The sequence below is a fragment of the Benincasa hispida genome, chromosome 4 (assembly GCF_027475165.1).
Source record: "Benincasa hispida cultivar pf3 chromosome 4, pf3_genome.v1.1, whole genome shotgun sequence".
Taxonomy (NCBI): domain Eukaryota; kingdom Viridiplantae; phylum Streptophyta; class Magnoliopsida; order Cucurbitales; family Cucurbitaceae; genus Benincasa; species Benincasa hispida.
In genome coordinates this window covers 18864949-18937037 of record NC_143481.1, presented here as the reverse complement: position 1 = coordinate 18937037, position 72089 = coordinate 18864949, and the positions used below count along the sequence as shown (strand labels likewise).

The window sequence follows — 72089 nt, the reverse complement described above, 5'->3', positions numbered from 1 at the left end:
ATTGCCAACTCAATAAGCCTACCATTTTGGGGATTCGTCTGACTGAGGAGCTGGGAACACAGGTACACAAGACGAAATTCACTCTTTCCCCAATGTCGGGGTAAGTAAGTAAATTATTCTCTTAAAGGTTGATTTCAGGGCTTGAACATAGTGAACACACCCTCTCCTGGCTCAAGAGGTACTTGGTCATAGTTGAACTATGACTTATTGTTCATTCGAGGAATCCGTGGTACTTAAGAAGTTAGATGTAACTACAGGGGTAAAATGGTAATTTTGGTCCAAATGTACTTACGAGCAATTTGTAAAGGGTCTCGCACTGTTGATTGGTTATATCCAATGGACACAGAAATATATCTGTAGTGTGAAGAATGCAAGTCTCAGTCTGTAGTGGAATGACCGACAGTTAATGGAAGTTGGATAATTTAATTAAAGAGTTTAATTAATTATCCAAGTACCATTGGAACTTCAATCTACAGGTCCATAAGGTCCTCTCCATAACTCAATAGGGATTTAATTGAGAATTAATTTTGGACTAATTTGAAGTGTTCAAATTAATTGAGGAAATTAATAACTAATTAAATTAATTATATATGTGATATAATTAATATAATGTATTTGATACATTATGATATAAGGTAATATGAAAGGAATTTGAATATGATTCAAATGATATGGATGAGATTCATATAAGTAAATTTAGTATAAATGTGATTTATATTAAATGCCATATATGGTTGAGAGAAAATAAATCTATATGTTATATTATATTTGATACAATATATATAGATTATGTGTTATATGGGATATAACATATAGTTTATATATATATAATAAGGTTGTTATTATATATATAGTTATTATTAATTTTATTTTATTAAATTAATATTATTTTAATTAAAGGGAAGAAGTTACAACTCCCTCCCCCTAATTCTCTCAACCCATTCGTGTAGTGGGGGGTTGTGGACTGTGTGGTCATTCTTCAACTTCCTCCTTGAATTCCTGGGAGAATAATTCTCTACAAAAAAATCACAAGAAAGGTTCTCTAAAAATCCCTCTCAAACTTTCCTTCTCCCTCTTCCAAATCAAAGACAGAGCCCACAACTCATGCCAATTCTCAACCCTAAAGAATACATGAGGCTCTTATTGTGGTGGTGTCCCAATTGGAAAATGTATTTAAGAGATCCATTCATGACATCCGTTTGAAGGAAATCTTGAAGAATTGTTCTTCAAAGGTAAAATTTTTACTTCTCATTTTTCCATTTCTTAGCATGCTGTGAAATTATGTTTTAATGCGTAATCTATCTTGAATGTTCTGCAATTTTTGGGTATTCTGGAAATTAACAAAAATTGGAATCGATTCCACTTTCTGCTGCAAAAACCTTCGTTTGTTTTCCCTTCACAGGAGTGGTGAGAGAGGCTTCAATCTTCTTCTTCCTAAAAAATTACATAGGGTTAGGTGATCTCAAGATTTTTCCCTCCTACATCCTCTCTATTCTCTCAATCAATCTTTTTTCCCTCACCAAAATAGTCAGAGTCCCACTCCTCCTGGATTCTCATCCAGAGAATATCGAGGTCACCTTTGTGGTAGTGCCCAATTAAAGTTCGAGGGAATTCAATTGAATAATCGTTCTTCAAAGGCAAGGGTTTCAATCCCAATTTATTCTTTCGTATTTTGTTTTAAGATGCATGTTGAATTTTTTCTTTATTAAATGCATATCTTTGATCTTCCTCTGTAAAATTCTGTTCTATGAAAATTGGGATGATCCATGTTTTCTTCTCAAGAACCCTAACTAGGTTCCTTTAATAATGACGTCTATTGACAAAAAAGCCCAATCTTTTTAAGTACAAACTGACATAAGTATGATTTCTCCCTATGAAGGCGAACACACACAAGTTATGGGTTTGAAAGAAAGACTTGTTCTTGTAACAAATGGCAGTCATTCAAGATTCTATGCTCTCATGTAATTGTAGTTTGTAATTAATTATATGTTTTTGACATACTTACCTTATATTGATGAATGCTACAAATTGTTTCATTTCAAGCGATATTATGAAGGTCGCTTCCATCCATAATTATTATTAACAGAAGCTCATACAAATGCGGACCTAAGCATGGTCGATCAAAAAGTATGCAAATTCGTAATGAAATAGATTAGCGAGAGGCTAGCTAAAAAGTTCGATGTATAATTTGCAAGGGAAAAGGACATAACAAGCGTACTTGTCCACAACGTACATTAGGTTATCATTTTATTCTATTATCATTTTATGTAATAAAATAAATTAACTATATATTTTTTTAAAATTTTAGATGGAGTGGTGTATTAGCTGCCTCTGAATAGTCAGCAAAATGTTGTTAGTATACCAACAGATGCACGACCAAGACTAGTGTCGAATTCATGCAGATTAATTAGATGTCATACATGTAAGATATTAAATATTTTTTGGGTGTCTAATTTTTTTTTTCCAGATTAATTGAATGTCATACACGTAAGATATTTGGTCATTACTACCTAATTATTATCGTGATGGTTAAGACATTTGGTTGACCATCAGTCCTCTTATATGCTTCAATATCATAGAGTGACATCAACCAGATCGTGTGTAAAGACAGTTCAGTCTACGAAAAATGGTACCGCCATTGTGCCAAACACTCCCGACACTACACTAGATTGATTTGAGAGGTAAGCACGACCAAGATTAGCGTTAAATTCATACAGAATATCTATCGTTCTGGCGTGCACGTCATGATCGTTGTACACAAAGAGAAATAACAACAAAGTGAAGCAAATCCAGAGGCACACAAAGAAAACCACCATGTGAAAAATTAGGTGAATTGTAATCCAAACTTTTAGCTTTAGGTGGATTTCTATCTTGAAATAAAAGAACTAATGAAATTATATTTTATCTTGAGACACTCAATCTAATAAATGAGTATGATATAAAAGAACAAACACAAAACAAGAAAGAAGAAAATTGTTAATTAAAAATTTAAAAAACAAACCATGTAAATCCCAAAAAAAAAAAAACCAAAATAAAAAAAATACTTAAATCGTGGATGGGGTCCACGAGTTTGGTTTTCATTCATGGACAAGTCCACGCATATGCTGACATGGCAGCCATCTACCAACCACAGGGGTGATGACTTGGATTAATAAAAATCGTGTGTCACGATTTTGGTACCCTATTTTTGCTAATACTTTTCCCTTCAACCCTACTTTTAAAACTTTTTTTCTATGTACCCTATTTTTGTCATTATTTTCAAAAAATACATTATTCTTGAACTTAACTCCGATGTAAGTCGTCATATTTTTTAATTTATAACGGTTTAATCTATAAATTATAAAGAATAATAATTTATCTTTTTTAGTATAGAGTAATAATATAATTATTGTACTTTACAAATTATATCGATTTAGTCCTTATCGTGCAATATTATTGATAATTGAGTTTTTAATTTCGACAAAATTTACCACGATAGAAACACTTGAGTGCACGTCAATTAACAATTGAGTTGATGTTTAATTTAGTCCAACACTTTATTAAGTTAAAATTTAAAATTTTAAAATTTTAAAATTCTTATAATTTTAGTTCAACACTGCTAAGGGTGTGTTTATGACAATAACTATTCTAAGACTATAATAATACCTTACAGTAAATACTATTTTGTATTTTCCAATTAGCTACCGTAAACACTATTTCAAAACCTTCATTTACTATAGCATTTACTATTTTACGTTCATCTTTTTATTATTTACTATAATTTTTACTATTTCCTTCTCAAACTAAATTAGTTTATATCTCAAACACATACTATTATAACCCAAACTAAATTAATATACAACCCAAACACAAATTATTACAACTCGACTATAATAACCTAGGATTATACTAACCAACTCCTTGCCCCAACCGCCCCCTAAGTAGTTTCAATGATACAACTTTCAAAAGAACATTAATATACACTCTTATTATTAGTTTTGGAATAACACTGTTAGGACTTTGTTTCAAAAATATCTCAGAACGTTCAAAATTTTAATTAATATCCTTAAACTAAAAAAAAAAAAAGGATACGTTTACCGTTAGTATATGGACGGCACCCGTCTTCTTGGTACTACCAAAAGGATTTAGTTGGCCTTTATTCGAGCATCCTTTTGATGCTTATGGGGTGAAAGGAACAGAAGACTATTTAATGACACTTTTTCTTTTAGTACTCGGTTTTCGGAGCTTGTTTTGTCTACTACTTTTTCTTGGTGTAAAACAAAACATCCTTTCACTCATTTCAGTTTATTCTTTTTAGTCAGTAATTGGCAATCTCTTTTGTAATTCCTTTTGCTTGGGATTTTTTCCTTATACATATCAATAAATTGTTTCTTTTACCAAGAAAAAAAAAACTACAAAATGCTCTTACTATTAGTATGATCAATATATATATATATATATATATATATATCTTCATTTTTCATATAAATACTTTAATTTTCTTCTCATTTGTCCAATTCCTACCCCAATTTTCTCGTCAAACAAATGAAATCCAAAACTTTATGTTAAAACATAAAATCCCTCAAACTATCATAATTAAGATCCGAAATCAAGAAACAATTAATCGTAAAATATGAAAATGATCGAAAAAGAAATATCATATTCAACCATGGGTAACCTCTTAACTAATCATAATAAATAAACTAACTTGAATTGTAAAAATGATCAACAGAGTCTTCATCCTTACAAGTAAGAAAGTATAAAGGAAGAAAATTAACATAGAAGGTCATAGATTGAAGTAGAGGAGAGAGAGAAAGTGTGAGATGGAAGTAAAATAGGGTGTTGATAAACATTTTCTTCTCATTTGCTAACAATAAGGACATTTCTTCGTTGTTTTGAAGATTAAGCATATCAATAGAATTTTTAAAGTTTAATGTTATTTTTTAAAGAAGATGCTAAAGGTTTTTGTTCATATTTAATAATAACGATGTTTATAAACTTTCTTTAAAGTTTAAGGACATTTATAAAACTTGAAAGTTTAGGGATATTTTTGGAAGAAAAAAATTAGCTAATGACTTCCATTAAAAATTAATGGTAAGGGTATATTCTATGTTTTTAAAAGTTTAAAAATATTATTAACTAAGATTTCTTTCTTGACATGGAATGATGCATCCTTAATATCTCACTAGTTCATAGAAATTTTTTTTGTGTGATTGTAGTATGGAGAATTGTCCATACTACCTTCATTCATTATTAGCCCTAATTGCGTTATTAAAAATAATGTAAAAGTAATAAAAATGTTAATATATCATTTAGGGACGTTTCAAATCATAAATGGGCAAGGAATTTTTCCTCGTTCACCACATTTGACACTAAGTTTTATGTGAAAGTTATTGGAAACCGACTCTTCTTAGGTATCCAAGTTGATCGCCTATCTTATGGACTTGTACTCGACCAATCTAAATATGTTGCACGGCTAGACATAGATAGTGTTTAATGTGAAGAAGACCCTTTTGAAATTAGGACTCTCTATATTTTAATAATGACCATGATTTTTTGGTGTAATTGACTCTTATCATAATACAACCCCCGAGAAAATAAACAATAATGAAAACGATGAACTATAATTTACAAAAGCATAAACATTTAATTCAAAATCTTTACAAATGGAGAATGAGATAAACTAACACTCAAAGCTTCATATAGGAATGGCAAGGTCTAGTTTAACCCATTTCTATTTATGAGGGTCCCAATGCCAAACCAATAGTTTTCAGTGTAATACAAAGTATACAACGAAAGAAAAGTAGATAAATACCATAATTGATATTGATACAGCCAAGAGAGGAGGCAGCAGAAGATTGAAAAGGACAAGGATAATATTACAAGGACAAACTTTATTAAAGCATTTTACAGGCCAGAAGAGGGAAGAGATGTTTGCAACTTGATCCTCCTCTTCCTGAATCGCTCGGCGATAACGAAGGCGAGCTCGAGGGATTGTGAAGCATTGAGCCTAGGATCACAGTGGGTGTGGTAGCGTGAGCTCAAGTCATCAAAGGTTACGGTTCTCGACCCACCAATGCATTCGGTCACATTCTGCCCAGTCATCTCCAAGTGAACTCCCCCAGCATGGCTGCCCTCTTGCTCGTGCACATCAAAAAAGGCTCTCACCTCAGCCTGCCAACACAAACCTCCATATTACTTGCTTTCTTCAGACAAACATAGATTGACAAATTAGTCAAAACTTCTTGTTATATTTGTTGTTAGCTTCAAGAGTTTTTTCCCCCAACTTGGATGACCCACAATGAAATGTAAAACAAGCAACTTAAAGAGTTGGTGAAAATTGTCATAATCTAAAAATTTGTTCAAAAGGTGCAACCAACTTGGTGATAGGGAAACTGAAACATACCTACCCTGCTTACCTACCTACCACAATTCTTTAAGAACACTCTGACCACAAAAATCTTTCCAAGTCCCAATATCCTACCAAATGGCCATCTCTACGTGGACAGACAAAAAACTATCTACAATACCTTCTTACTCTTCTCTAGCAAATATTTCCCTCGCCGCGAAATACTGGAAATATTTTCTTTTAGAAAAAGGATACAGAATTTTCATTAAGTGAATGAAAAGGATGGTGAAGTACTTGAAATAAGAAATTTAGCTGAATATTGCTATTTCTGTCCATCCAGCACCAGTTCCAAGCAATTTTTAGGGGTGGATCTAGAGATTTGGATATGAAAGTTAATACTCGAATGGTTATGAACTGATTGAGAAACCATAATGGTTGGATCGAATAAAAATCAATGTCACATAGTTAAATGTACTCATTATATGCTAAAATTATGAAATATCATACTATTTAGGAATTAGGAGTAACTTTATGTTCTATTAATCATGCCTTTCTGATCTAGCCCAGCAATTGAATAACAAAAGATTGATATCATACCCTGATAGCGTCGAAGGGGCGGGTCTTGAGACCACAGGGGGCTTTGATAGTGTTCCCATGCATAGGATCGGAGACCCATGTGACAATTTGCCCAGACCTGCGAACAGCTCTGATCAGATGAGGAAGCTTCACTCTCATATTCTCAGCTCCCATTCTGGTGATCACTGTAATCCTCCCTGGCTTGTTTTGAGGATTTAATATCTCAATGATCTTAACTAGCTCGCTTGGATTCATCTTATCACTTACCTACACCATAAGATTCAAGTTATTTAGTCAAGACGGTCAAATACATGTTCACATGAGGAATACGATCCAAATAGTGTATAAAAGGAGCTTTTTCAGGACATGAGAACATAAAACATATTTCTGCTACCTTCCACATCAACTTATATAACATCAGATAGCATCGTTTTTCGACATGGGATCTCTCAAAAACAATATAGGACATGTCCTTGTTACCAAATTATCAACAAAACGAACAAATCTGGTAGCTTAATCAGATGCACTTACTTTAATCCCTAGGGGATTGGCAACCCCTCTTAAGAATTCAACATGTGCACCATCCAACTGTCTGGTTCGTTCACCCACCCAAAGCATATGAGCAGAGCAGTCATAGTAAAGACCAGATGTCGAATCCAACCGCGTAAGTGACTGCTCATAAGGCAAGAGTAAGCATTCATGAGATGTCCAGAAATCGGTTGCAGTCATGATAGGATGATCAATAGTGAGTCCAGCGGCAGCCATGAATCCAAGGGCCTCATCAACTCGGTGGGCGAGTTCTTGGTATCTGAAACACAATAATAATAAAAGATTTAGAACCAAAGAAAGTAAAAATTAATGTCAATTATATCTCTAATCTATTCTTGCATATGAAGAATAATGTGCATAATCAGAAACAAAGCATTCAGTTCCCCATGAAAGAAGGTTAACTTTCCTTGTTCTCCAATTATTACGAATGTATAAAGTTTATTGGCTGGGCACAAAGTTAAGTTAAATACTTAAATTAATTGAGACCGATCACTGACAAGTTTGGACAATTATAAAAGAATTCAACGTTTGTAGTTATGATTCTTATGAAGTGATTGTTTTTAAAGATCTCTACACTTAATACAGAATTAAAGATGCATGGAGGGGAAAGGGCATGGAAAAAAAGAATCATCAAAAGCCTGAGAATTCTTATCAAAAGAAAAAGGGAAATCAGAAGCCAGAGGAACCTTGAAGATTCATTAAGATCTTTTTTATGAGAAAAATAAAATGGGTTGACTCAACTCCTTTAAACGCCCAAAATTTGACCCGGATAAACTCGATAAGATGAAAGAATCTGAATTAAAACAAATACCTATCTCCTTGCTCGCTATGCTCTGCAAAATCCAAGTTCCACTGTGTGACCCTCTGCATGGCTGCATAACCACCAGTGGCAAAAGCCCTCAAAAGATTCAAAGTTGCAGCAGATTGACAGTAAGCCCGAATCAACCTTTGAGGATCTGGAATCCTCGACTTCTCATCAAACGCATCGCCATTGATATTATCGCCCCTGTAACTTGGTAGCTTTACACCGTCCTTCTCTTCTAACGAGTCTGACCTCGGCTTTGCAAACTGGCCGGCCATTCTACCAACCTTAACAACAAAATTTCCAGATTCACGGATCAATTTTACCGAAACCAAAGAGAAAAACGAGGCCAAAATCAAAAGAAAAATTAGACAGAGAAGCAAACGAAATGAGACCTTAATGACTGGCATTTGTCCTCCAAACATTAGAACAGCACCCATTTGAAGAAGAACCCTGAATGTATCACGAATGTTATTGCCGTTAAATTCCTTAAAGCTCTCAGCACAATCCCCACCTTGTAGAAGGAAAGCATTCCCCATTGCCGCCTCTGCTAAACGTTCCTCCAGGCTCCTCGCCTCTCCAGCGAAGACGAGTGGTGGAAATGCTTCCAGCGTTTGAAGCACCGATTGGAGCTCCTCTTGATTCGGATACTCGGGAAGCTGATGAGCTTTCTTCGACCTCCAACTATCGGGAGTCCATTTCTCAGAACCCAACTTCTGAGCCGTCTTCACCGTCGAGTTCGCCACAGCCGATGCAACAGATTTCTTCTCCATCGGTGGCTCGGAAACCACAGGTTTGTTCGCAGACTCAGAAGCTTGAGCGACGATCCGCATGGGCTTTTGATCGTTGGAGTAGAGAGAACAATGGTGAGGCTTAGAGGAAGGAAGAAGGGTCTGAGTCCCAACAAAAGATTTGGTGGGAATGAGAGAACTGCTGGAAAGAGCCATTGTTCAGTTGGCTTCTTCGATTTCCGTGGCCGTTCTTCGCTGCAATGGAAAATTGAGCAGACATGGATTTTATATAGACGCCAGTGCAGCCTAGCAAGTCGAAGGAGGGAGAAGCCACGCTTCAATTTATTTTTATTTATTATTCTTATTATTATTAGAAAATTAGGTGCCGTGGAGACGGAACAAAAAGTAAATAAAGTTTTGTAGTTTAGCTGTTCAGCTTGGTTTCTTTAAACTAACGATGCAATTTAAGCACATCATTCAAACAAAAACAAATACCGAACACTTCTAAATATGAATTCAACTAAAAATTTCAGATTTTTCTTACATTGGTTGGTGAAAGAAAAAAAAAAAACAAATAAATCAGTGATTTAGATTGGTGATTGGTGAAGTTTATTTTCTAAAAAAAAAATGTTTATAAGATTTAAGTTAGTAAGTTAGTGAATCCTAACCATACATATTCATAAAAACTTTTGAACAAAAAATTGCAGCAAAATTACTTTTAATTATTTTTAATTATAAAACAACTTTAGTTGCTAGCTCATATTGTATTAGTGGGATTGAAGGAGAACAAATAATTAAAATAAATATATTAAATCCCCGATCAAATTAAAAGCTTAAACTAATATTAAACTTTGTAATAATATCTTAATTTATTAAGCTATAATCAATTTGGTATTGTGTTAGTTATTATGGAAAGTAGAATTTATAGATAAAATTGAAATACGAATATCTAACATAATGCATGAACGAAAAAAACAATGTATCCAAATACTTCCAATTTTTCATTTTAAATTAGAATAAACGAATTTATTTAGCCAATAATGATTCTTAATTTTTTGTTCAGATATAATGATTCATTGACTTACTACTAACTTGTAATTTTTTTTATCAGTTAATAATTAATATTATTTTCTAGTTAACTTATTATTTTTATCTTCAAGACTTATTCCATTTTAATGTTATACATATTACAACATTTTGGTTTTTTTAAAAAAAACATATTTTGGTTTTGTCTATCTTCGCTAACTATTAATATCATTACTTTTTAGGTTTAATGGATATATATAATTTGGGGGATTTGGGTGGTGAAAATTATTTATTCATACTTTTTTCATGAGAAAGGTGGTGGTAGTTGGGTTTTTTTTTTTTTTTTTAATTGATACCAACCCCAAAACATTCTATATGTAAATATTTATTTTGAAAAAAATCACTATATAACGTAATTAAAGTCAATGAACACCCATCAATAGAGTATAATACAATTAATATAAATTTGCAGTGTCAATTTTTAAGTTAAAGGTTCAATTTTCTCACTCCACATATTGTAAAAAGAAAAAAGTCCATAAACATCAACTGTAAACATATCTCTAGTTGATGTAGTCTATGAATACTAATGTGAACATAGTTCTAGTTGACATAAGTCAGAGATTCAAATTTTTCTCTTCCACATTCGTCCTAAACAAAATTAAATCTAATAAATCATTTTTTTTAACATTAAAGTGAATAACACTTGGGATGTCTTTGAAACAAAAAGTAAAAAGAGGTAAATGAAACTTGGATAAAGGTAGATTTTTTTTAGGTTAGTAATTTGATTATGCTTACCTCAAAACGTCAAACTTAAAATGACATATCGTTTTTTTTTAAATTTTTTTTTTTTAATATTCCTTTTGTTCGGGTAGTTTTAGTCTTTTTTCATCTTGGTCCTCAACTTTCAAAATGTTCATTTTGATCCCTATACTTTTAATTTTAGTTCATTTTGGTCCCTATGTTTTAAAAATGTTCATTTTAGTCATTGTACTTTTCAACTTTAGTTCATTTTGATCATTGAACTTTTGAAAAAGCGACCATTTTTATCCTTTCAAAGTGAAAATGAAGAGACTAAAATGAACTAAAATAAAAAAATATAGAGACTAAAATAGTATTTGAGTTTTTTATATAAATAGAAAATAACATACCATTATATAGTCAAAACCATATTTCCACTGGTGCATTAAACTAATGGCTGCAGATCAAATCATTATTATTATTCCTTTCTTTAAACTAATGGCTGCAGATCAAATCATTATTATTATTCCTTTCCAAAGATTTTAAGGCTGCCAATAATCATGTAAATTGAAGGTTTAAATCTTATTTTAGTCAATTTTGAATCTTGTTTTATCTTGGTCTCTAAATTTATAAAATGTATTTATTTTAGTCCCTATTATTAAAATCATCTGAACTCTTTAAAGAAATGTGAGGGAGTTCGTATTTTTGAATGACTATGCTTTAGATGTATTGAGCAATATGAATGTGAAATAAAATGCAACCAACATACCAAAATATTAAATGACTAAAATTTTGAATTAAAAATATCTTTTAAATTCTCCCCTTTACCACCTTATTCAAAATTGAAACATACATCTTTAGCGTAGTCACCTTGCCATTCTCTAACAAAATCTTAATACGTCATAAACCAAAAGAAGTACTTTTTAAAAATTCATAGACTAAAACGAACTTTTTTTAAAGTTCATGGACCAAAATAAAACAATATTCAAAATTCAGGGATTAAAACAAACATTTTAAAAAGTTTTGGGACCAAAATAGAACATTATTCAAAGTTTAGGGACCAAAATAAGATTTAAACCTAAATTCAATTAATATTTGTAAGATAAATATTAATTCGCAATTGTTATTAATTATTAAGAATAAAGGAGTGTTTGGTCAAGCCACTTCATAAGTACTTGTTAAATAACTCAACTTCATCGACTTCAATAGTATTGCACATTTATAAAGAAAATTAATCTTCTCTTTATTCTCTCTTTTGCATACTTATCGAAAAACTCCATATTTCCCTTTTGATTTTTTCCCTTTCCCCTCTATCTAGTTCTAACTAAATAGCTCTACACTCTAAATACAGATTTTCTAACTCTCACATATTAATTCCATACTTCAAAACTAAACTTAACGCTCCAAACACTCTGAATGAAAAAGATTATCCATTTTTTTAGCCAACATAAAATTTATATAAGAGTATAGAAATTAGAACCTCCCTCAACAAATGGAAGGAACCCACAAATTGAAAAACATGTGGATAAAATCAAACACACTTGTTTCCATACTATCATGGAAAACATTTATTTGTCACATTCTAAAATAATTGTAGTTAATGTCGTAGTTGGTTCAGGCTTAAAAAGTAAAAAGGTTGAATTACCAATTCAATGTTAGAACATATGTTATGAAGAGTTGCTGCGTCGTGAAGAACCTACTGCTCTGAAAGCAATTAACTAGATGTCGATCAAGAATGGTAAGGTTCTCACCAATTTGTCCAAGCTCAAACCACTAAATGGAGCAAATTATCACTACTGGTCTCAGAAATTATTGATTTTCTTTGAGCAACTAGAGATTGATTACATCCTCACCACGGAAACGTCTGCTGATATCGAGAAGGACATACTATCTCTGATCCAGAATCCTAAAAAAAATCCCTTAATGTTTCTAATCAATCAAAGCAGTCCTCTACGATTAGTCTTGAAAAGTACGAGAAAGACAACAAAACAGTCTGTGGCCATTTGTTAAATCATATGACAGATTCGATGTTTGATTTGTTTGTGGTCTAAAAGTCAGCAAAGGTAATTAATTTGGAGTATGTTGGAGTCCTGATATGGAGGAGATGATGTTGGCCGCAAGAAGTACGTCATCAGTAAATGACTATAATTCCAGATGACGGACAAGAAATGTATAGTGGAGTAGATACATGAATATGAAAATTTGATGGCCAAAGTTCTGACCGAGGGCATGAAAATGTGTGAAGTTCTCCAAGCAAATATATTGCTTGAGAATTTTCCCCATCTTGGAGCGACTATAGAAATCATCTAAAACAAAAAAAGAAGGATCTGACACTCCAGGAGTTAATCAGTCACATGCACACGGAAGAAGCCAATAGGCTAAACGATAAGCTAATTTCTGGAAATCTAAATCCAGTTAATGCTAATTTGGTTGAATCTTCTGCTGTTAACAAAGACAGGTTCAAAAATCATAAAAAACAGCCTGGAAAGAAAAATTCCTCTCAAAAGAATGAACATTACAAACTGCTAATGGGAAGATTGAAAAGAAAAAATTGATTTGCTATGTCAAGAAACTTGGGCACAAATTACAAATCCTTCCAATGCAGTCAAAGGAAAGGAATGCCAAATTAACGACCTACACCACAAGCTAATCTTGCTGAACAAGATGACGTAATCATGGCTGTTGTGGAAGCAAACCTTGTGGAAAACAAAATTGACTAGATACTTGACACCGAAGCTTCGAGACATTTCTGCTCAAATCGAGAGCTCATCCATGACTACAAGGAAACTACTGACAAAGAATGTGCGTTCATGGGTAACTCTGCCACAATAGAAGTGCTTGGAAAAGGAAATGTTCTTTTAAAATTAACCTCTAGAAAAACTTTATCCTTAATTAATGTATTGTATGTACCTTCCTTACGTAGGAACTTGGTATCTGGGAGTCTACTGAATCGAGTTGGGCTTAAGGTTGTCCTAGAAGTTGACAAGGTTGTTCTCACAAAAAATGGAGACTTTGGTGGTAAGCGATATCTTACTGATGGTCTTTTTGTATTAAATATTGCTCCTGTTACAAATTTGATGAGTGCAAGTACTTCTAATTCTGCTTACATAGTTGAGTCTTTTGATATGTGGCACGGTAGACTAGATCATGTGAATTTTGCATTGGTTAAGAAACTTAAGGATTTAAATTGATTAATGCATCTGAAACACATGAAATTAGTAAACGTCATGTTTGTGTAGAAACAAAGTTTATCAAGAAACCTTTTAAACCTGTCACATCTAGAAGTACAGAATTACTAGAACTGATTCACTCTAATTTAGCTGATTTCAAAAACACCACAAGTAGAGGTAGAAAAATTACTACATTTCTTTTGTTTATGATTTTTCTAGATATACTAAAATCTATCTTTTAAAAACAAAAGATGAAGTTGGTAATATGTTTTTGAAATATAAAGCAGAAGTGGAGAATCAATTAGACACGAAGATTGAAAGGTTAAGGTCAAAAAGTGGTGTGATTCGGTGAATACAATGATAGTACGCTTAAAAAATTTTGTGAATCAAATAAATTATTCATGAATTTACTGCACCTTATTCACCACAACAAAATGGTGTAGTAGAACGTAAAAATAGAACTCTTACGGAAATGATGAATGTTATGTTGTTAAGTTCTGGATTGTTTGATAACTTGTAGGATGTGGGGGGAAGTTGTGCTTTCTGCATATTTCATTCTGAACAGAGTATCTCACAAAAAACTGAATAAGACACCTTACAAACTCTAGAAATATGCATCTAATCTCTCTTACCTGAGGGTGTGAGATGTTTGGCTAAGGTACCATATCCTGCATTTAAGAAATCTATGGTAAGATATAAAACTTTTGATTGTGTATTTATCGGTTATGCTCAAGATAGTGTTGCATACATATTTATGTGCTTGAATGATAGATCCGTATGTGAATATAGGATTATAGAATTCTTTGAGCTTGTTTTTCCATTGAAAAAGAAATAAATTTTTATTACTTAATTATTTAATTCTTTTTAATAAATCATTTTCTTAATATTTTTTTGACCGTTTTGTTTGACCGTTTTCTAGACTATTCTTTTGCCCCTGTTCATTTGCCTATTTATGAACATTCATATGACCATTCGTCTGCTACAATGTTCATATGGTTGTTCATCTGTTTCTGTCTCCTCTACTATTTAATAGATATCATATATGAGAAAGGAGACACACGACTGATTGTTCTTACTTCCTCTTCTATTTTCATTAAATTGTTCTTCTGTTCTGAGCAACCTTCTCATCGATTCTAGTTTATTTTTTGATAAGTGCATGCTTGAATTTTGAAGCTAATTTAATCTTGGGGAGCAATCGACATAACGATTAACGCCTAGGTCGTGCCGTAATTGCTTTCAGGACAGTGGTTTATCCACAGTGCAGTGTTGGGAATACGACCAAAGTTCCACATTGGTTAGATAAGGGGAAGATCATGGGTATATAAATGAGAATAGATCATAGGTATATAAATGAGATCATAGGTACCGTAATTGAAAACTGATACCGGAAGAAGTAAAAAAAGGTCAAAACTAAAAAAAAAAAAAAAAAAAGGTGGTTTAAACCGAAACTGACCGACCCCAAACCGACTGATTGGTTTAAGCAAAAACCTTTTGATGAGTGATTTTGACTTTTATAAACCGAAGAGAGCAGTTTCGGTAGCGATTTTCATAGAAAATCGACCCCGTCCGACCGATGCTCACCCCTACCATAAATGTTTAGAAATTTTGAATTTTTTAAGATCTTCAAATTATGAGCGTTAGATGCATAATTAAAAGAATATGAACTTAGATATTAGATATTTTTAAAAGTTTTAGGGATTATATAAACAAAAACCTCTTTTTTTAAAAAAAATAAAACTGAAATAAAATAAATACAAACCTCTAAACCTCAAATTTAGAGACCAACACTATACGTTAATCAAAATAAGAATAAAAGGCATGGGTTTATTCATTTCTTTATTTATTTCGAAAGCCGGTTTTATTTAATTATATATTAGAGAATAAGTTATGATGTTTTTGGGTTAATTGACTCAATGTCTTGATTTATGTTACATAGTTAAATTTATATGGTTGAAACAGAATCTTGCTGGTCAAATATTTATTATATGTTATTGTGGTCAAATATGGTACCCTCTACAATCAATTGATTTAGATTTTTGCACATTTGTATCGAGTTAAAATATTTTGATTTTCTATTAATAAATCAAAATTAAAAGCTTATATTAATAAACATTTTAATTTATTTTTAATTGCCATTTGAATACAGAATTTAAAAAGTATTTATTATATGTTATTGTGGTCAAATATGGTACCCTCTACAATCAATTGATTTAGATTTTTGCACAATTGTATCGAGTTAAAATATTTTGATTTTCTATTAATAAATCAAAATTAAAAGCTTATATTAATACACATTTTAATTTATTTTTACTTGCCATTTGAATACAGAATTTAAAATACATTTATTTTAAATATTTCTTGTTGAATGTACTATTACACAAATTTGAAAACCCAAAAGATTTATCAACATGAAATTTAAAGTTTAAAAACAAATTAAATACCTTTTAAAGTTACCTATTTAACTCAAGCCTCGAAGTTTAAATATTAAACTTATAGTTTCAAAAGAAGAAAAAATATATAGCCGTTAAATTGTAAACGAAGATTATATCAAGTCACATTGACCAAATTAAAATTAATCTCAAACTATATATATATTGAAATTTGACATTTTTGGTTTATTTTCTTAGCATTTTTTTAAATAAAATACATATACGCTCCATAATAATTGGATTTTTTTTCTAAATAACAAATATATATGCACTATAATAATTAAAATACTGAAATATAGTTTATCTTTTAAAGGTATATATATATTGTTGGATCGATTCGATTTTGATTGATTTTTCTAACAAAAAAAAAAAAAAAAGGCCAAACTAATATTATTGTTTTCTCCCGATATATATTAAGATGTCCAACTTTATATGAAAAAACAAAATCAAATCAAACCATTAAGTCGATTTAGATTGATTTAGTTTTTTTACTTTTTGATTTTTTGTTGCTCGATAAACACCATCAGGATTTTTTTAAAAAAAAATTAATTATTAATTTAAATAATCTTTATTTACACGAGTGTCTTCGTTTGTGATACCTATATCTGTGTTTTAATTTTGGATAAAATAAAATGTGAAAGCATGGAATAAAAAAAAGGAAAAATAATAATAATTAAAAAATATGGGGCCACGTAAGAAAAAGTTGGAAAACGTCCGGTCAGCACTTTGAATCCACCCACCAACCGCGCTCACCAACCGGTCCAACATGACACTACTTTTTTCTAAAAAAATATATTATTATTAAAAATATTTAATTAAAAGAGTAGATAAAATAAAAATTAAAAGTTAAAATTCTATTTTGGCCCATATATATTTGTCGAATTTTAATTTAGGTACTTTCAATGAATTGTACCATTATTGATTTCTTAAAAATATTTTTGTTATCCATTAACATTTTTATTATAAATTTTGAAAACATATCCACAAATTATATTTTTAGTTTTGAAAATTATTATTATTATTTAATTAATTTAGATAAAGTTATTAATTTTGAAGGATTTATTTAAAATTATTGAAATTACACTATTAAAATTAGACAATTGAAAATGTATGATATGAAATTAAATAAATTTAAAAAATAGGATTATATTTTAATCTAAGTAAAAATATGTTATTTATAGAAAAAGTTGTTAAAGTCATCAATACGATGTGGATATTCCAGTGAAATTTACAGAAGTTGTCCGATATTTATGAAATTACAAAAAAAGAAAAAGAAAATATATGGAAGTGATGAAAAGGAGAAAATGCACCATTGAAATTGAGAGTGGAGTGGTAGGGTTGGAATGAAATGATAAGTGAAAGGAAAAGTGGCATAGAAGTATATTCCATATGGTTGATAATGATGACAAATACAATTTATAGAGAAATATTATGATTTTTTTTATAATTATTTTATTTTATTTTGAGAAGAAAATAAGAGAGAGGGGTCACTACACAAATTGAGAGTTGGTTGGTGAGTGTTGCAGAAAAACTATAGCATTACGAGGCCTTTGAATATTTAAGATGTTATTAAATAATATAAGTTAAAAGTTATAAAAAAAAAAAAAAAAGTGTTGACGAACTCTATACTTTGTATGAAAAATGCTTTCAACTTTCGAACGTTTAAAAAATATCCTTAAACTTCTAAAAAAAAATTCAAAAGTATTTTATTACTAGTTTTAGGAGAAAACATGTACGGTTTTGTTCAAAAAATATTCTTGTAATTTTAAAAATTCCAAAAATACCTTTAAAACTTATAGAAAAATATAAAAATGCCCTCACGATTAATATATGGACAAAAATAGTTAATACCTAATTGCAAAAATATCCCTAAACTTTCAAAAATCTATTAGTATTGATAGATGTCAAAAAATGCATATTTTTACCATCCATTTTGGTACATTTTTATAGTAAAAGTTGCTATATGCATGATATTTTCCCCTTAAATGGTTTAAATTAGTTTAAATTGTTAAATATATGTCCTCTAATGTAAATATACTTTTACTTCTAATGTAAATATACTTTTACTAGTTTGGTCTGATTTTATGAGTTTTTTGCCATTGATTTTAATTGTTTTATAGATTTTTGTTCAATGTGACAACATCGCCTAAAGTTGATGCACCCGCATAAAAAAAAATCCTAATTTTTCAGATTTGTGCCCAATCATTCTGGTTGTTGTTTTCTCCGTCAAAGTCGTTATTTAACGCCTAAAATATTGGGTAAATATTCAGAACATGAAATTCCACCGTTCTTCAAGCCAATTTAGGCCTATAAAAGAATGGAAAGCTTTTCTTTTCAAGAGACCATGACCCATACACAAAATTCTACCCTTCTTGGAAGAAATCTCACCCTTCCCAATCAGAGAGCTTCAATAATGAAAGTTCCTCTAAAGTTTGAGAGCTCTGGGTTATCTCTACTCCATGAAAACTTGTGGAGTGATAAGCTTCATCATTGAGAAAGGAGAATCACTCTTAGAGAGTGAGAGATTGCCTTAAAACATCATTATATTGTATTTTCTAGCACTACTGTAGTTCATTTATGCACTTTTCTATTTATCTCTTCTTTTCATTTGCTGAACATTTATCTTGTAATCATGATTTATGATCTAACAACATCTATTCATTTGTTCTTAATCATTAGCTAAATTTTCTAAGGGGTTCACCCTAGGGTTTCATGGTTTGATTAATGCTTATGTTACTTCTTTGATTTATGCATTTTATTTGTTGAGTTTATGGAAATATATAGTTAAATTAAAATTGATAACTTAATTTAGCAATCTAATCGAGTCTTAATATTGAGAAAGTTAGGATATAAACCAATGTCACAAAAGGATATGGGACTAAGAGCCTAGAAAAAGGATTATCACGCCGCCTTAGAAATAAAAGACACCATATGATAAAAAAAATTGTATGTAAATTAATATAAGATCCAGCTAACCATGGAAATATAGGCATTAGCTGCCTATAGCTTCTAAAAAAACTTGATACAGGAGAGTTTTCTGTCTATGACTATTTTACTATCCAGATATGATGCAGTCATATTACCCAAAGCACACTATCGGCCTTTTGGTTGAAACATAACTGTATCCCTGTTCAACACTCTTGTTTACTCTTTTTATCAATGTTAAACCTCAAAGTCACTTATTTATAGTTACCCCATTGGTTTGCATCAAAAAACTCTTTCTTAGAACAATTGAATTGCATATATAGTTTTGTGAGATTCAACTCTTGGAATACTCCAAGATTTATTATTTCATCGATGGTATATGCTTGCACTTAGACCACTCTTATTTATATTCTTATCATTCATATGTATTAGGTCGATCAAGTATTCTTATATTTATATTTTTTTAAAAAAAAAGTTAAAAATTCTCTTACCGTTTATTTACACCTCATCATCTCTCTTCATTTCCTCTCTCTCCCCTACTTCAATCTATGACTTAACACTTTTCTATTTTCTCTATTTTTCTCTCATCTTATTCTCCTTCTTGTTAACTGTTTAAGCTTTGTTTATCTCATAAAAACAAAAATTTCCCTCTTCAATTAAGGTGTACAGATTATAATGAAGAAAGTGAATAATGGAAGCACCAAGAAGACCTTGGAACTTCAATGTTTTAATAAGGTTATACGTTAGTAGTGGTGCATATATTAATAGCCAAATACATAAATTTTTGTATTTGACTATTTATCATTTTGGTAAGGTTTAAGGGGAGTTTTTTTATTTTGATTTTTTGTGAGATTTTATGTTTTAGAAATTTTAGTTCATATTTTGTTGTGAGAAAATTGGTGTAAGAAAGTTTTGCTATACCAACTATAGGAGCATTAAAAAATAATTGAACTCAAGAGAACTTCAAACAAAATTCATCACTATACTAATGATAGGAGTATTATTACTATTTTTTTTTTTTTTTGCAAGGCCAAGAGTATTAATACAACTTTTGAAAATTCTAGAATATCTTTTAAATGACTATTAATGGTTTGTCATGCACAAACAATAAAAGACATTTTATTATTATTATTATTATTTTTTTAAGTTTAAGGGTTTTTTTTTTTAAAAAAAATTTCTAAAAGTTCAAGAATATTTTAGAAACAAAACACTAATGGTTTCCGTCAAAACTAATGAAACGTTATTTTTTAACTTTTTTTTAAAAAAAGTATAAGGACATTTTTTAAACTTTTGAAAGTTCAAGGGTATTTAGATATAAAGTATAAAATTTATGGATAGTTTGTACAAACTTTAGGATATTTCACAATACTACACTAAAATGTTTGTTTTATGACCGATAATAAATTATGGTCTTGCGTCATTCCCTTCACATTTGACCGGATAAAGTTAAAGAATATTATGGTTTCTTAAAGTAATAACAAAAATGGGATAGATAGGAATTTTTTTTTCAAAAATAATGTTGAAGTTGAAAGTATTTACAAAAATAGGGTGGTTTTGAGTTGGAGGATAATTGTATACCGGGTACACGATTATCTTTTAATCCAGAGGCACCATGTCAGAGCGCCGGTGGACTTGGTAAAAGCCATACTTGTGGGTGGAATACCACAAAGAGAAAGGGTACCTACACGATTTGACCATTTCTATTTTTTTTTATTATGATTTTTTTTATTTCTAACTAACAAATTTCTTTGTTACTAAACTTAGTTATATATTTTGTTGTGTAGTTGTTTTCATTCATATGAAAAATAAAATTTTGACTTGACTAAGTTGTACTTCCCTCTACAAATAAAAAATATAATTCATGTATATGGTAGAGTCTACTTTAGAAAAAGAGAAATTGGTTCTTTAATTTCAAAATAGAAATTTACATGAAATTAAAAGACGACCTCCTGGCGCTTACCTCACAGGGGTTGTCTTTGTGTGCCTCTAAATTAGCTTCACCTCGTTCCGTTGTCGTCTGTGACGAATACGTCTTCGATCAATCAGCAACATTGAGTCATTTGTTTGTTGAATAATACTTTCTACATTTACCAAAGTTTGGTCATACATTAAACCCAACTTTGGTATATTGTATTGTACTGAGTACTGTTATATATTTTGGACAAAATTTATTCTGTACGATGAAAAAAATTAATATTAAATAATTTTCACATCATATATTTGGAAAATATAAGATAATAAATCTCTTACCCTGCAGTAATAGTAAGTGAAGTCAGGTGTGATAAATCCCTCGTGATTGAATCGTACCAGGAAAAATAGATATATGATATAGTTAGTCCATTTATTATTTCTCCATGTGCACAACGATCATGACGTGCACGCTATTATAATATGTATTTTGGGTGAATTCAACATCATTCTTGGCCATGCTTACCTCTCAAATCAATCTAGTGTAGTATTGGGAATGTATAATATAACGAAGGTACCGTTTGTTGCAGACCGAACTGTCTCAACACATGATCTGGATGATGCCACTCTACTATATGGAAGCATATAAGAGAGCTAATGGTCAACCAGATATCTTGACCATCACAACAGTAATCAAACAATAATAACCAAATATCTTGTGCGTATGAGGTCCAATTAATCTGAAAAAAATGATAATTAGACACCCAAAAAAAATTAATTTTCATTTGTATATACATTTGTTACTTGATTGTGCTTGATTGTGCATCCATCTGTCAAATATTTGTCGGTATACTAGCGATATATTTACTGACTATTCGGAGGCAGCTAATACACCAGTCCATTTAAAATTATAAAATTACAATTAATTTATGTTCTTACATACAAAATGATAACATAATAAATATATAAATGAAATAATATCTGACACTAAGTGTACGATGACCTGGGGCTTGTAACTAGACTTGTGCTGCTATAATTTTAAATTTATCATATAGTAATATCGGTGGCCTTGTTATTTCCAATGCTTGTGTATTAGTAGTCCGACAAAGTTCTCTATAAAGCCATGCACGATAGGCACCACCCTATGAGTACATACTAGCATGCTCGAAATTAGACAGTAGTGGGAGAAACATTAGATGTACCAAAATGTTTGTCTTGTCAGCAAACAAAAATCCTCCAATAAATTGCATGATGTATGTTCATGCATACCTATGTACGTTGATGTCGTCGGCATCAGGAGGCAATTCTGGAAATTGGGACGTTAATCACGGGATACTCATTCTTAAGCCTTTCAAATCATTTGGTAGAACGCCCAAGAGCTCGTCACATACAGTTTTTCAATCATATTGTTATGAACCTGTCAAAGGTTCTCCGTCCACTCGTAACTAAAACTGAATAGCAACATCCTACAACGTAATTGTACATTCCCCACAAGACAGATGAAATGTGTGGTTTTCTCGTCTCCAATGCTCTACTAAAGCAGTAATGAGGTGTCAATCAAGTTGGATAAATCCAATATGTGTAACCCCAAGAAAACCTGCCTGTTGTACGTAAGGAGTAATGCGTGGATCAAACGAGATAGTATGTTGTGTAGATGCCTCATTTCTCCGACAACCCAAAACTATAGTAGAACTATCTCATATCGATTGTGAATTATGGGTATTTTGTTGATATAGTTGGATTAGAAGGACCAGGCTCCATTACCTAAGAAATTTAAAGTACATTACATATAGTCAATTCCATAAACAAACTCCATTACATAAAAAATCCATTAAATAACAAAATCCATTAGCTAAGAAATTCAAATTACATTACTTATAGTCAATTCCATAACAAAATCAATTACCTAAAAAATTCAAATTACATAATAAAATTTATTACATAACAAACTCAAAAGTCTATTACATAAAAAATACAATTACATAAAAAAAAACAAAAAAAAAAAACAAACATAAAATATGGATTACATAACAAATTCATAAATGACCAGAAGAGAAAGCACCTAATGTACATTGTGGACAAGTACGCTTGTTATGTCCTCCCTTGCAAATTGTACATCGAACTTTTTGGCTAACCTCTCTCCAATCCATTTCATTATGAATTTGCGTACTTTTTGGTCGACATTGTTCTCTTAGTACATCCCATTTGGACGAAGTTCTGTAAATGATAATTCTGACCAATATTCTGGGTGTTGTGTATTAGATGGAAGCGACCTTCATAACATCGTTTGAAATGGGACAATTTTTAACATTCATCAATAAGAGGTATGTATGTCAAACGCATGTAATTAGAAACCGAAATTATATGAGAACATGGAATCTTGAATCACTGCCACTTATTACAAGAGCAAGCCCCTCTTTCAAGCTCACAACTTGTGTATGTTGGCCTTTATAGGGAGAAATCATACTGCCAGTTTGTACTTCAAAAGTTTGAGTTTCTCTGTCAATAGATGTCACTGTATATGTAGATACTCGTTTTCCCCACCTTTTAAGCTTTCTCATGGTATATTCTGTATATATGTCCCTACGGTCGAGTGTTTCGCTTATCTCTTATCTTTGACATTTAAAATATAGTATTGTGCGATAGAATGTTAGCCTAACCAAAGAAGTAATTGGTAACATTTTAGCACATTTGAAAACACCATTCATACATTCAGCTACACTGCTTGTCATCCACCCATAGCGATACCTATCATCATGTGATTGTGTCCATTTTCTCAATTCAAATATCAGAAAAATATTCAAGGCACTTAAGGTTCAATTGTTTCAACTATTTCATGCACCTAATGAATTTGTGCATTTGGTGTTGATTTTCTGCCTTAAACACCAAATCTTTCAATTGTTTCAATTTGTATTTCATATTAAAATTATTAGCAACATGATGAAGACAATATCGATGGTACGCTTTAGGTTCACTCCAACCAATTTTCTCATTGTTAATTGTAGCGAGAATGCCCTTATGTCCATCAGAAATCAAGAAAATACCATCTTGTTGGATAACATATTCATGCAATGCCCACAAAAATCATGACCAACTGGACGAGTTTTCACCTTCAACAATAGCAAAAGCAAGTGAAAATATATGCCTGTTTGTCTCCATAGATAATACGGTCAATAATTTCCCCTTATACTTTCCGTAGAGATGAGTTCCATCAATCTAAATTAATGGTCTATAACATTTGAACCCTTCTCTTGCAAGACCGAAGGACTAGAAAACTCGACAAAAAATAATTGTACTTGGCACATCAGACGGAAGAAAATACCAATTCGATCGTATTCTAGGATTGTAATGCACAACAACACTCGACCAATACGGAAGCTCTGAATATGATTTCTCCTGATCCCCAAACACAAAAATTAACGCTTTTCTCTTAGTTTGCCACACCCGTTTATAATTAACATTATACCCATATTGTTTTTTAATTACTTATTAGAGTAGGGCCATAAGTACCCGAGGATCAGCTCTAGCCATATTTTGGATTTCAATACTAAAAAAATTTGAATTAGGCTATGAATAATCCTGTATCAATTCTAAGTACAAACATGAGTATTCCCTTTCAATTCTGGTGATTTCAAACATCTCATAAGTTTTACGCCAACATGCATGTAACCTCCAATCACAACCATTTGTCTACTGTTTGCATCTCACGTACCAAATATCTTAATTTAATTCTATTACGATAATTTCATAGTATTCTGTCACACAATGTTTTTTTACAACCAGTTGTAAATCTTGTTTAGTGTCAAATAACATTGTTTTTTTTGTATTAAACTAGAATTATCTACACATTTGCTCATTTCCTCCAATGTTGACCTTCGTTCACTGGTTGAATTAATAATTTTTCAATCTATTTGTGTGAACATCTCTGATGATACCAACTCAAGATCATGTTATGCACTTTTATCGCTTTCAAATAATTCATCAAGTTCTACGTCCATATCATTGTCTCCATCATTTTCAGGTTCAAGAATGACTAAATCTTCATGATGCATCAACATATTTACTTAAATTTTTACAATTGTTATAGTTGACAAAAAAAAAATGTTAATACTAACAGGCAAGAAGTTTTTTTTTTATTCTTTTAAGTAGTCCAAATAGGTCAATACTCTCAATAGTCCAAATATTTTTTTTTATGACTAGTCCAAATGTAGATATATGGAGCATACACTTCAATCAGTCCAAATGAAAACAAAATAGTAGATTTATGGTGCACACACTTAAATATGGAGGAAACTCTATTCTTTTATGCACAATCTCATATATTGGGAAAAAAAATAAACAAACTTTACCTACGGTGGGCAACAACAAGAAGAACAGTGGACGGTAGAAGTGGCGAACAACAACAACAATTAGATCGGCGGATGGCAGCGGCAGTCGGACCCACGATTGTGAGAGAGAGGCAGAAAGTGAAAAGTTTCATATGGGAAGAAAGTGAAGGGGAAGGTCGTCGGGCGTGTGTTTGGGGCCACTTAGTCGTGGACCCGATCCACGATTTAGGGCTAATCATGTACCGGGTCCACGATTGAACTACTCTATTTTTTATATTACTTTCAGCTCAATCCTATTTTTGTTAATAATTACTAAAATAACATGATTTAAAAGAAAATTCTATTTGACCCTATCAACTGTCCTCATATATTTAGAGAAAATATAAAATTTTGTCATAAAAAGATGATATGATGCATAAATTTTGTTGAGGTGAGCTTACCACAACGATGATTAGCATAATTTTTCTCTCAAGAAATTGGAGGTTTGATCTTTTATCTCTACAATTCTTGTACTAAAAAAGCATAGACTTTCAACCTAAATTTTCTATTTTATTAAATTTCACACCTTTAACATTTTTTTATAATTGATACAAATCTTATATTTAAATGTCAATACGTTTCTTTTATGCAAATAGTAATTTATACCTCTAGACTTTGGGAGTTATATCAATTAAATCTTAAATTAATAATTGTATTAAATTTAAGTCATGAACTTTGGAGATTGTATAAATTATTTAAACCTCAAACTAATAATGGTATCAATTTAAACTTTAAAATTTTATAAGTATATCAATTTAAAATTTGAACATTCACAAATATATCATTTTAAACCATTCATTATGTATTATTTGGATACACTTATAAAAATTTAGAGTTTAAATTTTAAAACATAGTAAAAACAAAATCAATTATCAAAGAGCTTTATTTAAATTTAATAATTTCATTGAATAAACTAAAATATCATAAAAACTAAATTACTTTGTAGCGCACGAACCAATAAGAACAAATATATAACCTCTGTAATTTGAAATTTCCTATCTACTAGATCCATAAATTTTAAAATCGTCAAATAAGTAAAGGGTTCGTTGAACACAAAATGGTAAATGCAGAGTAACATCATTGAGACATAAGTTTAATCACTCAAATTTCATAGTATCTTTTTACTTTTAAATGATTGAAACTGCCTATTACTATTTCTAAAAAGAAGTACATACTAGCATTTTTCAAAGCCTATTATTAACCTTTTCTAAAAACAAAATTTACTAAAGATTATCCATAATTTTTGTTTAGAGGAATATTACTCATAATTTACTGCTATACAAATATAAAATAAAGAAATACATACATAATTTTTTTTTTAAAAAAAAAAAAAAAAAAACTGGGGAGGCCATGGCCCCCCTGGAGCCCCCATACAGATCCACCACAGAGCACAGACTACAGTTTATCAAATTATATATATAGACACACACATCTTCATATAGATAGTCTTGTCCAATTAAAGCACGATCCTTTTATAGGTCTCGGAAACGACATAGATGTGATGGGGACACGTGCCATTAACCTCTTCATAGATCTATTCCTACCTGTTGTCTTCTAATTTTCTTTGAACTTAAATCCATTCATGGAGTTTGGACTTTGTCTGAGGCAATCCTCGACTAGAACTCATTCCTTTTAAGATTTTTATTATATCGATGTCATTTTATTTATCACTACAACAACTCAGGATTGTTTAAAGAAATTAAAATATTTGATGGTATGATTTAAAGGGATCTTTTATGTTAATATTATACTTTGAGAAAATTATTAGGAAAATATAGTGGTTTTGAAAGTATTTAGAGAAATATTGTAGTGTGGTAAACGTTTAGAAGATCGAGTATGAAAGAAAAAAATGAAATAAAATTAATAAAGGTCAATAGTTGGATTCTCGACCAAAGTATGTCAAATTGTAAGTGATTTATGTAATATATATAAGTTTTGCCTCTAAAATCAAAATAGACCATTTGCTGGTTGGTTGGGTCTTCAATAGAGCTGCAGTCCCCTCCCGATCCTCGGTTTGACTCACGAGGATACAATTTTTTAAAATTTTTATGGTGATCGGGAACTAAAGGTGTTTTCATCATCATCATCATCTATACTATCTAAAAGGGGCTACAAGGGAGAAATATATGATTAGTCGATGGTTATTGAGATATCTTACGTAATTTTATATTTAAATCATTAAAAAAATCTAATTTTATCCCTAATAAATAATTTCTTTTTCAAAAAACTACATTTTATCTCTAACAAATATCTTAATAAAGGAAAGAATATGTTATTTAAAGTTTCACATTCTATCTCTAACTAATATTTATTCACCTTAAATAAAGAGAATATATATATATAATCACATTTTATCTCTAACTAATATTTATTTCACGTTAAATAAAGGAAATATTTTTTAAAAAATCAAAAAATTTTCTTTAAGGCATTTATCTTTTTTCATTTTTTTTCTTATTATTTAATGTAAATTTTGTGTGTGTGTGTTTTTTTTACATTTGTGTGAGATTGAGATTTATTCAATGTTATGTAACACGTGCAGCTCACGAAGGTCCGACTAGTACTATCTAAAAGAGCTATGGGGTCTATCTATACTATCGGACCATAGGGAGAAACATTCATTTTCTTCTTTTACCTCTTTTAGATAGTATAGTTATAGATACATTCGTTTTTAATACCTTTTGTTGTTTAAGGTTCTTTTGTATGTTATATACAATTTTAGAAATACTTTTTGGACATTGATTGTGATTATGTCTGACTGCTTTGTTTTTTAATAAAAAAAAATATATATAGCATTATTAATTTTTTTTAGTAAATCAAAATATAGCATTACTTGATTTTATTTTAATAATCTTTAATAAATATTTTAAATTTTATTATTTGCTTATATAATTATATATGGAGGTCTTTTTAAATATTAAAAAATATTTACACTTTATAGTAAAAAGTTCAAAATGTACAAAACGCTTTTGGACTTTTTGCTATAAATGTAAAATTTTTTGAATTTATTTGTTTATAAGAATTTTTCTTATATATAAGACCTATTGGATATAAATTTTAAACAATATATATCTATCAAACACACAATAAAAATTTTAGGGTTCTATTATACACCTTTTAAAGTTTCGGGACCATATATAGAAATAAATTTAGAAATACGTGATCTAAACTTCTAATTTTATATGAACTTGTGTCCCTCTAATTTTAATTTAATTTAATTTAATTTAGTCGGGTTTTATGCCCTAAAGCCTCGTAATTTATTGGTTGATTAATTAATTATGTAATATTAATTTATCTATTAATTTTATTTTAAGCATTTGACCAAGATGTAATTATGAACAACTAGTGAAGTATCGATTTCCTCATATTGATTATATCCATGGACAAAACTTGTCCTACGCTACATAAGAGTACATTTTAATTAACATTGGATTTCTTTTTTGATTCTATAAAAAATAATAATAATCTATTTTATCTATCTATATTATCTAAAAGCGACTATGGGAGAGAAATATTTGATTTCCCCTTTTGCGTCTTTAAGTGATTGGTTACGGGGTTACCATTCATTTAATTTCCCCTTTATCCCTTTTAGTTGATAGATATAGGAAGATACTAGGTAATTTCTGTTGGGGTTAATGCCCTAAATCTCGTAGGGTCTTATAGTTGTAAACATTATATGAACAAACTCTTTATGTGATTAATGAAATATATGATATTTTATTATATTTGTCTATAAAATATGTGATATTTTAGTTGCATTAACCACAAACCAATAAACGAACATCCAAGGTTATCTTTGTAACTTAAACATGTATGTGGAGACATACAAGTGGATCATGTTTAAGTGATAACCTAAATGGTTTGTAGTAAATAGATAAGACTAGGTACCTTATCCTGGTGATCCTACGAGTATGACCCGCTTTGTAAGTGTTACAATTGTTGTAAAGTACTACAAATGATCTGATCATGATCATTCATGTATTAGACATGCGAGCGAAGATATTCTATATAAAGAAGTTTGTATAAGACCGGACCACAAAATGTTTAATCTCATTATATAATATCGTTCATAATAGAGACTTATATTTCACCAGGATGACCATAAGTAACATGACATGAATCCTAAGTGAGTTGTGAACTCCTGCCTATAAGGGTGGTCATTTGATTTGTATGGGTGAGAGTGACCAGATCGCCGACTTACAAGGCTACCATTTTGGGATTCGTCTGATTGGGAGTTGGGAGCACAACAACACAAGATGGAATTCACTCTTTCCCCAAAGCAGGGATAAATAGATAAATTGCTCCCTTAAGGGCTAATTTCGTATGACGCCACACCCTCTCCTAGTCCGAGAGGGGTTTAGTCATAGTGTAACTATGATCTATTGTTCATTAGAGGGATCAGTGGTACTTAAGAAATTGGATGTAACTACAAGAGAAAAACAGTAATTTGGCCTAGTGTACTTACGAACAATTTGTAAAAGATCGTACTGTTGATTGGCTATATCTAATGGATATAAAAATATATCCAGGTCTTTAGTGGAGTGCTCGACAGTTAACGAATGGTGAATAATGTAATTAAAGAGTTTAATTAATTATTCATGTACCGTTGGAGTTTCAAGTTATAGGTCCATAAGTTCCCATTGGTAGCTCAAAAGGATTTAGTTGAGAATCAGTTTTTTGGGTTAGTTTGAATTTTTCAAATTAATAGAGGGATTTAATGATATAATTAAATTGTTTCAATTATATATGATATAATTGTCATAATGTATTTGATACATTATAGTTTAATGGGAGGAAATAAATATTTGAATGAGATTCAAATATATTTTCTATGAATGTGATTCATAGTTGTTAAATTTAATATAAATGAGATTTATATTAAATGTCATCTAAAAGAGAAAAGAAACTATAGTTTATATTGTATGGAATACAATATTAAAACTATAGGTTATATGTTATATTTGATATAATATATAATTTAATATAAATATAATATGATAAGTTTGTTATTATATTTATTTATATTATTTTATTATTATTATTTGAATAATATTCTCCATCTTTTCTCTCCATCCACTATTTTTTTTTTATAGCAAAATGGAGAATAAAAGAAAAACAATTATTCTTCTTCTCCCACGTTGAGGTTGTTAAATGATTGAGAGTTTTACAAAAGTGTTTTGTGTTATTGTGTTCTTGAGAGAGTTCTCAATCCACCTCCTCCACCCAAAACTTTCCCTCAAACCAAAATAGTCCGAGTCCACCACTCCTGGGTTCTCACTCCGAGAATACCAATGACTCATTTGTGGTTGTGTCTGGGTTTTGGTTCGAGAAAATCTTGAAGAAGGTATTCAAGAAGTTGTTGATTTTGTTCGAGGGAGGATTCGTGAAGAAAAAAGTTTTAAAAAATAATGTATCTTGAAACTCTTTTTCTTATATAGCATATTGTAATTTAACTTTAAGTGCATATCACTTGTATGTTTACTGTAAACTTAATATTTGATAATTGATAAAAATTGAATGATCCGCTTCTGCTCAAGGTTCTCCTCACACGAGTTCCTCTAATTTTACATTTAAATTATTAAATAATTTTTTTAAAAAAATCTCATATTAAATACTTTACTTTATCATTCACATGAATTTAGTTTCAAATTAGATTTTTATTTGATTTCTTTAATCAAAACTTTATCAAATTTAGTCAAACATCCCTTTCCATGAAATTTAATCAAAAAATTTTTCCAGAGATATATTAATTATTAAAGAAAAAATCATATCATTTAAAAATTTTAAAAAAATCTCAAAATTTATCAATTTTCACGTTTAATTCATATAGATCTAAGAGATAAATTAGTTTAGAGGAAAAAATATAAATAATTTAGACTCTTTATAGCAAAAAATAGATCCTTATGTTTATGTTTAAATTTTTTATCTCGATTACTTCACTTAATAAATAACATTTATATTCATTTATTTTAAATAATGTCTAATTATTTTATAATTCACGGAGATCAAGCAACAATAGCGTTCATAATATCGCAGATGACCCACAATAAGTCCTTATCGTATGGCATAATAATGAGAGATTTATTAAATAAAATTTCAAAATCGTATCTAATGAATCTCTAAAATTTTAGTTTTGTATCTAATAAAATGCAATTATCTAATATATTCATGAACTTTCAATTTTGTATATAATAAGATACTTTTAATGGTCATTTGATCCCTTCAACTACCTTTGTTAGTCGAGACGATATTCGATTTTCAAATATTTATAATCAAAATTATTATTGATTCTTAATCAAATCATCCAATAAAGATTTTGTAGGTGAAAATTTGTGTGTTTTTTTTTAATTCACAAATGAGATTATCATGAAATAAAAAAATAATAATAATATTTTGGTTAAAATTAAAGTTTGAAACTAACCAGATTAATAAAATCATCATAGAGGGGAAGGGGAGGGGAGGGGGTTTGTCTCACCAACATGAGATGAGTTAAGTTGATATAATATACCAACTCAATGTTTGGTCCACCAACTTTAAATGTTGGTGGAGTCGAGTTGGTATATTTTATCAACTAACCCCAACTCTTCCTTTTTTTTTTTTCCATGTTTTCAATAGCTCCATCCATCAGCTACTATTAGTGACTATTGCTATCACACTCCAGGAACTAACTCCGGACTCCGATAACCACCTCCAATGACAACTCCAACGAACAATTCTGGACTCCGACAACCATCTTCGATGACAACTTCAGCGAACAATTCCAGGCTCCGACAACCATCTCCAATTACAACTCCGACGACAACTCTGGGCTCCGACGACCACTTCTGATGGCAACTCCGGTGACCCCATTCTATGACCACCTTCACGCGGCCAACTCCGATGACCAATTTTAGGCTCCAGCAACTACCTCCAATAATAAACTCCGATGACCAAATCCGATACCCACCTTCATAGGCTTCGACAACCACCTTCAACTACAAACTTTTAAAATTACATTCGCTAATCAACTTCGATGAACACCTTCGAGCGAGTAACTTTTCGATAACCACCTCCGGCGAAAAACTCCGACAACCAACTCTAATACCACCTTCATGACACCAACTTCAGACTTCGACAACCACCTCTGACTACAAACTCCAATGAAAATCATCCTGGTTGTCAACTTCTCCCTCTGACGACCACCTTAAACACAGCCAACTCCGGGCTTTGAAAACCACCTCTGACGACAAATGTTGACAACCAACTCCAATACCACCTTTATGCGATCAACTTCAAGCTCCGAAAACCACCTCTGATTACAAACTCCGGCGAAAATCATCTTCGATAATCAACTTCAATTACCACTTCCGACTATTATAAAACTGATGACTATTAAAGTATGTTGTAGGGTTGTTGATTATATAAATAATATTATTTTGACTACATTAAGTGCAATATTAATACGTAAAAATTGTAAAATATATTTTTATTTAATTGAATTCACATATCAAATTAGTGTTAAGAATATTTAGACGAAAAGTATGTAACATATAACAAAAAAAACTCATAAAATGAAGATTTTTTTTTCTAGAACATTTTCTAGCAAGAATTAGTGAAAAATGAACATTTGTTTTCTGATGATCCTCCAAATTTGAAGGAATTAAAAGTGAAATTATTGAATAAATGTGGTTAAATTTCACTGGCTACTAAGATGATAGAGGAGATTCAATTACAAAAAATTCATGACGGAATAAAAATACAAAGCAACGATAGGAAGAAAAAGAAGAAGAAGAAGATGATGGTAATGAAATTCATGGAGAAAAAAAATAAGAATCAAAAGTTTTTATTTCTCTTTGGTTTTTTTAATTTTATTTAACTATATTTCTTCAAGAAATGTAACAGATTAATTGTTGTTCATTATCCAAAAAAAGAATGAATGAATGAAAGAAAGAAAAGCTTTAAAAGTTAAAAGAAAAATTTGTAATCCATATTTTATTCTAACAAAGATGGTAGAATTATTGAATAAAAAAAATTTAAAACAAAAATAGTAATCGTAAAAGCAGATTATTTAAAGTTCAAAAAACTACACATATGAACTCAAGACATTTTATCTCAACTCAGCGTCCCAAACAACTTCTAAAATCAAAATAAATAAATAAGTTCATAGGTCTCAAAATTTTTACCCTTGACATTTGAGTCTTCTTTCGATTTGGTCCCTAAATTTCAAAATTTATATCTTTAACATTTGTTTTTTTTTTATTAAATACTCTTTTTTCGTCTTTAGTGTTAATGTATGCTTATAAATTTAAATTAATTAAATAAATTATAATTAATTAAGTTTCACTATTTTTCATCACTTTTAAAACTGAATTTAAGATTTCACTTCATAATTATTTTAGATTAATTGTGATTAAAAATGTAAAGCGTCTAGTTTATGGACCAAATTGAAACAAAACTCAAATATGAGGTGTAAAATTGTAATATTACTAATTTGAGCTTTTATGTTCATAAATGTTACCAATTTAATTTAGTAATTAATAATTATTACATTGTATATTAGCATTTATTTCTAATTGTACAAAACCATAAAATTTGTTTTAATTACAATATTTGATTAATTTTAGATTTTGACATGATTTTTAATTGTGTTTACCTAAGTGATCTTTCTCTAAAAAAAAAAAAAAAAGATATATAAATGAAATGGTTCCATTTGAATTTTCTAAATTAACCTATTAATTTAATTTAAGAACATTTAAATTTTGACACCAAAATCTTTTCTCCTTTTTTTTCTTTTCCACAAAACGATTGAAATTTAAAACGGATTATCATTCTCCATCATACAATCAAATTGAAATTAGAACTTCTACAAAAAATAATTTAGAAGTTAACAAAATAAATCCAAAATCGATTGATCCATAATATTTGAGTTTTATAGTTAATTAACTTGATTTTATGAAAAGTGAAGGAGAAATAAAGGAGAGAAATGGTGGAATAAAGAAGAAAAGATTGAGAGAGGATAGAAAGAGAAAGGGAAAAAAGAAAGAGAGAAAAAAGTGAGTCATGAGTCGAGATTATTGGAAAGAAAAGAAGAAAAGGGAAGGAATATAATGATTAGAAAACTACAATATTTTTCTAAATATCTTGTTAAAGTACCCCATTTTCATATATTTTTAAAAACTATCATATAATTTCAATTTTACCGATTCAAAGTGTTCTAAGAAAAAAAAAAAATCAGATTTGAACATAAAGGTCTTCCCCTTTTCAAAACCACTTTTTAAGTTTAATATTGGATGTTTAATTTCTCTTGGTGAACCTTTGTTTAACTAGAATGTCACATATATATTTTTTTTAGAAAAAAAACTTTAAAATATATAGACTTTATCAAAGATGAACTATCATTATATTTTCCTCCCTTCTTCATATATCAAACAAGAACCAATAAATAATTAAAAAAAGACAAAAGAAAAAAAATAATTGAAGTAAATTCACATGTATGAGTGAGTGTGTCTTATAAAAAGTAATTAGCCCCTATGAATATGGATGTTAAAGGACACATGTTTAAAATAGTTGTCTATTAGCTAACCCTTGAAAGTTAAATATCATATGGTGGAGTTGTCCTAAACATCCACAAATGTTGGATCATAGTACAATCCTCACATGCCAAATACCCTTCTATTATGTTCTTTCCCAATATAAATACAAATATCATTATTCCTCAACTTATTCAACATTTGGTTAGGGGTGTTCGTAGGTTGGGTTGAGTTGGGGTAAAAAAACTTTTTAGATCTAACTCAATTGTTCGGTTTGTTAATTTCTTCGACCCAAATAACTCTTATTAAAAAAATGAACACAACCCAACCATGAAACATTCGGATTGGATTGGTTCGGGTTAATCGGGTTATTTATTTAAATTTATATTCTAAAAAGAAGTAAGATATTAATACGAAAAAATTTGATTTAATTATGTTCATACAATTTATATAATGATTTTTTTCCTCCCAAAGTGCTAATAAACTATTCTTAGGAGTTATTGGAGAATAAATTATCCAAAAAAATTAAAACTTGTATATATATATATATATAATTAAAGTTAACCATAAGTTTAGGTTGGTTCGGGTTGTTTTGGGTTATTTTAAGTGAACCCATGAACCAACTCTTTATTTGAACTCAACCCAATCCAAATGAGTTGATAACCCAACTCAAACCACATGGGTTAGGTTGGATTGATCGATTTTTTTGGGTAATCGGATTTTTTGAATACCCCTACATTTGGTTTGGTTAATAAGAGCGCTACATTCAATTTTCTACTTTTATATATATATATATATAAACCAATACTTTGATGATCATGAGCTACATGCATTTTTGTGTAAGTCACTCCAATTATTAAGCAAAAAAGTGAAGAAATATATATTTTTTTAAAAAAAAAGCCTTGGGCGTGATAACTTGTGGACTACAGTTGGATAATTGAGCGGGTTGTATTAAGATACATGTAGCCTAGGAAGCACTTAAATACTTTACATTAAAAATGAAAAAGAAAAAAACCTTTAATCAAAATTTTATTTCAACTTAGCCCCTAAACTTTTGGGATTATATTAATTTTTAACTCTAAACTTTCACCTGGATTTATTTTGAAAAAAGTTGTGTGAAACTTCTAAATTGATATAAATGAAATCAATTTTAGACTATTTATTAAAATTACATTTAAAATTTTTCCATGTATTTAATTCTTACACTTTTATAGACTTCTTCAAAAATCAGATTAATAAATTGACAATTATAATTTATGCATAGAAAAATTTCAAACTTAATTGAGTATAAATTAACTCGCTTAGGAAAACTTAGGGATTTATTTGTTAAAATTATAAATTCTACTCGATGTTTATTCAATTCTGTAAATGGATATAATTATTAGTTTACGGTTTAAATTGATACAACTCAAAAATTGGTGTCAAAATTTTCAATATGAACTTTAAACGGGATTTATAAGGTGTAGGAAAAAAAAAACGAAATTATTAGTAGATAATTTCTAAAAGCACATAACTGTTTTGAAGCCAGATGTAAATTATTCAGCAACTTTTTGATAGGAGAGCACAATCAATAAATCAAATATTGACTTATAAAAACTCAATCGATCAACTATTGCTTAAAATACAAGAAACCAACAAAATTCATTTCAGAAAGTTCATACCAAAATATCTATAGAATAATGCTTGAATAATTTAGACCATGTTCTTATTCTTTTTGTTTTCGTTTTTGTTTATTTACTGAAATTAATGTAAGAAATATGTGTTGTTTAAATCAAGTTTTGGTAAGTGGAAATGAAGATGAGATGTTCGAGAAATATACTTAGGAACAGAAAAATGTTTGCATGTTAGCAAATGTTGATAGATTGTAAAGTTGGCTTCATTTGCAAGCATTTAATCTCTAAATTATAGTTTTCAACAGTTTAGTCTCTTTTATCTTAGAATATATCACAATTTAGTTCAAGAATTTTAGTATAAACTATTTAGTCTATATATTTTAGATTTTATAATAATTTTAGTCTATAATATGAAAAAATCCATCAAAATTAAGTGGCTATTTTACTATATACGGACTTAGTTTTTATAATTTATAAACATGTGTTTTGAGTATAATAAAGGGCAAAGGGATTAGAACCACAAACATCTTAATCACCGACACATATGTATCATTTAAACTATGTTTACTAAGAAACATATTAGTCTTTCGAAAATAAATAAATATATATAGTCCATAGTTTAATTATTGACCTACATGCTTAAGACATTCCGTTTGAGACTAAATTATTACGTACTAAAGATCAATATCAAATTGTTTCAACATGGTGAAAGTGAAGGGGCTACATCTTGTACAAAGTAAATTCAAAATTTATGGATCAATTATTAGGTTCATAGAAGTTTAATGACTCAAAATGTATTGTTAACCTAAGATTGTTTATTTATTATTTCTCTTATATATCGTTGAAAGGTAAAAGAAATAAAATGATAATTCTTAATCCTTTTAGAAAGAGAAAACCCTACATTGACAAACTGGTAGACCTACAAGTGAATTCTTTTAAACAATGGGTTAATATATCATTTTAATTCATATACCTTAAAATTTGTTTAATTTTAGTTGATCTATATTCAAATATCTAATTTTAGTCTCTATACTTTCAAAATACTTCTTTTATCTATTAACATTTTCACTATAAATATTAAAAACATATGATATTTCTTTCTAAGAAAATTATTATAATTATTTGGTGAATTTTGACAAAACGAAATTAATTTTGAGAGACTAAATTTAAAACTTATCAAAAGTAAATGGACTAAAATTGAAAAAATTTTAAACTATATAGGGACCAAAATAATATTTTAACCTAAAACATAATTTGGTTACCAACATTTATGCATTTGCTCAATTTAGACCTCAAAGTTTATAAAATTTTAATCGAGTCCCTTACCCTTTAAACATTTTCTTAATTATATTCTCGTTGACAAATGTTAAAATTGAGCAAGGTTAGATTTACATCACATGATAATTGGTGAGTCAGCTTAAAATTTTGAGAAGAAATTAAACCAAGGCACAAGAGAGAATCATCAAGTTTCTACATGTATGAATATGAGTACAAATCTTACTTTTATTCTCTTGGAGGTCTAATTCCTCTTTTAAATTTATGTCAAGTTACATTTTTTATAATTATACCCTCACAATTTGTGAGAATGTTAAATTTGAGCCACAACTTCCATAATATACAACAAAAACAAGATACCTACCGAACAGAAATTTTGAAGAATGAAAATCCATCTTAGAGAGAAAAGTTTGACTTCACTTCAGATAATAACAGATTAAATATGTTGTAAAACATAAGGAAGTCCATTGAAACTTTTTAGGTTTATCCCTTATTTTAAGTTTGTATCTTAAAAGGTCCATAAACTTTTAATTTGATGACTAATAGGTCATCGAACCCTGAAAACCTTTTGACAGGTTCTCAAACTATCAACCTGTCTAATAGATATCTAAAAAATTCAAAATTTCAAACTTTTTTATTAAAAAAAAAAGATCCATCACATAAAGAATTGAATTTCAGTCAAGTAGGTATGTTTTTTTTTGTTTTTTTAATGCATGACATGATTCTATTGAATACAATATTAAAATTTTAAAGATATAATAGATAGGCATAAACTTGGAAGTTCAAAAAACAAAACATATAATTTAACCAACTTTTTAGGTTCCATTTGGCAATCATTTAGTTTTTTTTTATTTCTTTTTTTTTAAAATTAAGTCTATTTATCAACATTTCTTACAATGATTTGCATCTTTCTTAGGTACAGTGGTTGAATTCTTAGCCAAATTCTACAAACAAAAACAACTTTTTGAAAACTACTTATTTTAGTTCTCAAAAATTGACTTTGTTTTTTAAACGTGGGTGAAAAGTAGATAACAAAGGAAGAAACCTGAATATGGAAGTAGTGTCTATAGACTTAATTTAATAAATTAAAAAAAAAAAAAACAAACAAAACAAACAAACAAACCTTCCATGTCTAAAACATATATAGTTGCCTTATCAAGAAAGGGACTACAGACAACAATTCAACAAGACTAAGCACAAAACAATACCATTCTACAAGAAAAAGTAGAAATTAATTTCAGTTACGTAGATATTTTAAATAGTAAGAAGATTTCCATTTTCATGTCTACCTCACATTCTAGTTTGAAAGTTGGATTCTCATATTAGGATTCGTCAGACTTAAAGGGCACTAGAGCAATACTACAAGTTAAAAGAGAGTTAAAGAAAGTACATACTTTCCCAGGTTCCATGATTGTACAAAATTTGTTAGCAGAGTAGTGTGAAGTCCGCTGAAAATGTGCACAAATGATGCCCACATCTTATTCCCTGTCAGAATTAAGGAAGAAAATGTCAGATTGCCATCTGCCAGAGAAATCATAACGTTGGTCATTACTGAAAATAAACAAAATGATTTGTACTTCAAACTATCGGATCTTGTTAAACGGATTTATTTTAGTTGTTAATTTTGTTTTACTTCAGATACTCTATATGCATTGTACTAAAGACATGTGACGAGTTCCTTTGCTGAAACTAATTAATAGCAGATCTGTAACACCCCAAACCTAGTGATACATAGAAGGCATGACTATGATAAAGAATTAAGAGGTCATGAGTTCAATCTATGATAAAACGGTATTTTCAAAACGCAAGTAGTACACGTCAAGGTGATAAGTCCCTTGATTGCCTTCAGGTGAAGGCAACAAAAAGGTGTCACCTGAGTAAAATGAGGCGTAATAAATAAATAAATAATATAGAGATATTTATAGATAGCATATATATAGTCGTATAAACTGTCAAAGCCTTACAAGATTAATACTAAATATTAAAACATCAAAGTATCACACCTCACCTCAATAAATTTGAATATATAATATAATTAATTAACAAAAAAAAAAAATTTCACAGATAGAAAAAATATCAAATTATTTATAGAAATAGTAAAAAAAAAAAAAATACTAGTACTCTTCTATCAGCATCTATCTGTAATAGACTTCTATCGGTTTCTATCACTGAGATTAAAACTTTGTTATTTTGTGTAAATAATTTTCCTTCTTTTTTTTTTATTTATTTTTGAAAATCTCCCTAATAATAGTATGTGAAAAAATCTAACCAAAAAATGAAATCAGAATCATCCAAGTGGTTTCAAAGATAAAAGAAATAGAAAACAATAAAAATATATAATATATATAAACTGAACTCCACTGACGAAAAGAAATAGAAATATAAAAATATGAACTGTTTCAGATTTATTATACAAAAGAAAATAAATAATAATCATCTAATCATTATTTTGTATTTTAATGATTTAAATTGAAGAATAATTAAAGAACTTCTAAAAAATGATTATAAAAGTTAAACATTTCATTAAAACCCCACCTCATGGAAGAACCAACAACTCAGCAAGAAGTCGAAGAAGAAAGACTAAAACAAATCAACCGAATATGCAGTCAAATGAAGAAGACAAAGTCTACTGAAGAAAAAAAATTCAGAAGCTCCCGATCATGTGAGAAGAACATGAGAAGAAGAAGAATTGAAGAAGAAGTCAAGGAAGAACAATGGCTGTAAAATTTGGAGTCGAACGAAGAAGATGAATAATTTAATTGAAAAGCATGCAAAACCACCGCCTGTCTAAGATGAGATTGAAAATAAAATTGACAATCTTTGCATGGCATTTCATTGGCCCTTTCATGAGTTCAAGGGTTAGATTTCGCGTCTCTTGAGTATTTTCTTTTCAACCAAAAAAAAAGGAAAGAAAAAAAAGAAAAGAAATTATATATTAATCGGGTGTGCGCCTTTGTCAGGAGTGCAGTTAGGTGTGACTTACACAAAGGCGAGAAGACCCTAGGTCGCCTCGCCTCTCGCCTAGGGTCGCCTCAACATCGCTAGTAGCCACCTACCTAAGACTTATTATCCTACGAGTTTCTGATAGACCTCCTATATTTGGAAAATATGAAAGGAGAATTAACAAGAAAAATAGGAGGGGGTACAAATGTAAATGAGGGAGAAGAAGGGAATAAAAGTAGTTAGAGCGAATGAGTAAGGTGGGGACCACTTGTGAGGAATTTGTTATTTGTTACCAAATTAGTACAAACCAAAGGGAGGGGAGTGAGGTAGAGGTAGAGAAGATTTTGATCTGAATTTAGCATGCGAGCTTGTAAGGAGGAGGTCTCGGCTTCCTAGGCTAATTCTGAGCCAAAACAGTAAATACATAACCGGGCATTATCAATTTGGTATCAGAGAAGTTCCTTCTTGGAAGGGCATGGTGAAGAAGATGGAGGCAAGAATGTTAGCAGTCGAAGAACAACTTACCTTGCTACAAGTAGGGATGGAAAATCGAATGGACCAAAGATTTGTGGAAATGCAGCAAGTCACCGAAAATATTATGGCCGCCAAGATTGAAGCCCTGGGAGAAACGCTCGAGCAGAAAATGATACAAGCACTGGAGCTTTGGTCGAAGAAGTCGGAAACAACAGGGGAGGGCGAGTCGGGCTCATTCGAGAGAACAGTGATGGATAAAGGGAAACAACCGGCAAGGAAAGGTATCGGAGAGAGGAGAGAAGTACCATTATTCGATATGAAACTGAGAAAATTGGAGATCCCAATCTTCAAAGGGGAAGTAGGGGAAGACCCGTTGGGCTGGTTTCATAGGGTCGAGAGGTATTTTGTGGTAAATCGCTTGTCGGAGAAGGACAAGATCGAAGCAGTGATATTGTGTTTGGAAGGGGAAGCACTAGAATGGCACCAATGGGAAGAAGAAAGGACACCGATGGATACCTGGGTGAAGTTCAAAGAGCAGCTGCTGCTGCGTTTTCTGCTGGTTAAAGAAGAAGATCGTCGAGCTCAGTTCCTCACACTGAAGCAGGAAGGCAGCGTTCGAGCATACCGGTGACGATTCGAACAACTGTCGGGGCTATTGAAGGATCTTTCAGACGAAACACTAGAAAGTAAATTCGTCAACACACTGAAGGAAGATATCCAAATCGAGATGCAGATGTTCAAACTAATTGGGCTCAAGGAAAAGATGAGGATGGCCCAAATCATCAAGGATACAGAGGAGGCCCGAAGGAAGAAATGGGGTGGAGGTGGCCCAAGCCCATCAAAAGCAATCAGGACTAGGGCAGCAGCAGCGGGCCTCAATGCCACCACGGGTCAGACCAGCCACAACCCGAGTAATCACACGCATCCGACAGCCCGAACCATTTCTCTTAACCCGACCCGCAGCGGAGGTACGTCTTCTAACTCGGTCACACTGAAGGATGTAAACAGGAGGTCGTTCACTGCCGGCGCATTCAAACGACTGTCCAACAGTGAAATGCAGAACCTGAGGAACAAGGGACTATGCTACCGCTGTGACGAGAAGTACACCACGGGCCACCGTTGCAAGAAGAAAGAGTTGAGTATTTTGCTGCACCATGATGAGGAAGAAGATGAGGTAACGGTCGATGCAGGGGAAGAGCCGGGCGAAATTGATGTGACACCGACAATGACTCTGGAATCCATGGTGGTCGAGACCATGGAGAGCGAAGCGGCGGAACTCTCCCTTAATTCATCGACTGGAATTGACTCACCCCGAACAATTAAAGTCAAGGGAGCGATCGGAGATAGGGACGTGGTCGTTCTCATAGATAGTGGGGCATCCCACACTTTCATTGATAAGGAGCTGGTAACAACCCTTGAATTGCCACAAACACCCACGACGAGCTACGGTATAATGTTGGGGACAAGAAGCTCAACCCGGATGACCGACATCTGTAAAGAGGTAATACTAAACCTTCCAAACCTTACCATTATTAATGATTTCTTCCCTTTACCTCTGGGTAGCGCCGATGTGGTGTTAGGAGTCCAATGGCTGATGACGTTGGGTCGAGTTGAATGTGACTGAAGCACATCGGAGATGGATTTCCAAATCGGAGACTGGCAGGTGCACTTAAAGGGAGACCGAAGTTTAATGAAGGCTCAAATATCCCTCAAATCTATGATGAAACTAGTCAGAGAGGAGGGCCAAGGCATTTTGCTCGAATTGAATTCTCTTCTCACCGCGACAGGGGAGGAAAAGCACCGAATAGAGGAAGGGGATGCCCCTGAGATCCTGGAAGTCCTGCAGAAGTACCAGTCGGTATTCCAAGCAGTAGAAGGATTACCCCCAACACGACACCATGATCATCATATTGAGCTGAAGCCAAGAGCAGGGCCGGTGAATGTCAGATCGTACCGGTACCCTTAATTCCAAAAAGATGAAATCGAGAGGTTGGTAGAAGAGATGCTCACTGCCGGGATTATTCAACCTAGCACAAGCCCATTCTCCAGACTTGTGCTATTAGTGAAAAAGAAGGACGGAAGTTGGCGATTTTGTGTAGACTACAGAGCTCTAAACCAAGCAATGGTACCCGATAACTTCCCCATCTCAGTGATAGATGAGCTCCTAATGAATTAGCCGGAGCATAAATTTTCTCCAAGATCAATCTGAAGTCAGGCTACCATCAAATTCGAGTGGCACCCTCAGACGTTCACAAAACTGCATTCCGCACCCATGAAGGCCATTACGAGTTTTTAGTCATGCCGTTTGGATTGAGGAACGCTCCATTGACATTCCAATCGGTAATGAACGAACTCTTACGCTCGTATTTACGGAAATTTGTGTTGGTTTTCTTCGATGATATCCTAATCTACAGTTCCTCGCTCTGTGATCATGTACGACATTTGTCCCTAGTGTTGCAAACATTGGAAGACAATCAATTTATGGCCAACCTTAAGAAATGCACATTTGCGGCCAACCAGATTGATTACTTGGGCCACATGATATTGGCTGAAGGAGTAGCGGCCGATCCGTCGAAGATCGAAGCTATGGTGCACTGACCCACCCCGACCTCTATAAGACAACTAAGGGGATTCTTGGGGCTGACCGTGTACTACCGCAAGTTCGTAGCTAACTACGGCACTATTGCGTTCCCATTGACACAGCAGCTCAAGAAGGAGAGGTTCTGATGGGATGAGGAAGCGCAGGTGGCCTTCGCACCTTGAAGCAAAAAATGGCACAGCTCCCTATCCTAAAGCTCCCTGATTTCAACCAAGTGTTTGTAGTGGAAACGGATGCGTCGGGGGTAGGAGTTGGGGCGATACTGATGCAAGAGGGGCGGCCAATAGCTTATTTCAGCAGAGCACTCCCACCAACGCATCGCCTCAAGGCCGCATATGAACGGGAGTTAATCGCCATAGTCATGGCTGTCCAAAAATGGAGGCCTTACCTTTTGGGTCGAAAGTTCACCGTGCGCACCGATCAAAAAAGCCTCAAATTCTTGCTGGAACAACGCATCATCGCTGAAGAGTATCAGAAATGGGTAGCCAAGCTGATCGGATATGATTTTGACATCAAATACAAGAAAGGCTTGGAGAATTCAGCCGCTGATGCCCTATCTAGACTACCTTCCACAATGGAAATAACCATGTTAAGTATGATCAACTCACTCAATCCAGCAGTGTTTAATAGCCAAGTCGAGCAAGATCCGGAGTTACAAGGCATTCGAGAGAATATTCAAGCAGGATAGCCGTACCCACAAGGTTATTCACTCAAGGGGGACCTCTTGTTGTACAAACAACGGATTATACTGCCACCCCAATCCCCAACGATACCACTACTGCTCCAAGAGTTCCACAACAGCCCGATCGGAGGACACAATAGGGTAGTTAAAATGTACCAGCGGCTAAAGAAAGAATTCTTCTAGAAAGGAATGAAGGCACGAGTAAGAGCTTTCATGGGAGATTGTTCGGTTTGTCAGCAAGCCAAGTATCTATCACTAGCACTCGCCGGGTTACTACATCCGCTGCCTATACCAGAACTAATTTGGGAGGATATCAGTATGGACTTCATAGATGGGTTGCCTAAATCCGAGGGGTATGATTCCATATTGGTAGTGGCAGATCGTTTGTCTAAATATGCACATTTTCTTGCACTCCACCATCCATACAGCGCGGCAACCGTAGCTAGGGTATTCCTTCAAGAAATTGTGCGACTAAATGGAGTTCCCCGGAGCATAGTATCAGATAGAGACAAGATATTCACTAGCCTATTCTGGGAATCAAACTAATGGGTACTCAGCTGAAGAGGAGCACATCATACCATCCTCAAACGGATGGGCAAACCGAAGTTGTCAATCGAGGATTAGAAGCATATCTCCACTGTTTAGCCATGGGAACACCATCATAGTGGTCTAAGTGGTTGGCATGGGCTGAGTACAACTACAACACATCATACCATACAACAATCAAAAGATCACCTTATGAAGTGGTATACCGCCGACCAGTACCCCCACTAGTCTCTTATGAGCCCGGGAACGCAATAGTAAGAGAAGTGGATGTGTTATTGAAAAATAGAGATGAAATGCTCAAGCAATTAAAGAGTAACACTAGAGGCAACCCAACAACGAATGAAAGCATTAGCGGATTCTAAACGACGAGAGGTGAACTTCGAAGTCTCGGATTGGGTGTACATCAAGCTCAAACCATACCGCCAAAGCTCTCTACTAATACATAAACATCCAAAGTTGGCACCACGTTTCATTGGCCCTTTCCAAATCATCCAAAGGATCGGGCTGGTAGCATACAAGTTAGATCTTCCCCTCTGATATTAGCATACACCCAGTACTTCATGTTTCGCAATTGAGAAAGGCCACAGGCACCCTAATGCCGAGAATCACTGCACCACCAGCATGGCAAGTAGGAGAGCAACACAAGCTCAATCCAGTGGCAGTCTTGGGAATTCGGAAGATCGACACCACTATATTATCAACTACTGATTTTGAAGTACTCATTCAATGGGAAGGACTACCAATCGAAGATGCAACATGGGAAGGCGGAGCACAAATTGCCAAACAATTTCCAAACTTTCACCTTGAGGACAAGGTGGTATTTTGGGGGATGGTAATGACTGACCTCCTATATTTAGAAAATATGAAAGGAGAATTAACAAGAAGAATAGGAAGGGGGGTACAAATGTAAATGAGGGAGAAGAAGGGAATAAAAGTAGTTAGAGAGAATGAGTAAGGTGGAGACCACTTGAGAGGAATTTGTTATTTGTTACCAAATTAGTATAAAGCAAGGGGAGGGGAGTGAGGTAGAGGCAAAGAAGATTTTGATCTGAATTTAGCTTGCGAGCTTGTAAGGAGGAGGTCTCGGCTTCCTAGGCTAATTCTGAGCCAAAACAGTAAATACATAGCCGGGCATTATCAGTTTCCTTGACACCCAAATGTTGTAGAGTCAGGCAGGTTGTCCCATGAGACTAATTGAGACGTGCATAAGCTAGCTTGGATTTGAAATCCGGATTCGACACTTGATGACTCCGGCATTCCCCTGCGATCTGGCAACGTTATCCTTGTTTCTCTTAAAAAGCTTCTAAAAGTGAAGATTACCCACAAACTAACACATGTCATTTCAGCATACTTTGTCCTCACTCACATGCTTCCTAAAAAATTTTTCAGGTCACCCAACATAGAAATGTTCCAAGCTAAGCACACATAACTTTGGAGTTACTATGATTGAGCCACCGAAAAGGAATGCACACCTTGTTGGTATAGGTAGTAACTTTCAATCCTTTTAAACCTTTCTTAACCATACATTCATATTCTCATGTTCTCTTTCATTTGAATGTGATCTTGATTCATTCATATACCCCTCCTAAACTCAGGCATTACAACCTTTCTCTCTTTGCATCAACAATATAATCAGAGAATATTGATGTCCCCACATTGTTTTTTCTCTTCCAACACTTATGTTTTTACGGTATCAAAAAGCTTAGATAAGCTCAAAAACCCTTTAAACACAACTCGCATTGGGCGACCAAGGAGATGGATAAGATCGTTATAAATTCCTTCTAAGTACAAATATTGCTCCCTAAAACCTTTGAGTTGCAGTTTTGCCCTCTGTTGGAAGTTTTTCCGATTGGAAGGTTCTTTTATCTCATGAAATTTTGAAGTGGTGTTAAAGTCTCAAATAATTTTTGAAGTTTTGGTCTCCCTTCGCTATTTTGCATTTTCCTTGTTGCTCTTATATTTTTCTATGTAACTTTTGTTTTTCAAGGCATTTTTCCATATATTTTCTCCTTTACTTACTGTTATTTCCTTGTATTTTGAGCATTAGTCTCTTTTCATTTCTTCGATGAGAAGTTTTGTTTCCATTTTAAATAAAAAAAATGCTCCCACCAGTCAGATAGGGAATGGACCTCTCGTCCTATTCAATTTGGAGGGCCGACAATTGGCTCCTTCCAACAAAGAAATAATGCTCTCATTATAATTGTTGTAGAGGTTTGCTCAGGAATAGGTAGGAGTAGGTGGTGTCATGGACACCAAGGTTTGAAATAGTCGAGAACATTGTTATTTTCTTGAATTTCACCAAGGTCAAAGCTGGTAAGTGGATAGGGGACTTCACCTTGAACATGATGATAGAAACCATATGTATTGAAAGATAGACGATAATCAAACTACAAGAAAATCCAAGTGTTAGAGGCACTTGGACCTTCCCAATTACGGATTCATGTGATCACTCAAGCCCTAATTTATTTCCCAAAATATTGCCTGCTTTTTCTATTTCCCACTCCCTCTATTTATAACAAATTACCATAACAATTTCTATGTAATTTCTATTATACCCTTAATACCCGAATTATTTCCTAATAGCATTTCCATCACATGACTTTTCAAATTCTTTCACAATGTCCCTTCAAAAAATGCAACTATCAGTAATTGCTAGAACGATGAGAATAATGGGTGAGATCTAGTTTTTAATAGAGGCCTCTCGCCAGTTGATCGGTCAGGAAGCTCCATGGATAACATTATTTGGATGCTGAACACGTCAGTATCCTTTACAACCAAGTCAACTTTTTTTAATCTGTTTCAGTCAAGAATCACTCTTTAAGTCCTAGGCCATATGGAATTTCAAGTCTCCTAAGGAACGGAAGTTAAGGTGTTTCTGTGGTCTCTTGCTCATAGAAGTCGGGATTGCAGAAAGTTGGTGAGGGGTGGACTTTGTACCCCTTAGTCTGCTGCATTCGTATGTAAAGGAAGGAGAATCTAGATCATATCGTCCTTTCATTGCTCTTTTGCTAAAACTAAGAAGGGCTGGAGAGATTAAATTACTCCGATAGATTGTGGACTTGACTTAACCATTCAACTGCATCGTAATTTTTGAAAAAAGGGGAAGGGAAGATGCCCACCATGTACTCATGTTCTACAGTTAAAAAAGACCTAGAATATATTTTAGATAAACATATGACACAGAAATGCACTTGACGGGATAAGGTACGTTTACGTATCTCTAAAGTCTAACCCAAGTCAACAATGATAACCAAAAAAAAAAGGACCCTAGATATGTAGGATACAAAAAAATAGAACCTATGATGGAGCTATGGAAAGAAATTGTACTCACTTTGACTTCAGTTAAAGGATATAAGGCTCAAATCGTTCCGAAGGTGTCTCAGACAAAAAAAAATAGAGCATACCATACTCAAGGAAATGACTCCAATTGTGTAAAATAGAACCTATAGAATAATTATAAAAGCTTTCCGAAGTTGATGCCCAAAGAGAAACATGAACTCTAACACGAGAACAAACATACGATAGATCCCTCTTCAAACCTCAAGACTTGACAAACCACAAAAACCGACCTTCTCCAGAAAAAGGCAGATTGAAGGGAACTCGTCGATCATATTACAAGTAAGCCTAAAACTGAATATAGAGCATACCATACTCAAGGAAATGACTCCAATTGTGTAAAATAGAACCTATAGAATAATTATAAAAGCTTTCCGAAGTTGATGCCCAAAGAGAAACATGAACTCTAACACGAGAACAAACATACGATGGATCCCTCTCCAAACCTCAAGACTTGACAAACCACAAAAACCGACCTTCTCCAGAAAAAGGCAGATTGAAGGGAACTCGTCGATCATATTACAAGTAAGCCTAAAACTGAAAATCTGGAAGAAGCCCACAAACTCACAACTTCAAAGAATATGATTTAGGACTTCCTCCGCTTTCCGACAAAAGAATACTACACAATGGGCCAACTCACACCTCCATTCACTAGGTGGATAAATAAGTGTCGTATTTTTTTTTAGTGAAAGGATAAATAAGTGTCGTATTCACTTCAAAGAATCTACTAACAGACTGAATTCACATTCCTTTGCTATCAGTAGTACCAAATTACTCTGAAGTCCTCCATCATTTACTTTCCTCCTCGCATTTTGCTATCAGTAGTATCACGTAAGAAAATGTTGGGGAAGGCAACAATTTGAACTCATTACTTCAAAGTCTCTGTCATCACAATTATCAACTAGGAAGCATAGACAATTTGTTTTAGGCAAAATGTTCACATGGAACATGGACATTCAAAGATGCTTTGGGCATGTTTGACACGATATAAAACTTGTTTGAATGGTTGTCCTTTTCTTTTTTTTTTTCTTTTTTTTTTTTAATTTTAGACATGAGTTTTGAAGAAAAATTGGGGGATAGAGATTCTTTTACGGACAATAATTCTTATATACTAATCATTCATAAAGTAATAGTACAACATCTTCTTCCTCTAGTCACAGCAACTAAATCCTTTTGCATCTTTTAAGTCTTCAAATATCATTAATTGACTTAACTTTGTATGTTTTCAGTGAAGTATATCTTGTTTTTATGTTAAATTTACATGCTTTATCCACAAAGAAGTATTAATAAACCATAATCAATATACATATATACACACATTCTATTAAAAAGAAAATGTGTCTCTAACATGTCAGTGTCCTACTTTTATAGGAATTGATGTGTCACCATATCCTTGTCAGTTCGTGGTTGTGCTTCTCAAGTTCTCAATGAGAAAGGAGTTTGGTGGTTCCTTTCGTGTTTTAATTCTACAAAATGGAGAGCTATTTGAAATCAAGCGTATTTTTGAACTGCTACTGGATGCTTCAACCATTTATCTTCATCAAATAAATTTTTGATAGATATACAGGTTCATTGTTAGATTAAAAACATAAGTAAACATAAATGTGTTATTTTGTTGAATACTTAATAGTATAACTAAATGAAGGTAATGGAGAAGTAATATTAGACATCAAACCTATAGTTTATTCTTGAAATAAAAATAGATCCCAATACTTAATGAAACGGGTAATAATGTCATAATTGCTGAAAATATTTTCAAATATAACAAAATATCACTATCTATCAAAAGTGACATTTTCTGATAGATGTCTATCGTCTATAAGTGTCCATCACTGATAAACAATGTTATATTTGTAAATAAGTTGACTTATTTTTCTATATTTGAAAACAGCCCTAATGAAAATTCATTCTTCAATAATCTGATTTTTTGGGAGATAAAATGCCAATCTATAATTAAAAAGGAAAAAAGAAAAAAAAAAAAAAAAAAAAAAAAAAAAAAAAAAAGGAATGTAGGAGGAATAAGTAAAACACCCCAAGAGGCATCCACATAGCCTAGGAAGGGGCTCCAGTCGTTCAATATTATGACTTGTTTTTACCAATTCATAAACTCGTGTACGTACAGATTTCCAATAAAAAGTATCTTGTTCCTAATCAATGTGCTCTCATAATGAATTCCAAACTCCAACCAAATGTATAACTAAGAGTTCAGAAGAATTCATAATTTCCCTAAAATGTATCACTGAGATATGACCACAGAGCAATGGAATGAAGGTTCTATTCGTGTAAATTATATTAATGTTTCGAAAACAAAACAGAAACCAATGTAGTAAAAATATGAGGAGAATGCACCGGAGTCATACCATTTGATGAGCCAGCCAAAGAGAAAATGCTGCATGATAGGAACTTTTTCCAACACCTCCGCTTTATACATTTTGAGCAACCCACTGTTCACCTTCTTCCAAGCGGGAACCCCACTGATATCATCCAGCAAAGGAGAGTGCTCTGCAAACAGACCCTTCTTCACTTTCTTCACGAAAGCAATACATGAGAGATAGAGATACTCAGAAGAAAAGTTATCCAAGATATCCGGATTGTGAATGGACTTAGGTTTCATATATTTATGGTCAATCAACTGAGAGGACCCGAAAATGAAAGGTAAAAAGTGGTAGTCGTCAAGACCCCAAACCCCGTGTGATCCCGCCGGCTCCAAACAATAAACCAATTGCAACTTTCTCATTAACTCCAGGTACTTAACAAACACTCTAGCCACAACAGCTTGATAGTCTTCTTCTTTAATAAGCTCCAACCTCACCAAGCAATACAACCAGGCAGCGAAATTAGTTTCGTGACCCGTGCCGTAATCGATACGCGTCGAATTTCCGAAGCTATCAGTGAAATAGGGGACTAATTCAACAGTGGCGGATCTCCGATCGTCGGGAAGAAACCGTAGCATGAAATCCTCGCTGTTTTCTACCAAGCGAGAGTGCCAAGTTCGGTACGAAACATTCCCGTATCGAGCTGCTTGCTCGGTGGGAGGAATTTCATCGACCCAATCAATCAACGTGTGAAGAATTGAAATAATAGTATTCACGGTGTCCGATTGGTGGCAAGGATCAGATATTTTGTGGCCACGCATGGATTCAGATAGGGCAACAATGAAACCTAGGAACTTCTTGCCGGAATCAGAATCGTTAAAGCTACGGATATCGTCAGGCGATTGAATTTTTTTGGAAGGAGCTTGAAAAAGAAAAGGAGGCGCAACGGGAAGTACCTTCTCCGATTGAGGAACTGGTGAGAGAATTATGGCTTGCCGGGACTGTTCGTTCGGAGGGAGATTGATGGCCGGAGCTCTAATAGGGCGATAATTTGGAGGCGGTGAAACTTCCGACGACCAAGGTGGCGGCGGAGCAAAAGTGGTAGGGCCGCCGCATTTGCGGCAAGTTCCACATGCAGCAGTAGAATCGTCATGGGCGGAGGAGGAAGAAGATGACGCCGGTGGGCATGAAGTGTCCGGCGATAAAATGGTTTGATGAGAGTGCGGTTGTTCCATTGCTACAGAAACTGAGAAGTTGAATTGGATTGGCGATGATGATCGGATCAGCCGGAGAAACGAAATGGAAGCTGCTTTTGCTTCTGGTTCTGGTTCTGCTTTTGATTCTTTCGAGCGACAATGGAGTTCGTTGGTGGACTTTCTAGGAGTGGCCCATCAAAGCATTTCCAAGCCCAATCTTCTAAACCAGATGGGCCTTCTCCTTTCTTGCATCTACCTTCTTATTAGATTTATTGACCCATTTGTCAAGCAATATTTTTCCTCCTTATAAACTTTAATTATATTTCATAACTAGATTCTTGCATAAATTTTAAATCATTTTTAATATTTTCATACAATCTCTCATATTTAATTTTCGTATTATTTTATGATTATAATAATAAAAAATCTATTTTAATATAATATTATTTTTTATAGATTTTATTTTTAAAATAAATGTTAATTACATTATATATTATCATTAAAATTGGATTGTAATTTAATAATATATTTTTTATTTGTTGACATGGTATGTATTTCTAGAATTAAAAAATACAATATGGTAGTTACATTTTTTTTCTTGCATACATAATCCAATTTTTTCTTTTGCGTAAGGAGTTAAAATTTTATTCAATATATTACAACGTATATGATTATTGGTTTTATATCATCCCTTATTAAATACTATAATTTATCTGCCATATTTTTGTAATAAAACATAATCTCAACAAAAGTTGATTATGAACCGGAATTAAAAGTATATTCAATATATCATAATGTATATGATTACTGGTCTTGTAAATTTTATTATGTACTATGATATATTATATGATATATTCAAAGGATAAAATCATTCATGCAGTTGAGAAACGTCTATTTAATATATTACAATGAATATTATGATGTTGGATGTTTCATTATATACTGTTTTTTATTTGGTATGTGTTTTTAATTCTATGGATTTTGCAAATGGAAATATGAACTTCCCTTGTTTAAGACGTGTTTTTATTATTTTTTTTCCATATGTCTACTTTTCACGTTTCCTTTTTTTTTCTAAAAATATATATATCAGAATTATGCAGGGGTGTAATAAACTTTTGGGCCTAATTTTTACATGATATCCCATTACATTAAGTTATTCATGAAAAAAAAAAAAAAAACAGTGCATTTAAGGTTTTATTGTAATCGGGTCTATTTAATTAGATTATTGCTGTAAAAAGTCTTTAAAAAAAATACACATATAGCCTACTCAATTAGACAATTAATTAAATTTTCTTGTTATTTACCTGAAAACCGTAATGTACTATTCTTTTACTTCAAAATTTGACCTAATTTGCTTTTCCAGTCCACTTTGTCATTATGACAATAAGTTTCTAGCTTCCAAAAATAGTCTTCTTTCAAAAAGTGCACAAGTAAATAAAAATATTCTTAAAAAATTATTCTCTTCAATAATCGATAAGAAAATTCGAATTTTGAATGATAAAATAATAGATATATATATATATATATGATATATATTAAACAATATGTTCTATATATATATATATATATATATATATATATATATATATTTGAATTTCTAAAATTAAACTAAGATATATTTGATAAATATATGAATAAATCGATTTTTACAATATATTATTTTATATACCAAACAATACATGTGATGTATATTTACATTTTTTTTATTATATTCGACAAATACTTAGAATTTCAAGAGACGTGATTGATTTTCAGTTGAGAATATGGATTAAACTAAAAGAAATCTCTTAAGGTAAATGAAATATTAATTTGAGATTAAATGAATATGGATCGAAATTAATAAATAATAAAACAATATTCAAAGACTATATTAATAAGCAAATAATTAAATACTTCCAAAATTTTGAAACAACGGTGAGAAGGTTAAATTGGTCCAAAATTAAAGCTAAAAATTCTTACCCAAAAGGCCATATATATGTGGTGTACAAACGATTTTCAATGTAAAAATCTATTTATTTTAGTTCTTTTATCTTTCCAAAAAATCGTTTCAACTTTCAAGTTCATCATACTTTAGTCTTTAAACTTTTGAAACGTCGATTTTAGTCCTAAAACTTATTATTATTATTATTATTTAAAAAAAATATTGCCTTACTATGTTACTTTACTATCCTAAATAATTAGGGTATAATTAGGGTTGACAAGGAGGCAGTTTGAAATGGTTAGAAAATCCTTATTGACAATTTTATATAGATTAATTTATGACCCAGAATAATGATAGAGAATTTAGTGCATATTAATAATAATAATCTAAGTTTAGATTTTGTTATAAGTTATAACAGAACATTTAGTGCATACCAATAATAATAATGTAAGTTTAGATTTTGTTATAAGTTATTACAGAAATACAGAATGTTAATTTTTGTTTTAAAAGTTTTAATTATAGAACAAAATCTAACAAAATCTCATATTTTATGCATGTGTTCACCCATTACAGCAATAAAAATAGGCACTTTCACTTTAAAAAAAGGAATGTCCCAATGCCAGCAAGTTAGGGGCCAGCTTACTGTTGGTACTTTGGAAGTACAAAGTAGAACAAATGCCAGCTAACATCCACTCTCCACACAAATAAAATATAACATTTTCAAATTTTATGACCAAATATAATTAAACAAAATAATTGAGAAAAAAATGTGAAAATTTGAAACCTAAGTAAGGATTAACTAGAAATTAGTCTCAAATCTAAGGACCAAAAGTTTATTTTTATTTTTTAAGAATGTCTCTCGAGTATTCAAAAGTACAAAACTATACATTCCATTGTAATGTCTCTCCAAATAAGGTTTTAATAATTGAAATGATTTCAAACCCCAATTACTTTAGAATGTAAAAGAAAACGAAGGAAAAAGAATAAAAGTAAGTCATTTCAAAAGCAAACAAAAGATATTTGCCCTTTCTATTATTAATCCGCGTAGTAACAGAGCCTAAAAACAAATAAAGAAATCAACGAATTTCATATTTAGTACAACCATTCCCTAACCCCATCCTAATCCCATAATTTAATTTTACAAAAATTTTCTCAAACCAAAGTCGAACAAGCCGATGTCGAAGGATCATACAAAGCCGGAAGCAAATATTTCCTTCCATTAGCACCGTTAGCATTATAGCTTCCACCAGTAACAGAATCCGTCAACAACTCGCCGGCGTAACCAGGATAAGCTCCTTTCCCATAAACCCCAGTACAAGCAGAAGCCGCCTCCAATGGCGCCTCCGCCGGACCCTGAAAGTAGCCGTTACCAAACGGATTCGTAGCAGTTCCAGCCAAAAGACTAGCAAGATTAATAATCATTCCGTCAATTCCCACATCGCCATTAGGCGCAATCAGGGGCGGCGATTGAGGTCCGTACAACGGTTGATGAAATGGCCAAGCACAATGTCCAGGACATTGAGTCTCGGAATTTCCAACCCAAATGTAAGCAAATTTGTAATTCTTCCCTTTAGCTTCGCCGCGTCTCACGGCGGAACCCGACCCATGAGTGCCGCAACGACTCATACAGAACCCATCAACAGTAACATCAGAAGCCGTTAAAACAACATTAATCGCGTTCTTTTGTTCACCCTTTGAAGCCAATTGAAGAATTTGTTTGTTGGTGAGTGATTTACCCAACGAGTAATTCTCGTCCAAGATTTGCTTGCCGAGATTGAGAAACAGGGGAGTTGATTTCTTCTTGGAAGACAATTTGTAATACTTCTCTGTTCCCTTCCACCAAGTGGAAACCGATGGCTCGCCGACTTGGGGTCGAGAGTAAGAGAGGGAGTTAATGAAATCAGAGACGATTGCTTTTTGAGATGGCTTGAATTTACCATACCAAATGAGATTGACACTGATTTTGCCGGAGAGAAGAACACCATTGTGGTATTTCAACTGGGTTTGGTCTTGAACGAACTCGCTCAGCATCCGTGATGCGGAGATTTGGATTAAGGAAATAGCAATGAAGAAGCGAATCATTGATGAAGTAGAAGAAGCCATTTTTAAAAAAACTAAACAGAGGAAATTGGTTTTTGGGTTGTGGATGAGAAAATGGGTAGAAGGGGTTTATATATATAGGAGGAAAGTTAATGTTAAGTGGGGGTTTTTAAAAAAAAAAAAAAAAAAAAAAATGAAGTGGCTTGGCAGGAAGCTGCCAAGAAGTGATGGATAAAGAAAAGAGAAAAAGGTGGATAGGATAGGACTTTAGGAGTATGGAATTTGGCTTCCCATTTACGATTGCTGAAAATTAGTCAGCAAGTAAAGAGAAAAATACCCCAAACGCCATTCCCTAGGCACGAGCGTCTCTCACGCGCTCCACTTTGCCTAATGTTTCACGTTTCATATTGGAGCGTACATTACACGCGCTACAACTTCCGTAGGATAAGGGAAAGTAAAAATCTCCGGATTTTAAACGAAAACGTGTGTTACAACTGAGTGGAACTTTTTATTTTTATTTCTTCTTTTGAAAAATAAATTGGATTCATCTGGAGGAGTATTTATAATTATACATTTAATCCTACAATAAATTTTAATAATTTTTTTTTATATGATGAAAATAAGATGCATAAACATGAATGACATTACTCTTTCCTCTTCCGTCTCGATTTCAATAACGAACAAAAAGCATTACAGCTTAGATACAGTAGGCATGAATTTTCAAAAGTCAAAAATGACCTCGGGGGAAACCTGGGGGAGGTAGGGGCAAAATGGGAAAATAAAAAGAAAATAGACGTTGGGGAGAGGGACAGGCTGGAGGCAGTGCATGAATGTAAATTCATCGAGAGGCGTAAAAGAATCCAACTGGCAGTCGGTATCCAATGGGAAAGAACACGTGATGTGCACGTGATATATGACGCGCTCCAAGTTTTTGGTAATTTAATTCCTCTGTAATAATACCACGTAGAGCCGTCGTATTGGCTACCCTGGTAGCCGGTACCCAGTAGCCGTAGCACTCCAGTGAAAGTCTCACTGGACCTCACAGCTGGCATATAAATGAATTTCACAGCCTAAAGCTTATTTCAAAATATTCTTTCCTTTAATTTATATCACTTTGATAATTTTCTTTCCCAAAAGCTATTTACTGGTCCCCTTGAAAATAGAAGTATTCATATATGGAATATATGGGATTGAGCAGTTTTGGAGTACTTTTTAGACCTTTTTAAATTATAAATTTCTCAATTTTAAAATTATAATTTAACCTGATTTAGTCCCAAAACATTAGAGTTTGATTTGTTCCCATTACTTGAGTTGTTTATTTAAAGTAAACGGTTCATATGTAAAAAGTTTATTTAGTTAATTTTCAGATATTGAATTAATATGAACAACTCAATTTCCTTTTATATTAGGACAATGATTCATTTCTAAAATGTTAAAAAAAATTATTAGCTAGAGTTATTGGATAATAACAAATCCAAAAATTTATATACAATTGTATGTAGGTAAAAAAAAAAACATGCTTTTCAAAACTAAAAACAAATTCAAGTTGGTTTGTTTATGTGAAGTGGGTTATTTTGAGTGAATTCATGAATTAATCCACCGATAATTATTATTATTATTATTATTTGTTTGAACACAATTCAACTCAAAACGTATATTTTGGATTGAATTAAATGGATTCTTAAACTTTTTTTTATTACCATTAGTTGAAAATAATGAAACTTCAACATACTTCTACAATAGTATGACTTTGCCAACACACGAGTAAATTTAGACCCTTACCTTGACACTAGTGGTTAGGAATAATGATGTCTAACCTAACTATTTAAAATTCTAAAATATTTTTAATTTAAATACTACTTTTATCCCTATCTTAATAAAACAACTATTTAAAATTCTAAAATATTTTTAACTTAAATACTACTTTTATCCCTATCTTTTTAAATTTTAGTTTATTTGGATAGGAGTATTCTAATATGTTGATTTTAATTTGTATTCTTCCAACTTGAGTTTAATTTGTTTTACTACTTTCAAAATGCTCATTTTTAATAATCCAAATGATATTTAAATAAATAATTTCCAATTTAAAATAAGTCAACTTTTGCGTTTAAAGTAAATATAGGTTGATTAATTTTAAGTTAGGTGGTAAATTTTTTTACCATGAGTTTGGTGAGTTAATGCGCGTAGCATTGAATGCGTATAATGAATAAAGATAGAAAGTAAACCCATAATCACGAGTCTGCCAACAGGATAGGCTGTAAAACATTATCCAAAATAATATTTAAAAAAAAAAAAAAGAGTTATTTTCGGGATCACGAGGCTTCTCCACCAAAACCCTACCCCTTGCCCTAATTGATTAAAAACGAAAGGATAGGGGATAGGGAAGAAGAAGATTCTTAAGACTTTAAACTTAAATTGGATTTTATTAAACTTAAAAAGGACAATTAGTGCTCTTAAATTCCGGTTTTAGGATAATAAACAAGTCGTGCCGGCGGAGGAGGCAGCTCCGTCCTCCGCCGCAGACCGCGGAGGATAGGATGGAGGTGTTTATTTATTTTTTTTCTATGAGTAAATATTTATTATTATTATTATTTTGGTTTAAATCTTATTTAGTTTGGTTCCTACACTTTAAAAAACGTTCATTCTAATCTCTAAATTTTTAAAAATTGATTACTATGGTCACTGCCATTAAGATTATGTCAATTCTTAAATAGAACGATGCGATAGTTTATATTTTTTAGTGGCTAGTCATTTTATGTTCAATATTTTGGTTGTTCACTATTTTGGTATGTTGGGTTGTTGATATTTTATGTCACTTTCATCTTGCTCAACCAATTCTAGATGAAATTTTATCTTTAAAGAGGGCGTTTGGGGCAAGAAGTTGGTCATTATAGTCCTAGGTTATTATAATTGAGTCATAATAGTTTGTATTTAAGGTGTAGATTATTTTAATTTAGATTATAATAGTATATATTTAAGATGTAAACTATTTTAGTTTGAGAATTAAGTAGTAAACCCTGTAACAAAAAATTAACAAAATGATGAAGGTAAAATAGTAAAAAATGTAGCAAATAATAAATACTATAACAAACGAGGATTTTGAAATAGTGTTGACAGCTAATTGAAGATTTTGAAATAATATTTACTATAACAAAAAATGATTATTATAGTATTAGAATAGTCTTTATTCAAATGTCTCCTAAAAATATATTTTAAAAATGTAGGAACTAAAACTGATATTTTTAGAAGTTTAATATTGAAAATAAAATAAGATTTGATTGACCGAAATAGGAAATAAAACTCATTATCATTAATATTATTATTATGGATTGGTTTCTTTTATTTTCTTTTCTTTTCTTTTTTTCTTTCCTTTTCTTTCTTTTATTTATTTATTTTATTATTATTATTGTTTGCTTAGGATTGGCTTTTGACTAAATTACCCTAATTTTTAGATTCGCTGTCTGTTACGTCCGTGGCTCAAAAGCTGGACTTGTCTCGTGACCACCTCCAATAAACACACACAAAGTATAAATTGAATTATTAAAAATATTTGAATATAGAAGACAAAAATATTTATTCTTTTATCTCTGGTCAAAATACGGATTTAGTTAAGCTATTTGTTTAATTTTAATTATTTAATGTATTTTTAAATATTCAATTTTAGTCTTAATATTTTTAATAAATCTTAATTTTTAGTATTTAAAATTAATTTTCATTAAAATAATCTAGATATAACAATAATAACTTTCATGGGAAATGTCTCAGTATGTTTTCAAAATCGATAAGGATGTGTTTGGTATATGATAAAAGTAGAAAGTTGAGTTGAGTTGAGTTGATAATTATTATCTAGAAAGTTATATTATCTGGGGAGTTAAATTGTCTGTGTTTGTTGTGTAGAGTTGAGTTGAGTTGGTAATTATTGTCTGTGTTTGTTGTGCAGAGTTGTGTTGAGTTGGTAATTATTGTCTGTGTTTGTTGTACAGAATTGAGTTGAGTTGAGTTGAAAGATCTGATGCAGTTTTTTTGTGGATGAGATTAGTTCTATTTTTTTTCTGTTTGTTTTTTATTTCATTCTTTTATTTTTTTAGTTTTATGTCTTGCTATTGTTGATTAATTTTCAAATATACACGTATTTTCTCAAATCATTTATGACATAAACTGGATAATCTCAATTTTTTTTCTCAATTTGTAGAACATAATAGATTATTTTTCATATATTCTTTTCAAAAACTGTAATAGTTATAATTCTCTTCAATCGGTAAAACATACCAACAAAATATATTTCATATTGCTGCTCAATTAATTAGTATATTGTATATTGTATGTATATATATTGAATGTTTGTATATATATTGAAGGTATATATATTTCATATTGAATGTTTGTATGTATATATACCCAAAAAAAATTTCACTAAATATATGTTCTTTTCGATACTTATAATATTAGTTATATTTACAAACACAAAGAGTACATGTTTTCAAGTATGCAAAAGTTATCATTTTTTTCGACATGACAGTCCATTGTCCATTTGTTGTTATCCAAAAGAACTATAAACAAAATGTAGGGATGTGGTCAGTCTACATGTTTCTTCCTAGTAAACGGAGGCAGTACCTCTTCCGTGCGTGTTCTGGTATTGCAAGGAAGCAATCTGTCTTCTGAATGTCTGTGACAACGAAGTCAATAAGGGTGACCTGATCATCCTCATCTAGGCCATCAATGTTGTATATGACATTTACTACTTCCTTCCGACGCCCGAACTCCAGCTCATACTTCTCCTTTTGCCATGATGCAAGTCTACCCATGTGTGTGCTCTGCATTTCAACAGTCGATCTCATGATGTCGATCATTTCAACTTGAAATGATGACCTCTTCCTCTTACTGCCTCGAGATGACTCGGCATGTACAATTGCTCTACCTGTAGATTGCTCTACTGGCTCTTCATCTATTTCATCTTGATTTAATGATGATTTTGTTTGGCGAACCTCATGGGTGTGACAGTCCTGTGATCAAAGTCGAATCTCATCTTCAAACTCTCTGAATCCATTCGTCGCCATCACGTATGGGTCCTCACTTGATTGCCCTACTGCTCTGTTTTTCCCAAATATGGTGGAGAGGTCATCGTAATGTGGGAATGACTTATTCCACATCCCCTTCGCATTGGGATGACTCTGCATTGATACACACACATTATTAATATTTATATTATAACACGTATCAGTACATTTTTTTTCTAGAATCTTACCCGAACCCAAAGATCGAAAATCTCACTCTCGACCTGGACACATTTGAACTCTTCATTCCAGCCGAACCCTGACTGACTTAACATCTCTGATACTGCGTTGTATTGTTTCTTCAGACTCCTCACCTTGCACTCAATGGTGTTCTGATTCAATGCGCACCCGGGCACTTTCTCATGCAAAATTTGCTCCTTGTGTTGTAGGTATCCTGGTCAAAACGTCCCATTATCGGACCTCCAACCGGTCTCCACCAAATACAATAGAGCTTCCACCAACTTAGTATTCTCTACCTTCGATCATATGTGTTCAGACCTCTTACCATTACCTGCCATTATGTTGCATGCATATGTTTGTTGAATGAAAAGATGCTATAAATTAAACACATGCACAAACAAATGATAAACTGCTGAAATTATATGTTCCAATTTAACTTGTTCACATAGAGTCTTGGCACAAAACATTTTCACGACATACTTGGAATGTTCCATAATTAAATTCCATTCAGTAGTAAAAGAAAAGTAAGCAATGAACATTGAATAATCAAGCTCTTTGCCATTGAGTAAACATTTCAATCGCTAAGTCATCCCTGAACTTGGTCCATTCCTCTGATGATTCAACAAATTCAATATGATCCTCATCAAGACCAACTGATGCAGAATTCTCCTCATCGGGCACGTTAAGCATTGCACCGATTCCCATATCCTTTGTGATCAAGTTGTGAATAAGGCAACATGCAGTTATTGTTCGACATTGGACTTGTATTGGGTAGAATGATTTTCCCCTAAGAATAGCCCACCGCCCCTTTAGCAACCCAAATGCTCGCTCGATAAGTTCCTTGCTGAAGAATGTTTCATGTTGAAAAATTCTCTTGCAGTTGTCGGTGCGTTTCCTACTTCACGCCAATCGGAGAGATGGTATTGTTCCCCTTTGTACGAAGCCAAGAATCCTTCAGTGTTGGGGTATCCAACATCACATAGGTAATAGTATCCTGTACACGTTTTGAAATGTCATGTACATGTGTTGTGGCAGGTACGCATGTTTAAATAACATATACGGTTATTATAATACCCTTTGGAGCCCTCAATCCGTACGGTCGCGAAACCGCATCCCTAAGAACCCTTGAATCGGTTGAAGACCCTTTCCACCCTGGCAAAACGAAGATGAACTCCCCATTTTGATCACACACCGCAAGAACGTTTGTGGCAATCTCTCCCTTTCTCGTCCTATATCGAGGTCGATCAACGACACTAACATTCACTTTAATGTATGTGCCGTCTAACGCACCTAGACAATTCTGTTTCTCTCAAGTGATCAAAACGAATTAAAAAAAAAACTATCGTTGCATGCATATTTATGACGTATTCATATAAAAAACTAAGTACTTTTTGTACCTGAAACCACTTCCATCTTCCATCGGTGCATGTATTTGTGATCGATTCTGGTTTTCTTAACAAAACAGTGTAAATTTGTAAGACTGCCCTAAGAACTGTGTTGAAATATCTCGAAACTGTCTCACCAGACCTCGAAAAGTTTCTATGTACCACTCGATTCTTGACATCGTGTGCAAGAATGTGTAGGAATATCACAACCATCTCTTCGACGTCCATACATCTTGTTGGTTTCAAACAACCAGTCGACCGTAGCATATTACATAGAATTGTAAAGGTATGTCTATCAATTCGGGTGCTTTCACAACATGCCAAGTCACTCTCGTAAATTAGGCGAAAGAAGGTCAACTGCCTAATACAGTGCCTAGAATATGTCGGTTGTCTCTCTATCCTTCGGTAGTTGTTCAATAACGTGGTTAGTGTTATGATCAACTGTATTTGAGACTGCGAAATAATTCTCATGATCGAAAAGAGGTCTTCAATAGTATCCATCTTTATAGGGAAAGGGATACACAAGTTGTTCCTGAAAGGGTAAGGTATTTGGCGGATTATGTTTCATGATTAAGAAAAAATAGCAAACGATGTCAAGCGTTGGTATTGGGCATATTAGGTTATAGTTTAAATTTATGGTGTTATTCCCAATGTACCTATAATAATCTAAAAATACATGTTTTCAAGGGCTTAGTGGGTTTTTTTTATCTAAGGATAGGTTTTTTTTTTTTTTTTTTTTAAGGGCCCAATGTACCTATAATAATCTAAACTTGTCATTCACCGAAAGATGTGTTAAAACGATGTATATAGAAAAAAATATGCATTTTTCCATATTTTCAAAACTTGGTGAACCGATTGTATGAATATTGGTGTGCAATATTTTTTTAATTCTTATGTCACTGATTAGAAACTATATTTTTCAGAAATTAAACATTGGTTATAATATTAATACCATCGTTTCATTACAATTACATAATTTAAAAAACAAAAATCAATTTTGATTGTGAAACGATAGTAAGACATACTAAAATTAATCCTGAAACTATCTTGATAATAACACACCAAAATGTATAGAATATGATCTTATTGAAGCTGAAAAAAAGAAAGAATTGAAATGAACGTATTATTAGATTAAAAAAAATTACATTACAGTACTATTTCACCCATAATTAAATTTGAGAAGTATCAGAGGAGGTGAAAAACAATGAGGATCTCGCTCATCATCATGAACGAGATCCTCATTGTTTTTCACTCATTGAAATAAACGATTATTAGATAAATAAAATTACATAACAGTACTATTTTACCCATAATTCATAAAAAAAATTGAGAAGTATCAAAGGAGGTAAAAAAACAATGAGAATCTCGCTCATGAGGGGGATCTAGCGAGATCCCCCTCATGAGCGAGATCCTCATTGTTTTTCACCCATTGAAATTAGCTTATTATTAGATTAAAAAAAATTACATAATAGTACTATTTCACCCACAATTCATAAAAAATTTGAGAAGTATCAGATTAAAAAATATAGTGTTGCCAACCATTAATAAAAAAATTTGTGAACTAGTATTTCAAAAAAAAAATGTAACCAACAATTGACGAATAACATATTTCCATAAAAAAAAATTAAAAGAAATAAGTCCTAAAAAAAGGAGATACTCTGAACCTCAAAATAACAAACCTCCTCAAACTAATTAGGAACTATTTGTGCAATTAGTTTGGACCCCACAAGAAACACAAAATAATGATAGTTAGATTAGAAATAAAATAAAATAAATTGAACTAAGAAGTAACCAACAAAAAAAATAAAATAAATTGAACTAAAGAGTAACCAACAAAAGCATACATTTTTTAGTGGAGAAAGACAATGGAAATATGAAACGTGGAAAAAGACAGTGAAAATATAGTGAAGAAAGGCAGTGGAAATATAAAATGTATGAGTGAGAAGTCATCTATAAATAGAAGAGGGAGAAAGAAATGGTTGTTGGAGAGAGTTGGGTGCATTTATTAAAGAGTGAAATTAATTTAACCTCATTAATTAAAGAGTGAAATTAATTTGGGTGTTGTTGAAAGTAAGTAGCAGCCACGTTGGTAGTAAAGTCAAGTAAATAGAAATAACATATTTCCATAAAAAAAAAAAAAAGGATCTCGCTCATGGGGATCTTCATGAGCGAGATCTTCCTCATGAGCGAGATCCACATTTCTAGCGAGATTTCCTTCTAGAGCGAGATCCTCATCACAAAATTAGCGAGATTCGGTCCACATTTCTAGTGAGATTTTCTTCTATAGCGAGATCCTCATCACAAAATTAGCGAGATTCAGCTCACATTTCTAGCGAGATTTCCTTCTAGAGCGAGATCCTCATCGTAAAATTAGCGAGATTTACTTCTAGAGCGAGATCCTCATCACAAAATTAGTGAGATTCAGCCCACATTTCTAGCGAGATTTCCTTCCAGAACGAGATCCTCATCACAAAATTAGCGAGATTCAAGCGAAATCCTCCTCACAAAATTAGCGAGATTCAGCCCACATTTCTAGCGAAATTTCCTTCTAGAGCGAGATTCTCATCATAAAATTAGTGAGATTTTCTTCTAGAGTGAGATCCTCATCACAAAATTAACGAGATTTCACTTGTCCAGGGTTGAAGTTTCGACTTATGTACAACCCTTTATACATATTGTTTCCAAGTTTTTCTTTGTTTGTCGAGTTATGTATGTCGAAACTTCAACCTACGACAACCCTAATATACATATTGTTTCCAAGTTTTTCTTTGTTTGTCGAGTTCTCAATGTTCGACCTCTACATTAATCCAATCCTCAACCCTCGATTTCTAGCAAAACAACAATATTTCTCTAATATAAAATGTCTAATATTTCTCTAATATAATAAGTTTTGAAAACAACCATATTAATATAAAAAGTCCTAGTTTTGAGGGGATAAAAAAGGAGAGTTTTGAGTGGGTAAAAAAGGGATTTTAATAACCCATAGGTTTCTTTATGGGCTTAACAAACATGGGTAATAAATCCCCACCCAACTCAACTTAACTCATACCCATTTATCAAACACCCCCTAAATAAACTGCTAATAGTAAATAACAAAAAGTTTTTGAAAAAAAATTAACAATAAATTAATCTAGATATCAAATTTAAAATCTATTGAAAGCAAAAGAACTAGAATTGAAAGTTTGAACGTGCAAGAACGAAAATTAAATACATAGATCAAAATAGTATTTTATTTTATTTTGTTTTTTTGCTAGGGTTTCTTTTTTGAGAGCCAGTGCTTAAAATATGCTATTTGGGTTGTTTTATACAATAGTCGCCCTCTTATAAAAACTATATTATTAATAGAATAAGCAAATAATATTAATTTGTCAAATAAACGTATTTGTCCTTTTTTCCTTTTTCCCTTTTATGCAATCTCATTAGGGTAATACTTGGGTGCATCCTGAGTATGACCCATCTTTATGCATTTCACTTTCAACACTCACATAAAGAAATCATTAAAATATTATAAAAAATAAATAAGAAGAATCTGTCACGTATCAAATTATGATTGGATAATTTGATGTGATATACTAAGTACTACCCAAAATGTATCTAAGTTTTTTTTTTTTTCCTTTCAAATTAAGCAATGGACAAAATTGTCAGGGCCAAACCTACTTTTACTTTGTCTTGGCATTGTTTCACCTCCGCAAACAATAATAATGCTCAAAAGAACAATTATCAAGCATCATCCAATCTAATGCATGAGTTTAACCAAAACTTGTGTTTACCTCATTGTTGAGAATCTGACATTGGGAAAATCAGGAGATCTCGCATTTTTTTTATAAGATAGATGAGTTACTCCTCCCGTTGTCAATTAGTTTTGAGGTGAAATCTCATATTATCAAATATGGTATCAAAGCCCATAAAGTCAAGAAAGACCTTCAATCATAAACAATTACTTGACATTTAGAGATGCGTTTCATCTTAGTCACATAATGGACATATCTATATCGTCATAGACTCAAATGAATGTACCATATATTTAGATGAGACAAACAAATAGTATAACATAAGAAAAATAGTAAAAAAAATCTCACAATCAACATTTCATATACTACGTTACATCTGTTTTGTGATATACCAATTGTTGAAGCAAAGACCATTTTGTGAATAGGAAGTGGCAAAAGAAAATAAAATGTATGGGGAAACATGTCCGTGAAGAGTGGATGAGATTTAGGTGAATGCCGTTTGATTTGGGTGTCCCAAGTCAATGCCACTGCGCAGTTGGCTCATCATCTTGCCCTCAGCCAATTGCCAAAGTCAATACCCATTTATTCACTTGTCAGAAAAACCCTTAACCCATTCCTCATTATATCCTTGACTTTTGGATTTGAAAATTGCCAACTTCTAGACCTCGTAATCTTAGGTTGAGTTTTGAGACCCAACATGTTAATTCAGAATAAGACACTTCACAAATCTCTACGATAATATGATACGTACAAATAAAATGTCAGAATAAATCGATTGTTGTGTTATAAAAATACCGTTTTCTTAAAAATACTTCACCGCACTTTTTAATTGGAGAGCAAACATGACATTAAAATATCTGGTTTTGATATCATTTGACCTTAATTTTTTTTAAAAAATTATAATAGAGTTGAGAGAATTTAATATATATTGTATTTCAATTGAATTATGCTCACTTTAATTGATGCTTTTAATTCACTAGGTGTGGAATTGATGTCCATTCAATCCTTGAAGTTTCAAATAAACATTTTAGTCTTCGAGATTTGAAAAATAGTTCTAAATTGTTTTAAAGTTATAATCAATTGTCAATTGAGTAAAAAAAAAAAAAAAAAAGGAAGTGACAATTTTTAGATGATATGACAAATTTGATTTGTTTACCTCATTTGCCTAAACTTTGAAAAAAAAAAAAAGCATAAATAAGGCATTTAGGGTAAGAACTATCCTAAGACTATAATAACTATCTCTTGTTAAAGTAAATACTATTTAAAAACTCCTAGTTAGTTATAGTCAACATTATTTCACAATCCTCATTTGCTACGGTATTTATATTTTACATTCATCATTTTTTTTTTATTATTTGTTACAGTGTTTACTATTTTCTTTTCAAACTAAAATAGTTTACACTTTAAACACATATTATTATAACTCAAACTAAAATAATGTACACCTCAAACACAAACTATTATAACCCAACTATAATAACATAAGACTATAATAACAATTCCTAAAGTAATTTAAACATATGCATGAGGAAACTTAATTTAGTGCGAAGACTTCAATAAATGAGTTGGTATAAATTTAATTACTCCATTTCAAAAGTTGAATGATTGACTAAATTGGAGATTTAATTTTGATTAATCTCACCCTTTGTTGGAATGAAAATGGTTTTTTTGGCCCCTTGACGTTTTATATCTCTCTCTCAAGTTTAATTCTTGCACTGCACCCATTGATTGTCTTTGCAAATTGCAACCACTATTCTCTACCCATTTGCAGTTGTCCAATTTCAATCAATGTTCAAGATTCTCCCAACCTCATAACTCTATTATTGCACTAAATAAATCCTTTCAACCCCTCCATTATTATTAATGGAAAATATTACACATAACTATAGAGTCTGCATGCCTATGCCCATAATTTAATCCTTCATCTATTTTCCTTGTGACCCCTTTTCTTTCAATGGTAAAATTGATTATTTATAAAATGGAGATTAATCATTCAAGTTCTTACGTTGATTTTAAGCAATACTTGTACAAGTACACACCAATAATTATATGAAAAATTAGTTAGACATAAAATGTGTAAATAAAAAAAAAAAAGAAAAGAAAAAGAAAAAGTAAAGAATTTTAGGAATTAGGTGATTGAATTCAAATAATTGAGAGAGAAACAAAACAAGAACATTTTGTGGGGTGTGTTTTGTTGGGAATGAGATGACCAATAGAACAACTTTCGATGAATCAAAATTCTGTCTGTCCGAATGCGTTGTACTCACCAATTTCATTGCCATGTGAATCTGAAACTATATAATAAAATAAATTAAACTAATATATAAATATAATCTTTGAAATAATATTAATAATAACTAAAATATTATAATTAACCAACACCAATACCATTATATTTTGCTTGCCCATATGCCACCCCTCAACTTCATTCTGTCTGTCTCTTTTTCTTTCTTTTTTCTTTTTTTTTTCTCCTAATATAATTTGCAGATTTCAATTCACTTTTTCTTTTAAATTTTAAATAATCCATTGGGTTTCATAGTTATATTTTATTATATTCAGTTTTTCATATTTTCTCAAAAAGGTTAGAAAGAATTCAATTTTGAATTCAATAAATTCATGATTTTGCTTAACGAGCTGAGATAAATTTAATATCCTCCTTTTTACACTATTAATTGATGTCCGAGACAAAAAAAAAAATGGAATAGTAGCCAACAAGAGCATAGTTCAATCAGCATAATGTTCATACTATTAACCTCATGATTTGAGGTTCGATTCTCCCACCCTACACTTTAATTACAATACCTCTTTAAAAAAAAGGAATAGTAATAAAAATAAGTAAATAAATACTAAACAACTTCCTTTAGTTGTTGAGTGGGAAAATATATTACACTTGAAAGCTAGGTGTGTGTGGACTAAATTGACTAACGTTTCAAAATAATGATATCCATACTAAAGTGAGTTTAGTTCAACAAAATGGCATCGAAAGTTCAATCTCACATCCCTAGATTGTTGTACTAAAAGAAATAACGACGTCCATGTGATACTCATAAACATGTGAAAATACTTTTGAAAATGTCAATAGGAATTTAGGATCTATTTGATTGACAATCTAGATTTTATTTTATGTTTTTAGATTCACTTGAGTTATTTGATAGACAATCTATATTATGTTTTATATTTTTAAATTCACTTGTATTTGGTAGGCAATCTGTATTATATATTTAAAAACTATTTTGAAATTTTATAATCTAAACCATGCAAATTTTGAAAACTAAGGTGTACATGAGTTGAGTTGAGTTAGGTTGAGGGTGTTTTTTGAACCAACCCACAAACTTGAGTTAGTTGGTTTGGCAACCTAAAAGACCTAAATAAAGTACTCTTCAACCCAACCTTAAAATTTTGGGCTAGATTGGGTTGGATTGTCGTGTTATAACTTATTTTGTTTTTTTAATTAAAAATATGTAAATTTATATACAACACATGACTAATAATTAGAATCTCATAAAATTCAAATGCTAAATATCAAATATCTATGATATTTAGTGCAAACTTTAAACAAAGACAAATATCACAATAAGTTTAAAAGAAAAATATTAAAAACTCACAAATTAATCAATACAAAATAATCAAATTTTAAACAAAGAGAAACATATACATTTTATTAATATATATAAAATTTGGATTGGGTTGGGTCAACACAACTTTTTTTAGCCAACCCACCCCAAACGAACCCAACGAAAATAGTAAAAATTTAACCAAACCCAAACCAAGAACGAAATTAACTCGACCAACCCTTACATTTTAGATTAGGTAGTCTAGGTTGTTCGAGTTGTTGGGTTATTTGAACATCTCTACTGAAAATAATGTTTTTTAAATATATTTTTAGTGTATCCAGATTTTGAATTTTAAATTTTAAAATGTTGAACTTATCAAAAGAAGATTAAGAAATATAGTATTTCATGTTATAAACTCAATTCATTAAAAAAAAAAAAATTAAAATACGTATTATATAATATATTATTAGTTATATAGTATTACAAAAATAATATTAATATAAAAAGATTAGCATAAAACGTCTTTAAAGATGAACTAATAATAATTTATATAGAAGTTAATATTTAGTTGATAATCATAATTTATAAATATAGTAGGACATGCATTTAAAACAATGATTTACATTAGAACCAAATGATTGAATTTACGAGTAAATACATAATTACAATTAAGTGAATTTTTTTAATTTAAAATTTTATATTTTCCACTGTGTGTAGGAAACAGGTGGTTGAATATATATGGGGGGTGAATTTTCAAATAGGCCTAGGAATAGGGTGGGAGGGAAATTATGAGATTTTAAAAAGGAAGAATAGAGGAAGGTGTAGTGAATTACGCATATTTTGCCCATAATGCCATGATTCTTTCGAACACCCACCCTGAAAGGCTGAAACCCAGCGGTTATGGACCTATGGTAACCAGGAACGACATGTCGGCATGGCGCATGGGGAACCCGATATGAATTCGTAGCCCATAGGGAACACTTTTATTTCTATATCTTTTTGGATAAGGCCATAGAAAGGAGGGGAAGGTAAATGAAGTTGGTTTCATTTCTTTGGAGCACACACATTCTTTTCCGCCTATCAAATGGCCTGTCTTCTTTGATGCCTTTTTCCATTTAAACTTCAATTATTATCATCTATCCTATTCATCTCCTCTCTCACACTTTTCCCCTTTTCACTATTTTGGTCCTACCACTCATGATTTATACACCCATATATGATACATGGATAGAGGAAAAGACCCAAGTTGGTAGACCAAGGTCGACAGGGCCCATATCCGATTAATACACCCATGGCTTGAGAAGGACTGATCTGAGTGGATTGGTCAAAGCCCATGAGAGAGCCTCGCAATAACTTAAAGAACTAGCAAGGGAGCCTAAAGTGAGCTAAGAGGACTCATGGCGATCCTAAAGGGAGCTCAGGGTACTTAAGAGCTTAATTAAAAGTAACTTAGAGAATCGATGGGGGAGCCTTGTGGTAGCTTAGAAGACTCATGAAGGAGTCTAGAGGTAGCTTAAAGGACCCATGAGGAAACCCAGTAATAACTTAGAGGATGCATTGAAAGTTTAGAGGTAACTCAGAAGACACACGAGAGAATAGAGATGTCCATTTAACCCGTAGGGCCCTGCCCCGAATGGGTAGGGAATCCCTAATTAGACGGGGAATGGGGAGAAAATTTTCTCCATTGGTTAAACGGAGATGGAGACAAGGATTATATTCCCTGCCCAGCTTCCTCGCCACGCCCTATATATATATATTACTCACTATACACATTGAGTTTATAATATAAAATAGTTATAAATATATAAACTAATTTTATATAATATATATGTATTATATATAAAGTTAATTAATTACATATAACTTTTTATTTGATATAGGAAGGAATTGAATTTCTCGTGGAAGCGTGTGAACACTGTGACATTGACATTTAATTTTGAAAACAACAAAATATAAAGAAATACATACAATACAATAGATAAACATTCATCCCTAAAGCATGCTTTCACAAAGGAAGAGGGGAAGAAAAAATAAATTTAGAATGTTTGTAACAGATAGAATTATAAGAGAAAAAAATATAAAAGTATAGTACCTCTTTGAAATATTTACAAATACGAAAGTGTTGACTAATCATCTTTTGAATTTTTTACCCTCTCTCTTGCATCTTCCCTTTTCTTTCCATTTTTTCTT

At 31.9% G+C, this 72089-nt stretch overlaps 3 protein-coding genes across 3 annotated transcripts; all 3 read right to left on the bottom strand.

Annotated features, from left to right (window-relative positions):
- Positions 1–5606: 5606 nt before the first annotated feature.
- On the bottom strand, positions 5607–9465 carry LOC120074983 (Class-II DAHP synthetase family protein). The gene is made up of 5 exons (XM_039028110.2): positions 8651–9465; positions 8265–8542; positions 7436–7712; positions 6926–7171; positions 5607–6153 (listed from the first exon to the last, which is right to left on the bottom strand). The coding sequence occupies exons 1-5, from the start codon at positions 9200–9202 to the stop codon at positions 5887–5889; spliced, it is 1620 nt and encodes a 539-aa protein (XP_038884038.1). The 5' UTR covers positions 9203–9465; the 3' UTR covers positions 5607–5886.
- A 29703-nt stretch (positions 9466–39168) lies between these two features.
- LOC120076623 (uncharacterized) lies at positions 39169–52179 on the bottom strand. The gene is made up of 2 exons (XM_039030501.2): positions 50884–52179; positions 39169–39428 (listed from the first exon to the last, which is right to left on the bottom strand). Exons 1-2 carry the CDS (start codon positions 52071–52073, stop codon positions 39422–39424), a joined length of 1197 nt encoding a protein of 398 aa, XP_038886429.1. The 5' UTR covers positions 52074–52179; the 3' UTR covers positions 39169–39421.
- A 2773-nt stretch (positions 52180–54952) lies between these two features.
- On the bottom strand, positions 54953–56522 carry LOC120076879 (protein PHOSPHATE-INDUCED 1-like). The gene has a single exon (XM_039030828.2). It carries the CDS (start codon positions 56056–56058, stop codon positions 55108–55110), a length of 951 nt encoding a protein of 316 aa, XP_038886756.1. The 5' UTR covers positions 56059–56522; the 3' UTR covers positions 54953–55107.
- Between the last annotated feature and the right edge of the window lie 15567 nt (positions 56523–72089).

Excerpts from the sequence above, each read along its gene's own strand:
- LOC120076879 (XM_039030828.2), bottom strand. The coding sequence starts at position 56,058 with ATGGCTTCTTCTACTTCATCAATGATTCGCTTCTTCATTGCTATTTCC.
- LOC120074983 (XM_039028110.2), bottom strand. The coding sequence starts at position 9,202 with ATGGCTCTTTCCAGCAGTTCTCTCATTCCCACCAAATCTTTTGTTGGG. Across the intron at positions 8,543-8,650 it reads GACAAATGCCAGTCATTAAG|GTTGGTAGAATGGCCGGCCA; the intron begins GTCTCATTTCGT and ends TTTGTTGTTAAG. Across the intron at positions 6,154-6,925 it reads GCCCCTTCGACGCTATCAGG|GCTGAGGTGAGAGCCTTTTT; the intron begins GTATGATATCAA and ends TTGTGTTGGCAG.
- LOC120076623 (XM_039030501.2), bottom strand. The coding sequence starts at position 52,073 with ATGGAACAACCGCACTCTCATCAAACCATTTTATCGCCGGACACTTCA.